This window comes from Alosa pseudoharengus, unplaced genomic scaffold (assembly GCF_046254945.1).
Source record: "Alosa pseudoharengus isolate Yale_2024_CS ecotype anadromous, Long Island Sound unplaced genomic scaffold, YU_APseudo_1.1 YU_APseudo_1.1_scf_17, whole genome shotgun sequence".
Taxonomy (NCBI): domain Eukaryota; kingdom Metazoa; phylum Chordata; class Actinopteri; order Clupeiformes; family Clupeidae; genus Alosa; species Alosa pseudoharengus.
In genome coordinates this window covers 34,872,662-34,944,750 of record NW_027468640.1, presented here as the reverse complement: position 1 = coordinate 34,944,750, position 72,089 = coordinate 34,872,662, and the positions used below count along the sequence as shown (strand labels likewise).

General features: G+C 42.4%; 2 protein-coding genes and 2 long non-coding RNA genes across 4 annotated transcripts in view; all 4 read left to right on the top strand.

Annotated features, from left to right (window-relative positions):
- The first annotated feature begins 26,504 nt into the window (after window positions 1-26,504).
- On the top strand, window positions 26,505-26,914 carry LOC143128121 (uncharacterized). The gene is made up of 2 exons (XR_012987822.1): window positions 26,505-26,590; window positions 26,759-26,914. It is a non-coding gene; the product is annotated as an uncharacterized LOC143128121 (long non-coding RNA).
- Window positions 26,915-39,016: 12,102 nt separating this feature from the next.
- LOC143128120 (cathepsin K-like) lies at window positions 39,017-42,352 on the top strand. The gene is made up of 8 exons (XM_076289788.1): window positions 39,017-39,206; window positions 40,114-40,240; window positions 40,419-40,541; window positions 40,624-40,776; window positions 40,972-41,187; window positions 41,382-41,541; window positions 41,872-41,965; window positions 42,224-42,352. The coding sequence occupies exons 2-8, from the start codon at window positions 40,115-40,117 to the stop codon at window positions 42,318-42,320; spliced, it is 969 nt and encodes a 322-aa protein (XP_076145903.1). The 5' UTR covers window positions 39,017-39,206; window position 40,114; the 3' UTR covers window positions 42,321-42,352.
- Window positions 42,353-51,340: 8,988 nt separating this feature from the next.
- On the top strand, window positions 51,341-57,821 carry LOC143127721 (uncharacterized). Its single transcript, XR_012987678.1, has 4 exons — window positions 51,341-51,427; window positions 52,257-52,416; window positions 56,687-56,819; window positions 57,133-57,821. It is a non-coding gene; the product is annotated as an uncharacterized LOC143127721 (long non-coding RNA).
- A 3,658-nt stretch (window positions 57,822-61,479) lies between these two features.
- LOC143127719 (fatty-acid amide hydrolase 2-A-like) overlaps window positions 61,480-72,089 on the top strand; it is a 19,392-nt gene continuing 8,782 nt past the window's right edge. Inside the window, exons 1-5 of the mRNA XM_076289380.1 lie at window positions 61,480-61,668; window positions 63,149-63,231; window positions 64,953-65,092; window positions 68,167-68,376; window positions 70,111-70,230. Coding sequence (XP_076145495.1) covers window positions 61,480-61,668; window positions 63,149-63,231; window positions 64,953-65,092; window positions 68,167-68,376; window positions 70,111-70,230 — 742 coding nt within the window. The remainder of the gene's footprint in view (window positions 61,669-63,148; window positions 63,232-64,952; window positions 65,093-68,166; window positions 68,377-70,110; window positions 70,231-72,089) is intronic.

The window sequence follows — 72,089 nt, the reverse complement described above, 5'->3', positions numbered from 1 at the left end:
CCTGAGGGGGGAGAGAAGGAACAGAGACAGTGGTATGTAAATCTGTGGGACCACCTGGAGGCAGTCATGAAAAAATGGATGAAAGCCACAGGGGACGAGGAGAAAGAGGCCCAAGATAGAGAGGCCCTGAAAACCCTGGCCTGGGTGAGGTCACAGGTGGACAAGGAACCTGTGATGGAGGGGTGCAGAGAGCTATGGCGGGAGCTCGAGAAGTACATCCAGGCATGCTGGAAGGAAGTGGAAGAGGCCGTTAGACAAGCGGAGGAAAGATACCAAAACAAGAGAAGAAAAGAACAAGGGATTGAAGAATGGTATGAGAAAAAAATGATGAGAATGGAAGAAGGTCTGAAAAGGTTGAAAGCCGCCAGGAAAGTCGGATCAGAAGAGGGAAAGCTGGCCGAGGAGATTATGGAGAAGATAACAGAGGTGGAGGAGTGGGGAGACAAGGGGGCAGGCCCAGGGAGCACGCCAGAGCATGTCAAATATAAAAAAGCCTGCAGGGACTGCGGCGAGAGCCTAAGGAGGGAGATGACAGAAGTCCTGAAAAGAATGGATGCCATGATAACGCAGGAAGAAGAAGAAAGAAAGCACAGAGAGGAAGAGATGAAGAAGAGCGAGGAACTGAGAAGAAAACAGGAGAGTAAGAAAGGAGAAAACCGTCAAGGACTCGGACGGGAGTCCTCTGGAAAAAAGGGGGCCCGCCGACTAACCTTCAAACTATCCTGCGGCCCAACCACGATAGCGGAAGACGAAGGGGAAGACACGGACGGGGCAGACAGCCAGGCTGGCTCGGGAGAAGACTATGAGTCAGCAGAAGAAGAGGAGGAAGGACTGGGTGTCTTAGAACAGTTCCTCACAGAGCAGGTTCAGAGAGAACTACCACAGGTCCCGAAAGAAGCGGACCCCGCAGTGTGTCTCGGCTGCGGAAGATCGTTCAAAGGAATACAGGGTGTGAAGACCCACCAGCGACAAACAGAGGCATGTAAAGGACGGGCCGGAATGCTCCCAATGATGATCCCACCCAGTGTGCTCGCCACAGGACTGTTTGGAATCAGCAGGGTGAAGAAAGGAGTGGAGAAAGGCCTAGACGAGATCAGAAAAGGAGTGCGAAAGGGACTCAACGAGATTGAAGGGGGAGTCAAGAAAGGCCTAAAGGAGAACAAGAAGGAGCTGGAAAAACTGGAGAAGGAGGGACAGAAAGAAAGAGAGAGGGCACGAAAAGAAAAAGAAAGAAAGGAAGCCATCCCAGAGGAATCGGATGAAGAAGAAACAGTTGTGATGGCACCATTGATAACAAAAAACCAGACGGCCCACTATCAGCCGTGGACCCACTCAGATGTGAACGGCCTCATTTCACGACTCCCTGTCCTGCATGAGGGTGCGGGCCGATGGATAAGTCGGCTAGAGTCGGAGACTCAAAGCCGAAATCTAGCCGTGGGAGACATAAAGTATCTACTTGGCCTGATATTGGGAAAGGCGGACACAGAAGCTGTACTGGAGAGAGAGGACCTAGGGCGGTTGATGAATGCCAACAGGGATGCCCTGTGTTTCGACAGCGTCCGGAATAGTGTATGGAAAGCCTTAAGGGCAGCATACCCCAACCAGTACAGCCCCTCAGCCGTCTGGATAGAGAAGCTCAAAGATAGTGATAATCCCGCAGCCTTCGTGGAAAAGGCAGCGCAGGAATGGACAATAAGGATGGAACAAAGGCCAGAAGATTCAGGACCCCTCACCATGCAATTCAGGAGAGCGGTCATGGACGCTCTGCCCAAGGAAGTAAGAACACAGTTGGAGAATGACTGGCGCGGCAGCCATGCCCAAAGAGGAATTCAGGCTGGCAGTAGTGCACCATGTAACTTTGTACAGACAAGGGAAAGACAGGGAGGAGCAACAAGAAAAAGAGACCATAAGGAAGCTGACCCATGTGCAGCTCCAGGAGGCAAAGGGGGCAAAGAAGGTAGCCACCCAAGCTCCAGTAATGCCCACTACAGCCCCTGTCCCACAGCCACAACAACCAGTGGTACAACAACCCATGGTGCAGCAGCCAGTAATGATGCAACCACAGCCTGTGCAGCCCATGATGCAGACATGGCAGCAAGCACCATATGGACCCCCACAACAACAGCAACAGGGACAACAATGGTACCAGCCAAGAGGCAGAGGAGGATCCCGCCAGGGAAGAGGAGGACAAGGCAGAGGAGGCTATGGAAGAGGACAATACCAAGGTCAGCAAAACCAAGGGAACAACATTGAATGTTGGATATGCGGAGGAATAGGCCACATCTCCAGGAATTGCCCAACAAAAGCCAGAGGCCAGAACAACCAAGGAGGACAGGCAAATCAAGGACAAATGCAAGGGGGAAACTATGCTCCCCAACAAGGGAGAGCTCCACAGCAAATGCAGGCACCCTCTGGCCCAGTCTCCCCTTACGGGGGAAACTGGAATTGACGAGGCCCAGAAAACCCAGGGGAGGGTCAGTTCCCCGCCCTGACAAGGGGAGCTGACGCAGAACCAATGCTGCAGGTTCTAATCGAGGGCATGGAGGTTAAATGTTTAGTGGATACAGGGGCAACGTATACTTGTCTTCACCCAAAAGATGCCCAACACCTCCCCAGGTCTTCAGGAAAGTTTATGAAGACAGTGGGTTTTTCGGGAAAAACGCAGCTAATTCCAATGACAGCCCCAGTATCAATCCAAATAGAAGACAAGGAAATCAGGATACCAGTCTTAATAGCAGAACACACGCCCGTCAACCTATTGGGACGAGATGCGCTGTGCAGCCTAAGACTCCAAATTGAGTGTTCCCCAACAGGAGTACAGATAACAGGACTGGCAACACAAATGGCCCTAAGAATAAGTGCCCCATCTCAAACTGAAACTCACCAGGTCTACTGGATTGGACGATTGGAACCGAATATAGAGCGAGTGGTCTACAACGAGCATGTTTTTCAAATAAGCACCCTTCATGCTCGGTTGAGAGCGCCAAGATGCCCTTTTCACTGTACAATAAAATTCGACCAAACGCCAAGCAAAGAAAGAGAAGAGAAATGGAATAAGGAAGTGAGTAAGTGGGGACGCATCCCACTTGACATACGCGCACTAGTGGTGGCCAGGGAAGGAGTGGCCGCTGAGGTGAAATTTGTGGAAGGATGGGATCTGGGTGTAATCTTCAACATGCCCGGAACAATGCCACATATCACCCTGAGAGTGGCCATAGGTCACAGGGCAAGAGAAATGGGCCTAGTGATGCTCGAGGCCAAGTGCATCAAATGGAAAGATACAGGGAATGACCGACTGCAAACGGCCATAAGCTGTGAAGGAGAACCAATGTTCAGGATAAAGTTGGACAGACCAGTCACCGTGTGGGGAGTCCCACAAGTGGTCGAGATCATGGACACAGAACCACAGGAGAAAGAGGAGATACCCTATGCTAAAGGGTGTCCATATGGGAATCAATTCTGTCTTTACCGCCTACCGTAAAGGACGGGCCGGACTCATAGCGCCCCGCTCCTGGGACAAAACGAGACATGTACCATTCAGCAAAGAAGACGCGGAATGGAGCACATACATGCGACATCTATCATGGTGCCCCAAGAAAAGGGCAGCAAAACCAGCAACACATTCCCAGGAAGGCCATCAGGGCGGACAAATGGCCTCGGAGGAGGTTCATGACATACCCTACGTTAAGGGATGCCCCTATGGCAACCCATACTGCATGTATGGCCTACTGGGAGGAGCAGGATATCGATGCTGGGATAAGGAGAACCATGTGCCCATCAACAAATCTGACCCAGAATGGGAGGAATACAAGAAGTACTACATAGACAATGAAACAGATACGAAGACAGGGAGGCCGGGACCGACCCCCTGGAAAATGATGATGCTACAAGAAGCGACAGAGACAGGCACCGAACGAACAGAGAGAATATTGAGAAAAGTGCCGCCTGTGGTATGGTCACAAGGAGATGGTGACATAGGATTGGTCAAGTCAGCGAGCCCTGTGGAATTCAGACTGAAACCAGGAGCTACGCTGCCTTTCCAACCACAGTACCCCATTTCAGCAGAAGCAGCTGAAGGAATAAGAGGAACAATTGAAGATCTCCTGGGAGCAGGAGTCTTAGAGGAAGTCCCAAGTGCGAGGTGCAACACACCCATATTTCCTGTGCTGAAGGCAGACGGAGTGCGATGGAGAATGGTCCAGGACCTCAGACCCGTTAATGAACGCATTGAGGACTATCCAGCGGACGTCCCACATGCTAACGTACTGATGACCAACATCCCGGCGAGTGCAACAACGTTCTCCGCCATTGATCTGGTTCAAGCATTTTTTACGATACGAGTAGCCCCCGCAAGTAGGGAGTTCTTTGCATTTAAATATCAAGGCAAGACGTTCCAATACACAAGGCTCCCACAAGGGTTCAAGCACTCACCGCACATTTTCAACCAGGCGCTCAAGGAGGACTTAAAACACATCGTGTGCCGGAGCACGATTCTACAGTATGTTGACGATGTCTTGGTATGCTCACCGGACCAGGAAACGTGTGAGAAGGATACAGTCTACGTGCTGACCGTTCTGGCCGAAGGGGGGTATAAAGCATCGAGGAAGAAGCTACAATTCGCACAGCCCCAGGTGATCTACTTAGGTCGCCGAATTTCGCATGGGCACAAGGGCATCGCCCCAGAACACATTGAGGCAATTACCAAAGCACCGAAGCCAAACACAGTGAAGCAAATGATGTCGTTCATTGGACTCATAGGTTTCAGCAGCGACTGGGTGGAATGCTATGAACAAAAGATAGCCCCACTACGAGCCATGATCGTGCAAGCTGGGACTAGTCACCCGAGGAACCGTCTCACATGGACAATGGATGGAAATGAAGCGTTTGAACGCATCAAAGGAGAATTACAGCAAGCACCTGCACTTGCACTGCCGGATTACGGAAGACCCTTCTATCTGTACGTGTCGGTCAGGAAGGAAGCAGGAAAAGACGCGTACATGACCGTAATCGTGGCACAGACACAGTGTCATGGACGCGGCAAACAGGCAATCGCCTACTACAGCTCAAAGCTGGACGCGGTGGCCCAAGGCTACCCACCATGCTTTCAGGGTCTTGAAGCAGTATATTCGGCATACGTCAAAGCTTCCAACATTACCATGGGATGGCCAGTGGTGATACACACCAGCCACGCAATAGCACAATTAATGGAACAAGGGAAGTTCTGCGTGACGCCTCAGAGGCAGTTGAGGTACTACAATCTGTCACTCTGCCCAGATGTCACTATAAAGGCATGCGACACGGCAGGAAACCCGGCGGATCTCATCCCACTTGATTATGAGGGCGAGCCACATGACTGTGTGGCGGACTCAATCGCCTTCTCCAAGCTGAGGGAAGACCTGCAGAGTGAGCCGTTAGGACAAGGAATCACCTACTTTGTGGATGGTTCTAGCCATAACTATGACAACAAGACGCATGCAGGGTTTAGCGTAGTGCAGATGAAAGGTCCAGAAACCTTTGTGACAGTTATGAGTGAACCGTGCACACAACCATGTTCAGCGCAACTAGCTGAATTAAAGGCGCTGACAGCAGCATGCTCTTTAGCAGAAGGACAGGATGCAACCGTGCACACAGACAGCGCCTATGCCCACAATGTTTGCCATGTGCATGGCGCCCAGTGGAAACAGAGAGGGTTCAAGAAATCGGATGGGAGCCCAATTCAGCATCTAGAGCAGATTCAGTTGTTGTTAGCAGCCATGATGCGTCCAAAAACACTCGCAATATGCAAATGCAAAGCGCACTGTAAGGGACAGGACTACATTACCCTAGGGAATGCACAGGCAGATGAGGCAGCAAAGGAAGCGGCGTTAGAGGCTAGGAAGTTGAATACAGCCCCTAAATCCCCACAGGATAACGAGCCGCACAAAATACTGCTTAACAGGGCGATGCACAGTATGCCTTGCCCTACAAAATGCCCCTACCCCTACAATACGTGTATGTGGTGCTCCCAATGGTGTGATGACGACCATGAGCACCAGATAGATCCCGCTTGTTGTGCGCTATGCCAGAGGGCCAGCTGCCCGGAGTGTTGGGACAGGCCCTGTGAAGCTAGATACTCGCCAAGCGTAATTGATCGCTATTTCACAGCAACCGACACAGTGATACAAGCCCCAGTGGTCCGAACCTTGCCTGACGGACGAACATTTAGAATTGTGGATCCTTTGCTCACGCTTAGCGCTATCAAAGACGCACAAAATGCAGCACCGCATGCCGAAACATTGTTATGGGAAGAGAGGGGTGCGTCGAAAGGCAGGAATGGGGTGTGGAGGAGTCATGACGGAAGGGTGGTGGCCCCAAGTGGGCTCCTTGATCTCCTCATTCATGATGCGCATGATGTAGATCATTGCGCAAGGGGGGAGGTCAAGCGGCAGATACTTGACAAAGGGTTCTGGGCCCCATACCTTCAAGATCGCATCAATTACGTGTTAAGAAATTGCCACACTTGTGCCACACACAATTACAGAAACAACGTAACAATAGGCATAGGACCACGGCCCCTGGGACACGTGCCACTCCCAGAGGGACCGTTCAAACACCTGGTAATGGATTACATCGACATGGGTTGAACGGTGAACACGTACAAACACGTACTGGTAATAATATGCCGCTACTCACGATGGGTAGAAGCCTGTCCAAGCCGAGGGCAGGACGAGAAAACGGTGATTCGATTCCTAGCGAGGGAGGTGATACCCAGGTTTGGGATCCCAGAAATAATCAGCAGCGACAATGGCCGAGCGTTTACGGCCAACACGTGGAAAAGGATTGCACAGGCGCTGTGCATCAAGACTCGGTTTGGTTGTGTTTACCACCCGCAGTCTCAGGGGATGGTCGAAAGAGCGAACGGAACGCTGAAGAATAAAATAGTGAAGATCGTCCGAAGTGCGCACGATGATCCAAATCTACCAAACCTAAATTGGGTTGACGCGCTGCCAATCGCGCTGATGAAAATGCGTTGTGAAAAAAATCAAACCACGCATCTGACCCCGCACGAAATAGTGACGGGGCGGGCAATGCCCACACCACGGTTCAGAGGGGATCAGAGGCCCCCGCTGGAAATTCTAGAACAAGAAGTGAGCAGTTATATTAAACAGCTTTCTCAAGTTCACAGGGCAGTTTTCAACGAGCAGAAGAGAAGAGAGAGAGCGCGGGAGCGGAGGACTGAGCCAGGACCGATCCAAGTGGGAGACTGGGTGTACCTGAGGGTGTTTAAGAGATCGTGTCTCGACCCCAGGGCAGAGGGGCCCTACAGAGTGACCCAGGCTACCCCCCGGGCGGTAAGAGTGCAAGGATCAGATTTGTGGTATCACCTTAACTCTTGTTACAGGGCGGTGCCACCAGAAGGAGCAAGAGGTCCAGAGGAGTCGGAGGACGATGACGGGGACCAGAGCCCGCCAGGACCCCCACCAGACTCCCCCGGGGAGGATGATGGTGGTGGGGAACACAGGGGAGGACCGAGTACGCGTAGGAGTACGAGGCGGAGGATACTGCCGGCTCCTGCTGATGGCCCTGGGCGCAATGTACCTAGGGTGCCTGCTGTTCTCCCTCCCCTATCTGTGCCTACAGGTGCTGGCGATGCTGGGGCCGAGCCAGGCTCGAGGAGGAGAAGGCGACATCCACCTGAGATGGGAGCCACTCCCGAATCCCAAGTATCCAGACCTGCCACAGCCTCAGCCTCAACCAGCGGTGGTCCACCAGCCGACCCTACAGCCCGCTCTCATGCCGCGGCCACACCCGACCTCACAGGAAGCGATGCCGAAGAAACGCCGAGGCCGGAAGAAGAAGCACCGCCATCGCCACCACCACACCAGCAAGGGAACGACACCATCGACTTTGGGGACTTCTACGGCGACTGGGATTACCCATACCCAGCCGACGCCCCTGCTGAAGACCAGAGCAGAGCACAGCCATCTGCCACAGAAGTTGCCGAGGCCCTCGACGCACTCAGACTACCCACTGTCCATACGCCTCCCCCCCGGACACCTCCTCAGCAGGGCTCGCGGCTTCCTGCGGAGCCTGTGGTGGAGAGGCCGACGGACTCAGGGCACGACACGGGCGGCCCCCACTCCGGGGATGACCGCCCAGGGACCAGCCAAGAAACAAGACGAATTCTCCAAAGGACCAACTGGGGCAGTTCCCACGGTACCCATTGGATTGGAGGCTTCGAAGAGGCCCTTGACTGGCCCCTCCCGGGCTCCCCAGAGAACGACGAGAACGACGAAGGGGGCGCAGACTGCCACCCCCAATGACTCTCTGCGAGGAGATGGAGAGGAGCTGCTCAACCTAGACACGGACAATATTTTGTACATAGAAGGATCAGGAGATGAGACACACACACCAGAACCAGAAGCATCGGGAAGTAACGAATACATCCCGGTGCTGAATAATGCAAAGACTCAAAGCAAAAATGAGAGCAAGAATGTAAATAGTACAAGCATGCTTCCCAAGGTTCTGAAAAAGGAACAGGTTAATGGGACTCAAACCAAGAACAGAAGGAAAAGATCCACGGGCGCTCTGGGCGCCTGGGAGAACAATTCCTGGATGCAATGGGCCAAATACACAGCGAAGACAGTGAAACCAGAAGGAGGATGTTATGTGTGCTCGGCAGTGAAACCGAAATTGACAATACTGCCAGCACCAGGAACCGGAGAAGAGGATGCAGTGTACCAAGAGTCAGGAAAGCAATACGAGGAAGACAAGCTCTCTCCTTTTGGATGCTTTGTGCGATTAGGAAGTGAGGAGCTACGAAAAGGGTGGACTGGAATAGGCCCCCTATATGCCGAACGAACAAAAGGAACGCACGGACTCCAAGAAAACGGGGCAAGATGTAGAAAAGACTACCCAGGCATGGGGGCCAGGGTAGCAAAGAAAACCCACTACCTTTATGAGATACCAGAAGACGTAGAGTTTGAATGCTTTAAAGTACACCCCACTGAAAACACAGTCAAGGGGGGCGCGAAGGAGCATTTGAAGGACGCTGTGCAGCAAAGTGGGTCCACGAATCCAACAGCCTCTCGTTTCGCCTGGTAGAAAGCAGCGACAACGGGAAGAGGATTGGAGTCGAAGTAAACACCACGATGCTGAGCGTGAATTGGATGTACGAACAGGATATTCCGCTGGCAGACTTATGGTGGGCCTGTGGAAGACGATGGGGACTGTGGAACACCCTTCCAAAATACTGGAGAGGAAAGTGTGCCAGGGTCATCCTGGCCCAGCAAACCTACATAGTCCCCTGGTCAGAACGCAACTCAACATTGAACTCAACCAGCCCAGGGGCCAACCAGCAAACGCCGATAAAAGGGAACCTGAGGAGAAGCCGAAGAGACGCTGATGATGGAGTGTATATGGACATGTTTGGACAGCCCCACAACGTCCCGAGACAGTTCAAGGCACGGGACGAGGTACTCGCCGGATTTGAAGCCGCCCTCCCCTTCTACGGAGCATCCGTAGGCATCGCCAAGAATGTTCAATGGATCAACTACATCCACTACAACGCCCTGCGGTTCATGAATGCCACTATAGACGCGTTCAACGCGTTTGACAGGAGGTTGAACGCCACCACAAAAATGGCAATGGAAACCAGGATAGCAGTGGACTGGATACTAGCAAAGGAAGGTGGAGTGTGCGCGATCGTTGGAACCGACTCGTGCTGTACGTACGTCCCGGGTGAAGGCGAGAACATGGACGACTTCACAAACGCAATGAAAAGACTCAAGGCTGTAAACAAGGAAGCCCACGAGAACTCTGGAAAAGGACTGACGTTTGATGAAATCCCGGATGTCTCAGGAATCTTTGCCCCTGTAACCCGGTGGCTAACGGACACCTTTGGGTCATGGGGGGGTAAGATTGTAGCATTTCTGGGGAAGTTATTGCTAGGAGCAGCCTTAGTGGTAGGAATGTTTTGCTGTATTACTCAATGTTGTGGAAAGGTTTGCTCAAAGGTGGTTGCTAGACAGCTCGTGGTCCAGAATGTAATGATACCATGGGGTGAGGAGGATGAAAGTGAGAGAATTCTTTTAGTGCAGACTAGTGTGGGACGGATAATGGAAGAAGAGTTCAACGAAGGTCGTATAAAGGAGAGTGACTTCCTCGCTCAAATGCTGGAGCAAGAGCGGGAGCAGGGGCAGGAGTTTCCTCCCCCGGAGTTTCCTCCCCCGATCATGTACGAGTAGAGGTGGGGTCCTGCGAGTCACCCATCTCTACACACACACACTGACTCACACTCACATACACAACACTGACAGGTAATTCACAAGACACATGCCTGCACGCCCAGGTGACAGAGTCAAAAGGGTAGGGTTATGGGCTGTGACCTGATACGAATAAGTCACATTAAGTAATCTTCAATTTTATATGAGGTTTAGCCCTCAACTGCAAGGCCATCCAAACCTGGCCAGATGTAACCAAAGCTTGCTACTAGAAGCGCTCACCTCACCCCAACTTACCGTACGTCGGGCCTGGCCCGCCTAGTGGTGTGGCAGGTGTGTGGCGCGGTCAGTGCTCGAGGACGGGTACGACCCCATTGGCCAGCAGGGGCAACCTAAGGCAGAGCATGGCGGCCCGTCCCTTCGGTGTGGCGCGCCTGCGGCCGGCGCGCTCACCCGTTCTCACGCTAGTGTGAATGCCCGGAGGAATCCGGAGGAGTAAGGGGATGACGTTGCGAGTAACAAAGGGGGGTGGTGCGTAAAGGCCAGACAAGGGCCATATATACACCATCTACATACTCTATATAAGAATTTACTTAAGGAGCCATATACCTGGAAGAAGGATGGGTGAGTGACGAGTGGGATCATGAAGTTGTTATGTAACTCCGATTTGGCACCGATGGCCGTTGCATGAAATTTCTTTTATGCTCAAGGTGACTAGCACATTAGCCGCTTTGGGGACAAATCCGTCTCGGGTCCTAGCCATGTGTTCATAACAAGAGATTGGTCATTCTGTCACTTCTCCTGGGCGTCCAGGGCTCTTGATTTATTATTTACTCTCGTATATAAGGTTTGCAAAAGAACCATGCGCCCAAGTAGGGTATAGATGAGTGACGGATTAGGCCGCGCCAATGCCTGATACCATACCTAGTGCATTGAGTGCCATGAAGCATGGGGTTTTACTTGACCTCGTGTGCAAAAAGTGACTGGTTGAAATATATGAGGTTTCAGGTCACTTTGGGGACGTATCCGTTTCGGGTCCCAGCCATTTGTTTTAGTCGATAAATGGGGAGATTTCACAACTCGTTCTTAACGAGTAATTGGTCCTTCTGTCACTTGATCTGGGCGTTCAGGGTTTGCTTACTAATATCAGTACTTACTCATATAAGGGCGGTAATGCCGACACATATTCTCATTAGTTCTGACATAAGGTTTAAGGTTTCATGTTTAGTATAAGGTTTTTCATAGTAGACGCCATTCCCCTCTAACTTGCTCTTGTGCATATAGCCTGAGGTGTCATGACAATATACGGGGTTATGACACACTCCTGTGTTTAAATACTGCTTATGCTGCATAGTGAGGCTAATTTAGCCTCAAAGGGGGGAATATGTGGTGATTTTATCTAGACATAATAATAATACTTGTGTGTATGCTGGTTTATTAGAAACATTCCATTTACGATAAAGGTGTTGTTTGTGCAACTGTTATGCAACATTTACTGGAAGTCATGAGACTGAACTGTCAAAGGCTAAGAGTGAAAGTAAACAAGACATGGCCTGGGAGAGAAAGGTGCTTACCAGAAGGGCATAAATAGAAGGGGCTAGCAGAAGAGGAGATGCAGGGACCTTCCAAGAGGGGAAGTTAAACCAAAGTTGAAGTGACACATAGAACCAAATCAAAACATACCCTGCCTGGCAACAGATTACACATAGAACTTGATCACATGTATTCTGCCTAGCAACACACATTTTTTAATGTTTGTATGAGAAGGAGTTTCCACCAATATCTCAAGTCCCAAAACGTTCTGATTGGCTAGAAGGGGCCTGGTGACGTTCCTGATGATAGGAACGCCTCTCAGGCCCCTGAGAGCATAAAAGAGAGAGCTCAGGCACATTCAGATCAGATCTCATCGGGGTAGCAGCTGCAACTCATCACTCTATTGCCTGACGGTTCAGTCCTGACGCTGTTTGGATTGTATTCTCACTGCAATACGGTGAATAAAGGATCAACAGTCTTCAGCATTTCTCGTCTTGGTGTTCTCCTTCGGGTCTTTGACATCAGAGTGCTAGTTGGATTGGAGGTTTCGGGAAGTGGATAATTTCCACGACAGTCTCTTTCCTCTAGCACTTCCTCCACTACCTTACCATTACTATTGGTTTCTGTACTCCCCCACAGTGTGCTATACGCATTAAAGTCTCCACACCAAATCATCTTATGGGACACATCACCCAGGAACTCATCAAGAACATCTTTGTTTAATGCTTCACAAGGGTTGTAATAGTTAACCACCAGATAGTTGGAATTACCTATCCATACCTCAATGATTATCCCCTCCACCTCTCTACTTACCTTAAGAGTTCTGTAGCCCAGTCCCTGCATGACAAATACAGCCACCCCCCCACCAGGGCCCTTCTCCCTATCCCTGCGCACCGATACATACCCTTGCAGCACAAAGTCCAAATGAGGCCTAAGCCACGTCTCTTGCACACATATTACATTAGGCCTGGCATCCAAATCTTCCACAAACTTCTTAAATTCCTGCCCATTAGAGCAGAGACTTCTAGCATTCCACTGTAAGATGCTGAAAACCATTAATAACTTCCACATGGTGCTGGCTGTGATGCTGATTGAACACCTTGTTGAATATTTAAAATTCTGCTTATTTCTTCAAATGAAACTTCCGCCCCTACAGAAAAATGCCTTCGTGCAGCCTTAACGATGATTTTAATCTTCTCACTTTTCTTTTCTGTCAATGCTGTACAATTTATGACTTCAGCGAGAAATGCCAAGAATTTCACGCTATCCACTTGTATCATTTCTTTACCTGTGGGCCTAGAGGTTTCCTTGCTACGCTGATATGAAACGTTATGACTTTGCCCCTGGGGTCCTGTTTCAGCTTTTCTTTTCCCATTCACTTTCTGAATAGCCTCTGCATAAGTAAGTTTCTCCTCTACCTTTACTCTTTGTACCTCAGACGCTCTTTTGTGTGCTTGGCACCCCTTGTATGCAGCGCTATGTGATCCTCCGCAATTGCAACATTTGACGCTAACGCCTTCCTGACATTGACCGTACTTATGATCTTCTCCTCCGCATTTGCCACATCGCTTTTTCCCCCTACAAATGGCTGCCACATGCCCAAACTTCTGGCATTTAAAACATCGCAGTGGCGGTGGGATGTATGGACGAACTTGAAAGCTCATATACCCCACTCTAATCCTAATTGGCAGTACCTTCTCATCAAAAAACAACAGAATGGAAAGACTCTCCTTTGCAACTTGTTCTCGGGTGTACATCAGCCTTCTACATTTGACCACATTTGCTCCTGACACATTTCTCAAAATATCCTCGCACGACAAGTCTGTGGACACCCCTGTTACCACTCCAAGCTGTAGTTTTTTACGCTCCCATTCAATAGGCTACATTTAATTTTCTTTCCTTCCATCTCATTCATCCCAAGTAGCTTATCCCGCTGTGTAATGTTGGAACACTCAATGATTAAGCTACCATCCCTTAATGGTGTAACCCTTACTGTCCCTACAGCTTCATGAAGTGCTTTAGTTATTTTCAGGGGGTTGATAGAACTAGGGGAATCGAACTGTACTTTTACCTTCAAGTCGATTTGCCTTGCCACTTGCTTTGCATCGCTATCTTTATCTGACTCTGTGTGAACATCATGACCTCGTTTGTTGTCTTTCTTCTTTCCATTCGTTTTTACCTGCCATTCCTGTTTTGAATTTCCCTCGTACTGCTTCCATCTCTACCACAGAATCTACATCACTTCCAAGAAAACTACCATCATCACTTCCCTCCGTCTCCACTCCATTACCCTCATCCAAGAGCTCGCCATTTGCGCCACTACTCTCTCCCTTTTCCCGAGGAGACCGACTCCGCTCCCGATGGTCTGTGCTGCGACGAGACATCCCACCGTCAGCATCACAAGCCGATCAAGGTTTGCCTCGAGAATCTGACTTGCAGCCAGCAAACACTTATCACTTCCTAATTAGTCACGTGACTTCAAGACATCATGTGATCCTATGTGTTGTGTGGATGTGATGCAGCTATGTGTGCCTGTTTGTGTAGATCCCCACACTTTGTTTGAATATTATTCAAAACTCCATAGGCTTGGAAAGTCACCTGCCCACACAGTGTTCCCCAGACCCCTTATAAGATGAATTTAGTCAGATGTTATGAATCGGTATCACTCCTGTATAATTGGCTACAACTAGTTGATAAAAAGAATATTAATATTATCCAACACTATCTAACTGCCTTTTCCAAGTATGTAGTCTAAATCAGTGGCCATTACCCTAGCAACACCATAGCAACCATTCAAATTACCCTAGCAACAACCTAGCAACCACCACAATATGACCATAGTAACCACCATAGCAACCACGATATTTAGCATAGTAAACGCCATATGTACCCTATATATTTACTGACCTGACCAACATATGTGTGTTTTTTGGCTAAAAATTGAAATAGTCAAAAAAGTATTTTTTGCAGACACAATGCTTTGCGTTACAGCTAGAGAGATGAAACTTTGCACGCTCCATGAGGGTCATGTGCAGAAGGTCTGACTTAAATTTCAGCCTTGTAGCTCCATGCTACCACCCACAACTCCACCTCTGAAATGGGAGTGGTCAACTTGTTTAATGTTTTTCCTTCACAGTTTTTTTTGTGAGTGTCTCAGAGATCCCACAGCAACTAGCATTACCGCACCAGAAGAGAGAAACCTTGTACGTTTCGAACAGTTTATCTTTTTCCGGGAATAATCCACCGACTCCAAACTGAGCCTGGCTTGTTTGTGATGTCCCGTTGTTCAACATATTCTGATTTCATACTGATCGGATCAACATAAGTGTGTTTTTTGGCTAAAAATGTAAAAATGGCTAAACGTTAGCAATTCCACTCCTTTGTTATTTTGCATAGCAACCACCATAGCAACACCCAAGCAACCACCTTAATTACCATAGCAACACCCTATCAACCATCTTAATTACCATAGCAACCATCTTAATTACCCTAGCAACCACTTGAATAATGTCAAGCTGGCGACCACCATAGCAACCAACATGCTTACCCTAACAACCACCATAGCAACCGTGTTATTTTGCATAGCAACCACCATATCTACCCTAGCAACCACCATATCTACCCTAGCAACACCATAGCAATCATTCAAATTACCCTAGCAACAACCTAGCAACCACCATAATATGACCATAGTAACCACCTTAGCAACCACGGTATTTAGCATAGTAAACGCCATATGTACCCTAGCAACACCCAAGCAACCACCTTAATTACCCTAGCAACACCCTAGCAACCATCTTAATTACCCTAGCAACCACTTGAATAATGTCAAGCTAGCAACCACCATAGCAACCAACATGCTTACCCTAACAACCACCATAGCAACCAACATGCTTACCCTAACAACCACCATAGCAACCGTGTTATTTTGCATAGCAACCACCATATCTAACCTAGCAACACCACCAGCATATATTTTCTAACAGTTTTACCTTTACATCCTGCAGAAGTTCAAGAGGGATCTCTCATATGCAGTGCTGCTCCTTTGCCTCGTCAAGGTGAGACATGTCTAACCTACAGTATATTCCACCCTTATGTTTGCTTAATCTCATTCTGGCATATGTTTTTTTTAAGCACTAAAAACTACCTGCGCTCGTCAAGTCACTCTGAACAGTGATGTCATCCTGGCAATGCATATGGTTTTATTAATCACACAGAAGGGAGGAATATAACTTATTATAGCTTAAATCACATCTCCACACTACAGGCGTTCAAAAAATATATAATTTAGGCTATCTACGGTAGGTATGGTTATGGTAGGTATGGTTATGGATATGGTTTGCATGGCTGAAACTGCTTTGCCTTTGAGTTGGAGTTCGAAACATATCACGTGTACCTCGTTCGCCAATATGCAAAATAGAGCCATGTATAGATTTATGTCCTCCAAAGTTTGCAGGAAAGTGGGACGTGACCTATTGTATGTTAAATCACACCTACAACTGATCGTATGATATGCAAAAGTCTGCAGGAAAGTAGGTCAGGCTTTCAGAATATATACAGTGGGACATGTCTCAATTCATGTTAAATGTTCATCATTTTCTTCATAATTAAAGGTTTGAAGAGACAGAGGACGGTGGTGCAAAAGAGAAGGAGGGCCAGCCGGGCCTCGCGGAGTTCAATCAGTGGCAGGGTATTTTTTAGCCTGACAGTGTAGCTGTAATGTTAAAGTTGCCGACTTTGGAGAGCTAGACGGTAAAGATGTGCACCCGCTAATATTGGGTACAGTGAAGAAAGAAAGGGAGGGAGGCTGCTTTTAAAAGAGAGGGAAAGTATAATCTCTTTTATATTGTTTTCAGATGAAGAATTGGTGCAGTGGTGAGGCTGGAGCACCCCTGGCTCTTGCCGTATGGGTTGACTTCAGCAGTGAGTCACCCACCTTCAATTTCACAGGTATATGTAACATTTATTCAACAACAATTCAATGATTAGATCAGTGGCGATTGCTGCTCTTTGCTGCACTTTCAATTATTAAATTAATATTATTGAGGTGCTATATTGTTCTTTGAGGGCAAAAATTATCCCAAAACCCAGAATAGTTGGAATATAGTAGGCTAGAAGCTAATGTAATAGTGTTATTTGATGTGATTTCCCGAGATATTTTAGAGGAGGCTGCGCTTCCCCTGTAGTCTTAGAGCAATCGCCTCTAGATTAGATCTATCGAAGATGACATTCAATGGAAGAACAATTATTTTAGTATGGTCACAATCTGGCCCTGAGTTTTGATAAAAATTCTATTGACATGGCAACACAAACCTAATTGATAATTGATAATTGGTTACGGTTCATTTAGGGCCAAAGTATCTTGAGGCCTTTTGGACCAATGACAGGAAGGCTGAGCTGCTGAACATGTACACTAGTAGGGGTGTGTCAAGTGGTATGTATAAATGAAAGTGGTGTTAAGGTTTGTTTTTGTGTCAATCCTTTCTTGAAGTTCAGAAAAGGAACCTTAACATTTGTTTCGTTAGGGGTAGGATCCATGTGTGTATTTCTTACACTCCTTCTGTTAAATTCACTCACTCTCTCCCTCGCTCACGCACTCTCACGCTCCAATTACGTCATTAATTGCCGGGTGGAATGGGCACTGATTGAATCACGTAACACAATTGAGGCAGGCTTACCTAGCGTTCATGGGCTTCGTAAAAACCTTTCTCCGAGTGAAAACATCATCATTCCGCGTCATTCACGTCACGTAATGTGTGAGTTAGAGGTCGGAAACTGGGGCTAGATTTTGCTAACAGAGTTGCCCAGTTAGGGGCTCGTCATCACTTTTGTCGTCACGTTGTAGTTCGTTTGTAGTCCATGTGGCCTTTCATGTCCAACAGTTTTAATGTGAACTTGGGAATTTGCCCTTTTTATCACTTGAAAAGCTGCATATCTTTCTTTCATGAGCATCTTACACTATATTTTAAGCAAATACAGTTGTTTGTTTAGGATTAGTGAGTGTATGTTTTAACCTTTGTTGTGGCATCCGTGTTTGTCACACATTCGATGGCAAAGCACTTAAACACTTGCTGTCGGAAAAACAAAGTAGCCATGGGGGCGGTCCTTGTCATTCCGAGGTGCTCTGAATACACCATTAGACCGGGATATCGTCATTTTACCTGTAGCTTTGTTGGATGTAGCTGAGATTTGGGTGCTGTGTTGGATCGTGATGGGTAAATGAAGCCTCGAGCGCTACTCGGCACATTTCCCTAATGTGCCGAGTAATGTGTCGAAGCTTCGAAACATGGAAGATAAGGAAAACACAGCGACTGGTGGTTTGCATAAAGCCCCGCAGTCACGGACTAGTGAAAAGAATGCCTACAACGTTCAACACAATGCCAAAGCTTCGAAATGTTCTCATTCATTACATTAAAAGTGTTGCAAGAAATGTGCATTTCTGTTTGTCTCAATTCAATACAATAAAATACTATTAGGCAACATAATCCCGTCACTCGTTATCACGTGAAGATTGGTGTTTCCGTGGAGGCGTGAAATCATGTTATCCCAGTCAATGATCCAATCGGTCTCCCATCCACCGCAGTAGACACTACTTAGCTTCTGAACCAGTATGGCGCGGGAATCGTGCCTAAAACCTTCCGACCGTCCATCTGATCAACCAACCGATCGACCAACCGAACGTCATACCACCCGCCTTACTTACATGTATCAGAATAATTGCCTTTTTATAAGCAGCCTACATATACCTACATGAACTTACACGTATCCAACATGTGCCCAGAATTGTTGCAACATGTACTTATTCTGTTGGAACATGATGGATACATGTAGGCTTGTGTTGGAACATGAATACATGTAGGAACACTGTTGAAACTTCATTAAATGAACATTCATTAGTCTATTTGTGTCGTTATTAGTGACAAGCTATTGCTATTGTTGCTTAACTATTATGCGTAATAACCATCGGCAAAACAGGACTATAACCAATTATCTGCGAGATATGAGAAATGCCATAGGCTGGCCTTACCACATTTTCTCTTTCTTACATCAATAGCCTACTACGTTATGGAATCATATGAGCCCACTTCAAATCTCCAAATATGTGATTATGTATCCTAGCCTATAGGCTAAGTTTAACAACGTTTTATGGACAATATTCCTCGGACTGCAATTTGAATAGATTTTGCTGTGCTGTACTATAAAAGTAGACCTACGGCCATTTCTTAGAGTGGCTTGAGATTACATAGCCTAAATACTGTAATGTTGACACTAATAAAGATACGTTTATAAGTAGGCTAACAAATGAAAAGTGTTTTCAGCTGAAATGGCATGAAGGCTATATGTGGACCGCCTGGCCCTTTAAGCAAAACATCAGCAGACAGAGAAACCCTCAGTGTAGCAATGCAGACTGTTCAGGGGGACCTGCTTATCCAACTGTGGGTCGCCAGTCGAACTGACAGGCTTATCATAAATTCGCATTTATTTCAATTTGGCTATAGGCTACGATTAAAGTTCCTATGGTTCATAACTAGGCCTACTCGCAATATGCTATCGACACTAGTTAACCACAATTTGTAGCCCTATTGGTCATGTTAAGCGTTACTTGCAATGTGAAACTAAAATCTAAGACAGTAGAAAATTATGTTTTTAATTTAATTAAGTCTTTAAACATAATTTTCTACTGTCTTAGATTTTAGACAAACAGACAAAATGCACCAAAAACAAAACCTCCGGAGAGGTATAGCTACACATTTGTTGTTGCATGATAAAGCAATGAACGTGCTGGTAGGCGTTTGACATGACGTTTGATGGATCCACCGGATGGTAGGAAGGGAGGTTTTTGGCATCATTCCCGCGCTATAAACCAGGACGAAGTATTATCAACCTCAACACGCTATGGACGAGAGTGAAAAGGAAATGACCAGGCGCCTAATTAGCCTAAACCAAACCCCTACATGGCCTGACATAGTTTGACGTTTCATGAATCAAACTTTCAATAAAAGGAAAATATTATGTCAGCCATTATTGTTGGGCCTACATAGAAATTATTAGACTGTATTGCTTTTAAATGACATGATTGAAGTTGAGACAAGATTGCAACGCAGACACGTTTTAATGTCATTGTTCTAAATGGCAAAGCTTTAGGCTAGGCCTAGGCTATTTCTTCTTTATTTCTATATGTGCATATTATGGATTATGGACATTTTCCGGAAAGAAAAGAACGTAAATTCACAAACAGCAGAGAAAGCATCCTATATAAATCAGGGCTACCCACAAATTTCGCCTGGCTCTTTCAATATAACACAACTCATTCCGACACTAGAGCGGGTGCCCTGGTTCGCGCAATTCAAAGCCTTTGAATCCATAGACTGTATATATAGAACTGGACAGTGTGCCGTCTGTTAAGAGTGATGCGAGCGCTAGTCCAGAGCCCCCTGGTGGCTGGTTGCAGTACAATGTGTAACTCCGCCCATCCCCATGTATTTCAATGGCCAAGTAGCCAACTTTCCGTGTCACTTTTCTCACCTAAAACTATTTTTGTATCTACAACTTTTTATTCGAAAAAATAGTTTTCAAGATGCTTCAATACACACAATTTTTCTTTTCTCGCTGAAATTATTTTTTTTAATGTTATATTAACAAATCTAAAAAGGGCGTGTTTACACCTATGATTGACAGCTGCCTGGCTGCAGACACGACGCTTTGTCCATTATGTTTTAACGTCTAGGCTGCAGACACTACCACGTCATCGCTCACTTATTTTAACGACACCTGATTTCGACACATAATCTAACCTAAATAAGTGTTGCTGTCATTATCATTAGGCTATATCTTATCACAGTCTGACTAAATACAAAATTGATAGTCATACATTGTGTAGTTGTTTGTAAGAGACATCGTTGTTAGTTGTGACAGATTCTTTGTGAAAAAAGATATGTGCTGTTCTTTCGTAGATGCTAAGTATATTAGCTCATAGCATGCTACATCATGCTAGCATTAGCCAGTTGATAGGTAAAGTAAAAGGGCTCTGCTATATTGAAGTGACGTTAGCCAGTCACCATCATTTACAGTCCTACTTGTTTCAAATGGTTTAACGTAACCAGTGATTCCCGCCATCATCGTTGCAACTTCATTTGAATACACTTAAGTCACTGGAGAAGGCGATGTTAAGTTTCATTAACGTTAACTCTTGCTTAGTTTTGCGAATGGCAATAAACGCCACCTAGCCTGCTAGGTCGACAACCTCGGTATGCCCATTTATGAATCAGCCCGACAAATAACGTTACTTGTGTTTTAGTGAACACATTATTGGACCATAGCTTAACGTGAGGAGGGATTCAAAGTTACAAATGCTTAGTATGCTCAGAACAGCGGTATCTGAAAATGCTGTTAAGGTATCGTTGTTACCTGCGATTGCACTGCTGGAGAAGCATTTTGCATTGGTATGATTTGATCAGGTCTTGCCAGTGATGTGTAATCCTCTCGTAGACGTACATCATTTCAAAATAATACGTCTAAATGTAAAACTGTGACAATTCATTGATAGGCTCTCTCAATATGTCTGTAATCGTATGCCTCTACCACAGGCTTGCTAGTCAGAGAGGGTGCTCCATTATAAATCAAAAATGTAATATTGCAGCCTTCATGTCAGCTGTAAAAATATGAGAACATGGACCTACTACATCAGGATACTCTGTAAACATTTTACACATAATCAGGAAGCTACTTTGCTGTTCAGTGTGTGATGTGTTTAAAGTGGTACTACGTTTAAAGAAAGATTTTTATTCTTTGTTTCAAGTGCATAAGAAAATACCACATTATGATGATGGTTATGGTTACCCTTAACAAATACAAAACAATAAAATACTTAAAACAGGGATCAATCAATAGCCTAATGAAATAAACAATTAAAATGAGGGGGGAAAGCAATAATAAATAACAATGCCCATTCAATCAATAATATAATAACAATAACATGGTAAGACTACATTAAGGAGAATATCAATAATAAACAATGTCAAATTAATCAACAGCCTATAATGAAAATAAAACAGTACTACTGCATACAAACCATAATGTATAAGAAGTGCTTAAAAGACCAAAAACTATCACAAGAACGAAGAGCACTGGGCAACTCATTCCACCAACATGGAACCACTGAGGAAAAGAGTCTTGAATTTGACCTAGCGTTTAAGACTGGTCGACACAACAGACGCTCATCAGAAGACCACAGTGGGCGGTTGGGGATGTATATCTTGATCATTGAATTAAAATAACAAGGAGCAGATCCAGTCCTATAGGCCAAAGTGAGAGATTTAAATTTAATTCTGGCTACTGTAGGGAGCCAATGGAGAGTAACTAGGAGAGGAGTTACGATGTGTCCTCTTTGGCTGATTGAAGACCAGTCATGTTGCAACATTCTGAATGATATATCACACAAAAGAAATAAAAAAAACCCATTCAATATTGATTTAGTATCAACCAATAATTATTCTGATATTAATATTCTTGTAACGTCTACATCTTTGTGTAGGCTACAGTTAAATACTAAGCAATGGCCTCTGACTTAAATACCAAGGCAGTTAAATGACCGTGGTATGGTATAGTCTACGTGATACACAGGACTACACAGTAAACCCATTTAAAAAGCATCATCTCAGTATACCCATTTAAAATAGGCAAGGATACGTATTCAATAACATTTGGGGTTGCTCACAGTATACCCACCACTGCAACTAACTAACTAGACTACACCACTGGTTAAATGGCGCATTGCAATTTAAAATTTGTGTGAGTTCAGGGGCATACAGAAAGTTGAAGTTTGGGTGACATCAATAAAGAAAATAGAAACAAAGGGATGTGTACAGCCTCAAGTATGAATGATGTCACATTAACAGAAGGTTCAGAGCAGCGGCAGACCTTTCTTGGTGCCACGCAAGTTATTGAAAGTCATGTGTTTTCAGAACGTAGTGGTGCTGTGCCATGTCCCATGTATAAGGGGCTTCAGGTTGATCCAGTGACGGTGGGTGATGTCAGGGAGATGGATGTCAGGGGACTTGGAGAAAGGAGGAGGACATGCCACCTCAGACCACCCCACCCAAACCACTTCACGTAGGCATTCCCTTGCTTGCAGACTAATGTAGACCATGGAGACCACCTTGCCGCCACCTCCAGTACATTCAGCCATCTTACCTGCAAAAAGGAAAGTTACAATAAAGTTAGTCAGACAATTTTACAACATTACAAAGCATCTAATCAGGCACTCAACACCACTAATACCAATTAATTAAATATATGTGTGCAATAAACTTCACAGCCTACCTAATGTTAACTACACATTTAAATATGCGGTGGGAATGTTATTAACTTGCGTCAGCTTGAAAAATAACGTTATCAGTATGACTGATCATGGACGTTAGATGACAAACTAAGGTCTTTCTCAAATGTTCACCGATATCCCTGGGAAGTGACTGGTTCTTGGCGTAGTGTTTAATGCAGGCATTTCATTTATCAATCATTCACTTATGCGGTCTACAACTATCGACCTACCGATCTATTTTTTACAGTCTATGCTACCGACCTACCATCACAGAAGTAGCTCTAACAGAGGTGTCTGTCGTTAACGTTAGAAAAAATGCAACGCTGGCAAACTGGCTAGTAGTTACATTAACATGACGGGTTGATGAGGTCCATGCTTCACATTACGTTAACGTTAACTTGCGTTGCTTTATCACATCATACCGTTGCTTTATCACATCATATACTGTACTGACTGTCTAGTGTTATTAATCCCCATGTACAGTCAATGGTTACTCCATGTTGAGATGGCATGTTAAGATTGAGATATTTGAAAACAGCAACAACTAATAAAACCAAGTATATCATGCATCGACTGTTACGGGAGCTGTGTGCTAATCTTCACTTCAACGACTAACTTAGCCTTGTAGCTGCTAACGTTAGCATGTAATTCGCTGTCCGTATTTCTGTTGTTAGCTCATTAGTATTCACCATACTAAATTGTCACAGTCTATAATCAACATAATAAGCTCTCTTAGACGTATTTAAGAAAAACAATAGACAAAAAAAAACTTTTCAGTTGATACGCAACACTTACCAGACAAGAACAAACCGATTGTTGATTGTACTCTTTAGCTAACTCACAGCCGCAAAAAATTCATCCAGCCAGCTAGCCTTCGGCGCCAAGTCGACCTGCGTTGTGGAAAGGAGAAGGGGGCGGGTTTCACTTGACAAAGGGCGTGTTTAACTCGCTGAGTGGCAACTGAGTGGGCGTGCCTGACCGCGACTCCTCTTCACTGCGCATGCTTCAACTTCTGCTGCGCAGCCGCACTTCAAATTGGTTGCAAATTTTCCAAGATGGCGTCGCCTCGGCGGCTTCAATTCCATAGAACACTGCTGAATGCAACCACACTGTCCAGTTCTATATATACAGTCTATGTTTGAATCAGATTCCGAAGCAGTCACGTGGGTGTGTGTCCCAAACGAAGCTTCAGACGTCACACTCACAAACCGAGGCCTCGTTTGTCATCAGTCACGTGATTTTTATGGAAACGACACAAGCCTCGAACCGGGGCTTCATCTGGCACGCCCCTTTCTGCTCGACACAAGCTCCGAAGCCTCGCTTGGGCACATCACTAGTGTTGGAGTGTTAAGTGCGTTGGGGAGCAGACGCTGGCGGAGCCGTGGTAGTCTCAGCGGTAGACAATAGCCGATGTGGGCGAGCATGTTACGGCAGAGTGATACCAAAACAGTTCTCGGTGTAACGAGCTCTGCTGAATACTGTGTCTGCGGTGGGATGTGACCTGTAAACTTAAACTGACCCCTGATGCATTGTTAACCCCTACGACAGATCTGTACAGCTACACCATTTCGCTAGTTGCTGTTCTCTATACTGTGATTGCATGTGCGTGTGTGTGCTGCTCATTGTTTAGGTACCTGTCCTTGTTTCCTTGATTTCTTATTTCTTTTCCTCTAGCCTGTGGGGTAGTAGTTGTTGTATGTGTATGTATTGTAGCCACGGGCTAGAGTGGTTTTTCTTTACTTTTTACTTCCCTAATCCCCCTCCCCTTCCGCAGTCAGCCTAGGTCGGTGTGGCCAGGATAGCGCATGAGTAGGAGACTCCATGGGAAAGCGGGTTTCTTTCACTCGTTTTCACTTAAAGTTTGGAGTGCTGTGTAGTGTAAATCTCTAAACCACGTCTTTAAACCATGTTCATCAGAGTGCTGTGAGGTTTGCAGTGTGTACATTGAACTCTAGCGTGTATCACTTAAAGAAGGTCTTGTGCCTTTGTTTACATGTGATCTTGAGACCTTAGCCCCCCATTAATGTTTCTCAAAGGTGCTACTGGCTGCTGTGCCGATGGTTGGGTGTTTATTGTACCCATGTATCTATGTGCTTTACCTACCCGGTGACCATTAAATGACATTGCAAGAATATTTATTAATAAAGATTGTATTTTTACTTTTGTAGAACCTGTGTTGTGTACAAGACAAGAGTTGCCCTTGCTCTGACACTTACCCTACTAATCTAGCTCAATGGGTGGCGTAGTCAACTGTACCCTAGGGGGCGCCACATTTGTTTTTAATGACACTGAGCGTACTGTCTTACAGATGCTTTGGGGGATGAGAGGCCATACGTTGACCCTGATATTAGTGGCACACATTGCCGGATGGCAATTGGCCGTCTAATAAAAGAACATGGTATGACTGGCATTCTATGTTTTCAATTTCCTTATTTAAAGATCAAAATGATGCAGACTACTGAATCTGATTACACTTTAACACCCTTCTATCTCAGCACTGAGTCAGGGTTTGTCTCGACCTGAATATTTGCCACAACACAGACTGCCTTGGTGGCCTGAGGAGTTGCCCTTTGCCTCAGTCAGTGACGGTACGTTAATATTGAATAACCAGCTATTACTGTTTCAACTGCATGCACACAGCTGTTGCAACATGATTTGACTTTAACTTTGTTCCTCACTATGTTCATTTTGATACACGTTGATGCATTTTTTAAAGGAAAAGGTGAAGGGCGTAAAGCTTTCACTGCGGAAAAGCTGAGGCAGGTGGTACGCTCATACAATGCATATTACAATCTCCAGGTATATATACAATTGTATGAACCTGTCTAAAACCTTTTGCATACCAGTGTGTTTTACAGACTAAAACAGATTTGTACATACATATCTAACAATAATGCGCTTTTCCTTTAATCTGTTGAGCTGCAGCAGTCTGTTGAGGCACCACCATCACCCCCATCACCAGCACCAGCAACACCAGCAGCAGCAGAAACACCTGCTGCACCTCTCACCCCCTCCAACCCCCACAACACCCCACCCCACCCCATGAGGTAAGGACGCTGGGGCACAGCGCCTCTCACCCCCCACCCCTCTCCCCCGTGAGGCAAGGACGCTGGGGCACAGCGCCTCTCACCCCCCACCCCTCTCCCCCGTGAGGTAAGGACACTGGGGCACAGCGCCTCTCATCCCCCACCCCTCTCCCCCCCACCCCCCCCCCCCGTGAGGCAAGGACGTTGGGGCACAGCGCCTCTCACCCCCCCATCAGCCACCCCTCTCCCCCATGAGGTAAGGACGCTGGGGCACAGCGCCCCTCTCCCCCGTGAGGGAAGGACGCTGGGGCACAGCGCCTCTCATCCCCCACCCCTCTCCCCCCCACCCTTCTCCCCCGTGAGGCAAGGACGCTGGGGCACAGCGCCTCTCACCCCCCCACCAGCCACACCTCTCCCCCATGAGGCAAGGACACTGGGCACCAGCAGCAGCATCACTACCAGCAGCAGCATCACCACTACCAGCCTTTAATGCAGATTTCAATCTCCAGGTATATATGTACAATTGTATCAAGCTGTCTAAATTGCTGTAGTTTTGCTTCATTCCTTAAAAACACAGAAAATACTTATAAAGAGAAGGATGAATGATTTAAAGTGCAACCATTGTGTTTAAAGACACCTGTACATACATATCTAACAACAATGCGCTTTTCCCTTAGTCAGAGAATGTGCAGCAGTTTGTTGAGGCACCACCAGCAACAGTAGCAGTACCAGCTGCAGCTGTGTCAGTGGCAGGAGCAGCACCAACAGCAGCACAAACACCATCAGCACCACAAACACCCAATGCAATAACAATAAAGGCATTCATTCATTTACTCATTAGTCATTTTAGTTTGTATTACTACATTCATTATTATTGTTGTAATCTCACATGTACTATGGCTACCATAATTAAAATTAAATAGATACATAGATAATGTGTTTTATTCGTGGGGCGAATTGACAGACTGGTAAGGAAAGCTGGCTCTGTAGTGGGAGCTGAACTGGAGTGCATCACTTCACTATCTGACAAAAGGACCCTGAACAAATTGATCAACATCTTGGACAATAAGTGTCACCCACTCCACAGCACTATTGTTAAGCAGAAGAGCCTGATCAGCTGGAGACTTCGCTCACTGCCTTGCGCAACGGACAGACTGAGAAAGTCATTTGTCCCCAGGGCCATTGAACTGTTCAATGCCTCACTTAAGGGAAGAGGAGAGATAGACTTCTCTGCATAGTCTGTCTGCCTCTTCACCCCCTCCATGTTTGGTACTGTCTGTCCACTAGCCACTTGTACCACTGTCTTTATGCGTTTGCGTGCTATATTAGCACATTAGCACATATGCATAACCCCCCCTCCATGCCACAGCCGAACTGTGGCCACACTTATACATTTTCTTAAATAGTTAAATATATAGACTTTACTTTACTTTACTTCTGCATTGTTGCACTGTTGGACTTACTCATTTGCACTATCACCATGACCACTATCACCATTGCACTACCACCATGACACTCATTCGCACAGAGCACCTTAGAGCACCTTACCATACCTTACTATGCACAGAGAATCACAGGCTCAGTCCCTGCCTCAGTCACTGCAAGCGCCTCTGATTGATTAATCACCACTATGTGGATACTGTTTTTAGAATTGATTTAGATTAAGTGTTAGTATAATTTGTATTTTTGTAATTTGTATTTTAGTATATTTTTATATATTGTATTAAGTGTTAGTTAGTATAATTTGTATTTTAGTATATTTAGCATACTCTTTATCTTATGTCCTTATTGCTTAGATGTGTGTTTTTATATTATATACTTTAATTACTGCATATCAGCTAAGAGGGAAATGAGTCCAAGAAAAACACGGCTTCAAACATTAAAACTTCTGACTCAGCGGAGTACCGCCGAGTTCTCCATCAGGTGTAGTGTGCAACATTAAAAGCATCCGTGTGAAACATAACCAACATGACGTCACTTCCAATTAACTAATTAACATACAACAATACATATTCGCAGCCTTTATATTATATTCAAGACATATTAAAACAAACAAACACACACAAAAAAAATGAAATTTAAACAGCTAAACTCCCACCAAATCATACAATGATTTAATTAAAAGGTACACTCATACGTACAGTATGACCATATGGTGATCTTAAATTATATATGTGCAAATACAGCATTATTAAGCCTCCGTCTTTAGTCTTAACTTCACTGTTCCTTTTTATACTTTCCATTTCAGTGCTGAATGCTTCTGTTTGAATCAACTTAATGATGAACACCTCTGCTTCTCGTCTTTCTTCAATGCTTGTGGCATGACTTGAGTTGAACATACAGCCACTGAATCCTTTAACGACATGCAACAGCCTTAACTCATTGAGTGCCAAAAATTTAATATTACGTTTTTCCTTCCCATGCGTTGAGTGCCAAAAACGTAATATTATGTTTTTAGCTTTTTTTTAAATTACGAAACTAGACACTCTAACACACCTTATATGTGATTTTGGGAACTCTGTGATGAATGGAAATGAAATATATGACGATCGAAAACTCATGAAAACGCACAATCTGGACATTTTATCATAACTCGGTTCGCCTTTGGGTCGAATCAGTGACGCATGCACATCATCTCAAAACCAGGCCATTTTCGTGGGTCTATCACTAGGTGGCAGTCTCGCCAGGTCTCGCTGATCACTTCCCGGAAAGTTTACAGGCAACACTTCATATTTCATGAAAGACGTTATATCCATTTCTAGAAAAAAACAGCGATTTTGATGAAAACTAGCCACTGTTTAGCTTGGGATTTCTCAGGAACAGAGGCGTGTAGAAATACACGGTTTGCACCCACTGAGAGCTTAAAGTCTCACCTTTTAAACAATCATTGTATTGCATTGCATAGCTATAACACAGAATATGCTGTGGCTGTACAAAAATCATCAACAATGGTCTAGATTGCTGGCACTCTAGGACAAAGCTTCCGAAAACAGCCTGGCATTCAATCGCTCTTTTCCAATCAGAGAACATCAGACGATCTAACAATGTCCTTTCTTCCCTTGGTGCTAAACACCTGGACAACTTTGAGTTCTGGATCACCCCCAATGACTTCTCCCACCTTGTCATGTTCTACAGATAGCTGGCTTTTCCATAAGAAGTCTGGATCGGTGAACCAATTGGAGGAAATTTGTTGATCTGCCATTAGGCCTCTTGACGCATGATCCGCAAGATTATCCTCTGAATGCACAAAGAGCCATTGCTCTTTGCATTGGATCATTGCATTGGATCAGTGAGGGACTTTATTCTTTGAACTTGGTTTGCCACAAACACATGAAAACATCTAGCATCATTATTTATATACCCAAGGAATACTCTGGAGTCTGTCCAGAAATATTCTTTGAGGTCATCTAGTTCAAGTTTATTCCTGAGCATAATACTTGTTCTAGCTGCTACTACAGCTACAGATAACTCAAGGTAGGGTATCGTTGTGATCTTGGTAGGGGCAACACGTGCTTACCCCATAACAAATGAGCAATGGACATCTCCTCTGGTGTTGATAGCTCGAAGGTAAGAGCACTCCCCATAACATGCGACACTTGCATCTGAGAAGTGGTGGAGCTCATAATTCCTCACATCTGTGAAGCTTGGGGGCAAGTAGCACCTTCTCAGCCTTACATTAGACACATTTGGGAGATCTTGCAGCCATTGTTCCCATTGATATCTAAGCTTGTCTGGGAGTGGCTCATCCCAACCAGCTTTCTCTTGACAGAGCTGTTGCAGAATTTGCTTACCACAAAGGGTAAAGGGCGCCACAAACCCCAAAGGGTCATAATTGGAAGCAACTGTTGTCAGCAATCCCCTTCTGGTCATTGGACGTTCTTTAACAGTAAATCTGACTGAAAGTCATCAGAGAACACACACCATTGGACGCCAATAACTCTTTCCATAATTGGCTGTCCAAGGTCCAAATCTCTAACACTTTGAGTACACTCCTCTTCTGAAATTGTTCTCAAGACCTCATTGCTATTAGAGATGAACTTATGCAAACAAAGTTTACCAATACGGCTTTAGCTTTATGGATTCTGTATTCATATCCAAAGCATCTGCCACATGCTCTAGAATGAAAGAGGAATCGCTCTGTGAATCCAACAGAGTGTAAAGAAGAATTTCCCTCCCCGAGTCACTCGACACAATGACGGGAACTATCGCAGAAGTTTGAATGCTGTTACCGTCTCTTAAAATCCTGTTGGAAATCGTTTCTACAGTGATGTCTTGAGATGCTGAACCTTCTTGATGGTAAATTTGATTGTGCTTGGATTCCTGTTCTGAGCGGTCCTCATGTAAGCAAGTAGGATGACGTCTGGAACAGGACTCACAAGTCAACCTCCTATTGCAACTTCTGGACTGATGGCCTGGGTTCAAGCAGCCAAAACACAAATGCTCACGCTGAATGAATTTTACTCTCTCAGCAACTGGTTGTTCAAGAAATCTATAACACTTCTGGAGTCTATGTGCTGCTTTCTTACAAAAAAGTCACCCGTTGCCAGTAATGTTGGTGTTAAAGCTCTTGGCATCAACAACTTGAATTTTAGAGGCAGCTGAACTTTGATTCTTAGTTTTGTACTTCTCTGGCTCACCTGCCCCAATAGCTTGGTGCGAGGTTATTGGATTGCAGGCAATGCTAGCCTCCATGGATAAGAATGTTACAAAATAGCTGAAGTCTGGAAAACTCCCATGCTCTAGTTGGTAAAGTGTAGCTCTTCTGTTCCATCTCTGGCTTAAACATTCAGGCAGCTTGACAACAAGTTTTTGATTCTCTAAGGGATCGTTGAGAACAAGCAAATTCTTATTACGGGAGAGTAGGGGTGTAACGGTTCATGTATTCGTATTGAACCGAAACGGTACGGGCGTCACGGTTCGGTGCATGAATTTACACGGAGAATACACGGTATAAAAATACATAAAACTCGTGTGCGGATTAATTAATGTCATGCGCAATTACTGTTAAGTAGCGAGAGTTACGGGAGTTCTTTAGCGACACCTAACGCTAATCTGTAGCCTCGCCTTAGTTCTGAAGCTCTGATTGGCGCCTATGTTTTTTTTGTCAGGTCGTCGGTCGAGTCCGTCAGTCATTAAGCACTAAGGTTAGACCCACAAGAGTTAGAGGATCCGCTGGTCTCTTTAAGATCGCAAGTTTGAGAACTTCAGTTACAGTAACGTTAGTACAGGCGAAAGAGTGGTGGATAAGATGAAACTGTGTGTCGACGTTGTTCAGCAGTTGTTGGGTATGTGAGTGGAAAAAATGCTACACATATTCGAAGCCATCACCCAGATGATGTAGGTTACCAATCACTGAAACGAGGGGAAAACACTTTCCCTGCGCTTCAGCAGCCTTTGGATACACATACAAATAGGGCCAAAACCTATGGCTTAAATTAAATGATTTCGTAATGACAGAAAGCTATGTAAATCGCGTGGTAATTACCTTTATGTTGGGGTAACTTGTAACTTCTCACATGAGGAGCTGGTAGTGTTAAGTGCATAGACAGCAAAATAAAGTGACAACGCTATAACCAGGCTAATAAACAAACCATGCTACGGTGAGTTAACGTCAAAGGGCAAAGTCACGTGACTTCTAGTTGTAGTCTGTTTATGAAATGAAAGGAGCAATTTCGTTTTTTTTAAAAAAGGCAAAATAGTGTGATATTTTCACAGTTAGTAGGCTAGATTATTACTTTACACACAATAAATTGTAGACAAATTGTAGGCAAATTGTAGACCCTTCCATATACAACTAAACACAGATGTTGAAGGTCTTGCTTAAGTGGATTTTTAAAAATCATTTTTCTATGTAATTTGCACTTTCAGAAATAAGAGATGCTGTAGGCCTATTTTCAGTTTTATAGCTGATTGTCTTATTTTGTTTACAAGTTACAGATGGAGTCTGGGTACTTATTGTACTGTTTAGCCTACATCTTACACACTTCAGGCTGTTGCAGATAGCTCAGGGAAGAGACTGTATGACACTAGGTGGTACAGCCTGAGACATGTACAAAAAAAAAATGCTTTCTGCATTTTTGTTTTGCTTTTCCCTCCATTGTACCGAACTCGTACCGAACCGTGATGTCCGAACCGAGGTATGAACCGAACCGTGACTTCTGTGTACCGTTACACCCCTACTACTGAGGTAGCCATGGAGCACATGATCTCCATATTCAAGTAGGCTATACAAGCAATTATGAAAGAAGTATGATTTCAAATTATTCAATAGACTACATTTAAACTATAAAATGCTCAATTGATAGCATTACCAAAACATTACTGAAGCCTACAGTATAAAGAACTAAATGACCTAGATCAGGGGTCTGAAACTCAAATGAGCTGGGGGCCACTGCTGCCAACGTCATCTGATTGGAGGGCCATGTCAGTGTTAAAGAATAATACAAAAAAGACTATTTCCTAAAATGCAATGTGTTGTTTTTAATTTCAAATACTGTATTTCCGGCCCCAGCAGTGGCGCGACTGGCTGGGGCACCTGCACCGTACGCCGGCGACCCGGGTTCGATTCCCGCCCCGTGGTCCTTTCCGGATCCCACCCCGACTCTCTCTCCCACTCACTTCCTGTCAGTCTCCACTGTCCTATCTAATTAAAGGCATAAAAAGCCCAAAAAATATACTTTAAAAAAAAAATAAAAAAAATACTGTATTTTCAAACACAAAACTGCAAACAGAAAGTGCAAGTCTATTTATCTATTTTTAGACACCTGGGGCCTATTGCACAAAACTAGGATAAGGGATTAAGCCGGGATATCTTGGTTATCCTGGCTCAATTTATCCGTGATCCAGTTGCACAAAAGCGGGATAGGGGGCAGCAGGATATGTTATGGTATAAGTTACCATGGCGATTTATTCTGTGGAGCTAGCCTGCTCCAGACCAGGCTAAGTTCCAGGATCTATTTAATCTCATCCCTTATCTCAGTCAGCAGTCACCACAAACGGAAACCAATAGTTATTCCACTGCCCACTACACATTGTTATCAATATCACATATACCTAGACCCAATGTCATTAAACAGTTTGTGATCATTAATTAACTTTTACATACTCGCCATTCCCGACCTGTCATGCGACAATGTGACGTCACGGGAGTGCCTAACCATTTCACGCGTGGTGGTCGCGGAACTAGTTGCAATATTCTTCTTAACAGAGGTGTTGCTGTTTGTTGCTGTTGTGAGAAGGCTATCTACCTACTTCACACCGTAGAAGAAGCAATGAAGCCGATCTAGTTGCCATGGTGAATCAGTGAATCTGTGATCGGTGGCGGGGTCTATTTGAGGGAGCCGTGAGCGCACACTTATCCAGGATAGGTTTCACTTGGCTTGATGAATCCGTGTCTGCTCATCCTGGCTTGCTCGTTGTGCAACCAATTAAGCCTGTACGCTCTTGTTTTGGATTCATTGAGCGCAGCTCAGTAACTTATCCCGGATGTCTTAATTCTGCTTTTGTGCAACACACCTCTGTTTAGGAGAATATTGCAACTAGTGCCGCGACCACCACGCGCAAAATGGTTAGGCACTCCCGTGACGTCACATTGTCGCATGACAGGTCGGGAATGGCGAGTATGTAAAAGTTAATTAATGATCACAAACTGTTTAATGACATTGGGTCTAGGTATATGTGATATTGATAACAATGTGTAGTGGGCAGTGGAATAACTATTGGTTTCCGTTTGTGGTGACTGCTGACTGAGATAAGGGATGAGATTAAATAGATCCTGGAACTTAGCCTGGTCTTGAGCAGGCTAGCTCCACAGAATAAATCGCCATGGTAACTTATACCATAACATATCCTGCTGCCCCCTATCCCGCTTTTGTGCAACTGGATCACGGATAAATTGAGCCAGGATAACCAAGATATCCCGGCTTAATCCCTTATCCTAGTTTTGTGCAATAGGCCCCTGTGCCTGTAACCTTAGCTTATAAATAATGATAAAATAAATATTAATACAAACTATAAAAACAAACAAAATAAAAATATTTTCCTCTCATAACTTATTTAAACCTGGCAAACATTAGGCACCAGGGTTAAGAAAACAACACCACTGGATTTTTATATCAAAATTTCAAAAGGCCATGTGTAGTTTCTTAGGTTCCAATTGAAGCTTTAGCTTGACGCTCAGCAGAATTAACGATCGACTATCGATTAATCAATAGGCCTATAGTCCTATTAAAATTCATTATTTATTTAACTTTTTAGACATTTAAAAATGCAATGAAAATACAAAAATACAGCGTGTTTTTCCTCAATGAGATCTTTATCACAAGAAGAATAACTTGTGGCAGTTAAACTGGACTTTCGGTTAGGCTAAACTTGAAGATATTAAGAGATCCTCGTTTGTTCCAAAATGATACAAGAGAATCATGTTAAACAATAACTTAACCTTAAACATAATAATGCTTAAATCTGACAGGTTTTGTCAAAATGTAACTCAAAACTATCCAAGGCACGGAGTCGAGAAAGAGGTTGAGATATTAGCCTATAACAATTAATTAGGCTATTTAACAAAGCCTCATAAAAAATAACGACCGTAAATCCTCAAATTATGGCCGGGTTCTTTTATTTACTTAGACTGTGAAAAGCACAGGACATGGGGCAGGCGTAGGCTATATTCAGCAGGCCTTTATTTCTACGTGCCTTTTATTGTGAGACATGTGCTTAGTTTGGAGCACATACCGCTATCAAAAGCAAAAGATTTTCCGTTTGGTTTGGGATTTAATTTACTTTTGGACAGTTTGATTATATTGCTCAATGTTGGCAGTAAAAGTTTCATCTCGCTGTGACAAATAATTCTGGAGAAATATAACAGAGATGAATGGTTGTGGGGTTTTTTGACAAATATACTGTAAACTAGATGTACCGCAGAGCGGTACAAAACATGACCGCCGCCCAGTCCAGCACATTTTTTCCACAAAAATAAATCACGCTGAAAGGCCTATATGATTCTAACTGTCTCACTAAATTGCATTATCCACACTCAATTCTCACTGATATCTGCTAGACAACAAGTACCAAAACATGATTAGTTCATAGATTTCACATGTAAAATTCATTTTATACAACCCCACCTCCATCTTGCCTGTTCATAATTCTGAGAAATTCTTGGATTGTGTGCATGTGTGCATGTACATGTTTATGTTATGTGTGTGTGTGTGTGTGTGTGTGTGTGTGTGTGTGTGTGTGCATGCTTGTGTGTGTGCCTGCGTATGTGCCTGTGCATGCAAGCGTACATATGTCTACTGTGTGAGTATGTGTCATACGTATGATTACTGTGAATGTATGTGTATGTATGGGCTACAGATCAAAACGAAAAACGACGGTTCCATGCTATCCATGTGGGGTTACATGCCCACCAAGTTTTGTGTACCCCGGTCTTTCAGTGTCCCGGGAATCCTTGTTGGTGTATGTCACTAAATGTACACATACATTATTTTATTGTAAGGCCCCCCATGAACGAAAGTACACAAAACTTGGCATGCATTCGGAGGGTGTCATAATGATCCTACACTTTTAATTTCGTGCAGTTTTGACCTTGTCAGCCAGAGATATTGTGATGAAAACACCTAATGTTTTGCTTTTTAATTTTTAACTAGGTGGCGCTATACATGAAGTAAGTGGTAATGGGATGGGTTGACATGCCCCCTTAAGACCAACATACATAAAAAAGGTGGACCTCCTAGGCCCTACGGTTCTCGAGATATTCACAGAAAACGGTCTACGGCCACCTACAGGCCAGTTGGTGTATAGTAACATAAATTTATTTATTGTGTGGCCCCCCATGAACGGAATTCCACGAAACTTGGCGTGCATACAGAGGGTGTCATAATGATCCTACACTTCCAATTTCGTGCAGTTTTGACTATGTTAGGTCACAGATACCTGCGATAACAACACCTAATTTTTACTTTTTTGTGTTTAACTAGGTGGCGCTATACATGAAATGAGTGGTTATGGAATGGGTTGACATGGCCCCTTGAGATCAACATACAAAAAAAAATGGTCCTCCTAAACCCTACGGTTCTCGAGATATTCACAGAAAACTGTGTCTGCCCTACCCTCCTTTCGGGGGGTCCAGTCCAGCGGGGGGGCCACAGATCAAAACGAAAAACGATGGTTCCATGCTATCCATGTGGGGTTACATGCCCACCCAGTTTCGTGTACCCCGGTCTTTCAGTGTCCCGGGAATCCTTGACGGAAATTTGGGCATGTGAAAAAAAAAAAAAAGAAGAAAAATCTGACTAAACCTATATGACCGCCGCTTCGCTGCGCGGCGGTCATAATTATATCCTGCAATTTACAAGCCTAGTCTGTTGGTTCCGTGTGCTTGAGCGTGAATGCCACACCAGTAGGTGGTGCTAAAGCTCCATGGTACAATAAAGTTTCTTAGCAAGGAGATACTGCAAATGCACAGGTTCATAGAGCCCAAGTTCTTTGTTTTCCAGAATGTGGCAGCATAAAATTGTGTAATTTCCGTGTTAATGCGTTATTTAAATTGCATGTTAATATGTACATGTTAACATGTAGTACGCATTAACATAACTGTTACATATGTTTTGGCAATGATCGCCTTCCATATATTTTTACGCCTGAAGGCAATTTCTTATTAGGCATTTAGCCCAAATTGCATGCAATACCACCGCTGTCTCACTATCCGGAGAAATAATCTTTGGTCACCGCTATTTATCGATTTCCGGCTCCCATTGATTGATTGATGAAAGGTACGGTCAGCCATTTGTTATTGCCAAGGCCTTCCGAGATAAATTATATGCTTGGCCCTGTATAGCCAATAGAGATAGTGTTGCATTAAGACAATATGTAGACTTCTTGCGCAGTTGCGAATATGCCTCTCCCGTAGGGGTGTAACGGTACACAGAAGTCACGGTTCGGTTCATACCTCGGTTCGGACATCACGGTTCGGTACGAGTTCGGTACAATGGAGGGAAAAGCAAAACAAAAATGCAGAAAGCATTTTTTTTTGTACATGTCTCAGGCTGTACCACCTAGTGTCATACAGTCTCTTCCCTGAGCTATCTGCAACAGCCTGAAGTGTGTAAGATGTAGGCTAAACAGTACAATAAGTACCCAGACTCCATCTGTAACTTGTAAACAAAATAAGACAATCAGCTATAAAACTGAAAATAGGCCTACAGCATCTCTTATTTCTGAAAGTGCAAATTACATAGAAAAATGATTTTTAAAAATCCACTTAAGCAAGACCTTCAACATCTGTGTTTAGTTGTATATGGAAGGGTCTACAATTTGCCTACAATTTGTCTACAATTTATTGTGTGTAAAGTAATAATCTAGCCTACTAACTGTGAAAATATCACACTATTTTGCCTTTTTTTAAAAAAACGAAATTGCTCCTTTCATTTCATAAACAGACTACAACTAGAAGTCACGTGACTTTGCCCTTTGACGTTAACTCACCGTAGCATGGTTTGTTTATTAGCCTGGTTATAGCGTTGTCACTTTATTTTGCTGTCTATGCACTTAACACTACCAGCTCCTCATGTGAGAAGTTACAAGTTACCCCAACATAAAGGTAATTACCACGCGATTTACATAGCTTTCTGTCATTACGAAATCATTTAATTTAAGCCATAGGTTTTGGCCCTATTTGTATGTGTATCCAAAGGCTGCTGAAGCGCAGGGAAAGTGTTTTCCCCTCGTTTCAGTGATTGGTAGCCTACATCATCTGGGTGATGGCTTCGAATATGTGTAGCATTTTTTCCACTCACATACCCAACAACTGCTGAACAACGTCGACACACAGTTTCATCTTATCCACCACTCTTTCGCCTGTACTAACGTTACTGTAACTGAAGTTCTCAAACTTGCGATCTTAAAGAGACCAGCGGATCCTCTAACTCTTGTGGGTCTAACCTTAGTGCTTAATGACTGACGGACTCGACCGACGACCTGACAAAAAAAACATAGGCGCCAATCAGAGCTTCAGAACTAAGGCGAGGCTACAGATTAGCGTTAGGTGTCGCTAAAGAACTCCCGTAACTCTCGCTACTTAACAGTAATTGCGCATGACATTAATTAATCCGCACACGAGTTTTATGTATTTTTATACCGTGTATTCTCCGTGTAAATTCATGCACCGAACCGTGACGCCCGTACCGTTTCGGTTCAATACGAATACATGAACCGTTACACCCCTACTCAGTAGTGATAGTGCAGTAAATATTTAAAAAGGCCTATATGTACTAATGAGCAGAAAAAGGCATTGTGAAATAGACAATGAGCATGTAGTGTGTTAAGGTTGGTACACATATGATTCAAAAACACTTGAATGAGTTTAATTCTAACCTGTCATGGACTTTTGTCTTAATTAGTATTATAGCTTAAAATTAATATACTGTAGACTACACAGAGGACAAAACATTTTACTCTCTGTAGAGAAGGGCCATCTGAACACAGCAAGTGTTTGTGGTCAGAGAAACGTCAGCCTGTCCATCAGCTATTTATTTTACATAACTCAAGGTTTTTACTAACCAGCAGCCTGTCAGTCAGCTCTTTATTTTTTGCTGATTGCAGTCTGAAGAATATGGCAGTTGCAGACAGTTATTGGGGTGTGACCATAGGTTCACATGTATATTTGGTTAAAAAGAAAATTAAGCAAAGTAAGAGGGCAAAAGCTTATATGAAGATAGAAAAGTGTCCATGACAACACCCAAAAACACTTTGTAAGATGGATTGATGTCATATCCCTTATTGGTTTGCCAAGACTTCAGTCATCTACTAAGAAAGTGAACCCCAAATTCTGATTGGATTGTTACATATAGGGAGTAGGAGGAGCGTTGACCCCTTTATGAGGTTAAAGGATGGAGCACAGCTGCTCCAGCCTCAGATTTTGTGCACATCTCAAATTGGGTTAAATATTCTGCAGAATATACATTCACTCTACTGCTCAGTGTTACATTGGCATAGACTTAGTCTGGCTGTGTCACTTTGTAGCATTGTAATTAAAATATCAACAGTTCAACAGCTACTTTCATCTCAGCGTGTTTCCTTGGATCGAGGTTATCCAGAGTGCTAATTTGGTCTTGAATTAAACAGGTAGGTGTGAGTTTTTTCCACCACAATAGCCAATGAGGCCTACATTTGTCCATTTTCTGTGCACAACGACACTTAATTGTAAATATATGCATATTTAAGGGTAATGCAAGGATTTTGTATTAACAGTAATTAGGTGTGCCCAACCGATTTGAGGGCAGCTTGGGCCAAATATGCCAGGTCTGTTTTTTTGTCCCAGTCCGTCCCTGAAGGGGCCCCAACCATGTATCAAGTATGATGAAAACGTTTTCATCCTTAATGAAAATGAACACTGCGCTATTCAGACTAAAAATATGGCAAGCCCTCTGATAAAACAAACAGTGAACTAAAATGCTTTAATCTTTTACCTTGTTCTTGCCAAATGGTCAGAAACAGGATAACTTCACTTACTTTTTTTCCAAGGGAGGGAGTTGTGTATGTGATAGGGTGATAACACAGCAACAGGTCTTTGTCTTCATCTAAAATGTCCTATGGTGACTATATAATGGCATGTTTAGAGATCTAATGTTCAGATCTAATGGTCCAGGCCCTGTAAATGAGGTAAGTCCAAGATAATCAAATTGTTCTCTGTTAAATATTAAAAAATACTGAAAATATTTGACAATGTCTGCTAAGCGTCTTAATCGAAAAGCAGTCTGCAGTGTTTAATTCACTTCTTTGTGACATGCTCTTTTAAAGTCTTAAGTGTATGTAAGAGTTACAGTATGTTCCAGTTTGAAATCTTTAAAGTGGTTTTTAATTATTAACAACAAAAGTTGTTTAGAATTGATGTGGAATTGTTCTTGAACACATGTACGCTTTCATTTCAATTGATAATGGGAGGAATTATTAAGAAATCTGTCAAACCACATCATTCAGCGTAGAAATATTTTTTAAAGAAAACATAGGCTATGTCTCTGTGACCACCCAGAATGATCCTTTGTGGAAGTGTGGTGTTGCTGGTTGGATCCGTTTTGGTCCACGCCACACACAACCCAGGTCTGGATACAGCATGGGAGGACTGGAAATCAACCCACCAGAGAAAGTACCTTGGTTGGGTATGTTTAGTCTCTCTGTTCATTAGAAATGGCATAATGCAGTAGGTATAATACAGTAGGTAGCCTATCACATAACTTCTTGTCACTCCCCCTGTGTGTTGCCACTAATAGCACTGAATTGCTGAAAAGCTGATTGTCTGTGTTTGCCTGTGCTGTGTTGTGATTGTCTGTGCTGCAGGGTGAGGAGGCCATCCGCAGGACCATCTGGGAGACGAACATGCAGCTGATTGAGGCGCACAACCAGGAGTATGAGCTGGGGATCCACTCCTACGAGCTGGGCATAAACCACCTGGGTGACATGGTGAGAGATTTAGGTACATCAATCAACAGAAAGTCCAAAATGTGCACCCAATGTCCAACTCTCCACTGCATCATCTCCTTAGACGAGAGAAGAGGTTCTAGTGAAGATGATGGGCTTCAGACCTGACATGCAGGCAGAGAGCAATAACACCTTTGTTCCTGTGTCTGGAGCTGTGTCCCCCTCCTCCATTGACTACCGTAAAAAAAAAGATCGTGTGACACCTGTCAGGAACCAGGTAGGAGGCATTGCGATATGTAGATTACAAATATAAATAGTTATAGTGGTAAATTGACTGCATCATGTTCAGACCATGTGAAGAAGGGTTACACACCACAGTCAACAAAACAAGACTGACAGAAACTTTATACTTCATATTAGAAACTGCATCATTCAGGGCTTCTTTGTTATTGTTTCCCCTTTGTGTCCCCAGGAAACCTGTGGCTCCTGCTGGGCCTTTGCTGCTGCTGGAGCTCTGGAGGGCCAGCTGAAGACGATGGGGAAGGAGCTGGTGGTTCTGAGTCCCCAGAACCTGGTGGACTGTGTGGGGATGAACAAAGGCTGCTGTGGCGGCGTGATCACCAAAGCATTCGACTACATCCACAAAAATGGCATAGCCTCTGAGACAGAATGTCCATATAAAAACATGGTAAGCTCCTCAAGAATGGGGCAAAAAATTACACAGAGTGATGTGTTTCTACTTTAGAAAGAAAGCGATGTAGCTGTGTTTCTTCATCCAGAAACAAGATACACTAAGTCTCTCAGGACAATATGTAAAAAACATTGTGGCTTGTAAAATAAAATAAAAAAACGGTTTGTAATGTAGTGATTGTAACTCCCCAGGCAGAAAAGTGTATGGCTTACTCTATAACGGTCAGGTGTAATGGCCACAAGACCATTAAAAAGGGGAATGAGGAGGACTTGGCTGTAGCTGTAGCTAAGGTTGGCCCCGTCGCTGTGTGTCTTGATTCGACACAGCCAACATTTGCTTTCTACAAACAAGGTAAGCCATCACCGACGTGCCCTAGATTTAGGCAATTAATATAATATTATTATTTTCATTAAATTTTCCTTTTGTGCAGTTGAGTTGATGATTTCCAAAGCTTTCCAAAGGATACTGACCTGAAGAGAAAGATTGATTATTCAAATGTAAAGTTTTTTGTGTGTTCATATTATAAGACCTTACCACGATTTCAAAAGGGTCAAAGAACGGTATAGAAAAATGATAAAAGCAAAGCGCACACTTTGATGGGTGAGATGTTTGAGACAGCTGTGATGTGTTTAGGATGATTATTTCCTGTTAAGTTGTTCTTCATTTTAAATATTTTCTCAGGTGTGTACACTGATTACTACTGCAATCCTGATTATTTAACTCATGCAGTCCTTGTAGTGGGGTACACCAAAAACGCCTGGATTGTGAAGAACAGGTGGGTTTGTAGCTCCTGGACTGTCAGGTGCTTGTTCTGATTTGTGGTAGATACTCTGGCTTATGTGTTGCTAAATCTGTTGGGTATTAATTGCCTGTATAATATAAATGTTTTATATATTATGTTTGAATAGTCATTCAGGGAAGAGAAACAGTCTCTTTAGGACAGATGCATTTGCATATGGCTAAAAAGTGTGTGTTTGAGACTGTTTTACTTGCCTCTTGGTGATATATCAACAAATATTTTGTATTTTGGCAGCTGGGGCAAGACATGGGGAGATGGAGGCTACATCTATATTAAGAGGGGTAAAAATGTCTGTGGCATTGCCAACTATGCCAGCTATCCAGTTGTGTGAAGATTGCTTTACAGCGAAAAATCCACAGTGATGCCAATTTTAAAAAAATATGACATCTTTGTCTTTGTGCATCTTTAAATAAAATATATGCTCTGCTTATTTTTAAATTTGCCATTTTCAATGTTTATTAATGAATGGGGTAGTTTCCGCAAGGCAAAAGTTGCACAATTTCTCCACTGGCCAACTGACCGGGTGCAAAACTCCTCAAAAACAATGAAATGATTTAATTAGAGGCATTGTATACCAAAATACAACATCCACATTAATTGAAGTTCAGAGCTGCCTTGTCTTTATTCCTCTCTCCTTTAAATTTGCTTCTAAAACTGATAGTTCTGGTCCTTGATTGTGATTAGCTGAATCGCGTTCGATGCAATTGTAAATTTCAGCATAAACATACACCTTGACCGCATTTTGTTCCATATTACTGCCTACCATAACTTGATACAAAAGTTAAAGTTGCGTCTCGATAGAGGAAATATATTTGTTGGCGGATAAATGATCACCTACGGATAAATTCTCGTTGCTGTGCCTTTTTTTTATGAAATCTTGCTAGATATGTAGTAACAGTAATAAGCAATAGCAATAAGCCACTCGAGTCCATAGGTTACACTGAATTTACGAATACGAATACGAAAAACTTTATTATCCACAAAGTGGAAATTCGTCTTTAGTTTCACCATACAGCACACAGGACAGACAAGCACCACACATTCAGTTTCATAAGCACTGCATATCATATAAAATACAGACAAGCCTGGCCAGTCAATAAATACCAGTCAATAAATAAGTAGGCCTAGGCAACCCATGCATGCTAGGCTAGCTAATAAATATAATAAATGACTTAAAAAATAACTGAAGTACTTCCAGTGAGTCCCTGCACTGTTTATTGCCCTGATACCATTGGGGACAAAATCATTTCTAAAAATATTCTTACTGGGCCCCAGCTGTGGCACAACTTGCTGGGGCACCTGCACCGTACAATGTGTGGTCCTTTCCAGATCCCACCCCGACTCTCTCTCCCGCTCGCTTCCTGTCATTCTCCACTGTTCTCTCATTAAAGGCATAAAAAGCCCCAAAAAATATACCAAAAAAAAAATTCTTACTTGCGTTAGGCACCCTATAGCACCTGCCTGAGGGGAGAAGCTCAAATTCACTGTATAATGGATGGGAGGGGTCCCTGATGATTTTTCTGACTTTACTTAAGGTGTTCTCTTTGTAGATTATGCTCAGTTACTTTTGTGGCTTCCCTATAATCTTTGAGGCCATGTTCACTATTTTCTGAAGTTTGCTTCTCCACTTGGCATTTAGGTTACCATACCACATAATCATATTAAAGGACAAAATGCTCTCAACTAGGTTTTTATACACTATTTGGAGGATGTCCTTATTGACACCAAAGTTATTAATCCTCCGAATTAGGTAAAGGCGCTGGGAGCACTTTTTAAAAATAAACTCAGTGTTTTCCCTAAACGTCAATTTGCTATCTATAAAAGTCCCCAGATATTTAAAATCAGACACAGATTCAACTGCTTGCCCCTTAATGATAACTGGACGTGGCTGGTCCTTATCATTTTGCAGAAAGAGTTCTTTTGTCTTTGTGACATTTATTTCTAAAAAGCTACTCTGACACCAATGTCGAAGAGATGTTGCATGGTGGATATAGGCTTGTTCTCTCTCCAAGTCTCCCCTTCTTAATAGTAGTGTTAATTTTGTCGCCTATTTTTAATTTAGTCTTAGTCTTGTGACAAAATGTCCTTTTTAGTCTTTGTCATATTTAGTCATTCAAATATCATTTTTGTTAGTCAAGTTTTAGTCGACTAAAAGTCTCGTCATTTTAGTCTAGTTTTAGTCAAAAGAAAACTAAAGGTATCTTAGTCAGTCAGTTTTAGTCAACACATTTTAGTCTTTTTTTATAACAAATTATTTCTGATTACCATTTGAGTCAAATAGTGTTTCACACATCTCAATTTTCCAACAATATTGTGTGTCCACAGGGCTACTCGTCTGTTATAATTACTCATTCTGATTTTTTGTCCGTCAGTATGTTTACATGCACAGGTAAGTCGAGCTACAGTTATAGCTCGGCTGGGATTTGACCATAGACAGTAAACGATTTGACTGGACCACTGTCATATTCGTAGACCAGTGTTTCTCAAAGTGTGGTCCGGGAATCACTGGTGGTCCGCAAACTATCCCAAGTGGTCCGCGAGCAGACGTGGTAAAATATAATATAGATGAGTTGTTTGCAATATTGAACCAACTTGTATGTAAAAACAGTTCTGCAACACTGTCTATGTAAGATATGCCAGTTTAAATCATACAGTATGAATCCACACAATAAGCAAAGTGCAAAGACAATAAGCAAGGTGGTTCAGTGATTAGGCCTATAGTGTAGACTACTGTTGAAGTAGGTCTAATCTTTTTTTTTTTTTAGCTAGGGTTAGTTAAGTGGTCCTGAAACTGAAAAAGTTTGAGAAACACTGTCGTAGACCAAAGTATTAATGTTTTACTCCGCCTCGCTAGATGGCGATATGCGCCCAAACACAACACATTCCCCAAACAGACTCTCCATCTTAGCCATAGCTAACTTGCTAGCGAACTTTCCATATTAGCTTACTTGCTAGCAAACTTTGCATCATCAGTCTAACTAGTTAAATAGTTGAGATTACATGATGAACATTTTCGTATGGACATTCCGGGGGATGTTAATTTGTATGAGAGAAGCTTCAACTTCTGGGTATGTAGCATTGTGGCATAAAGCTTAGGTAGTTAGCTTGCTAACTCTGGCAGAAAATCTCCAGTGTTCTTGTTCCATGTAGTTTCGTGTTGCAGCCACAGGGTTGCAGCAACAGCACGTAGACTAGCCTACAGGAAAGCTGTTGCGTATGAACTCATTCGGAATATTTTGAAAACGTAACAGCTAGATATTCTGTCTTCTCATTTTGTAGACGAAAATGAAGAGAGATTTTATCTTAGTTTTTATTTCATGCAAAACATTTTAGTCTCGTCTTTTTTCGTCAACAATAATGCATCTTAAGATAGTCTTAGTCAGTGTTTCAGTCATCGTCTCGTCTTAGTCATGAAAAAAAAGGTTGTTGACGAACATATTTCCTCTCGTCCCGTCTGATGAAATTAACACTACTTAATAGACCAATCAGAGCCATGTCGTCATATTTAAACAGTCTAAAATATTCCCCATGTATCTTAAACTCATTAGTGTAAATAGAGAAAAGCAAGGGTGACAATATGGTACCCTGAGGTGCCCCAGTATTCAGTACGCTCAAGTCTGACATGACATTTCCAAGGATAACTCTTTGGGGGCGGTCAGATAAAAAGTGTCTAACCCACTGAATTATCCAACCATTAACCCCCAGGTCCACAAGCCTCTGCAGTAGAATATGGATTTGCATAGAATTAAAAGCAGATGTAAAGTCTATAAACAACACTCTTGCATAATGAGATGAAACTTGTAAATGTTTGGCAACAGTGTTACAGTAGCATCATCTGTGCCCCTTTGGGATTTATGCAAACTGTAGGTGATTAATGAGTTGGATACAGTGGTTGTTATGTGCCTGCTCACCACCCTTTCCATACATTTGCATAAAATGGAGGTGAGTGCAATAGGTCTAAAATCATTCAATTCTGTTGCAACAGGTTTTTTAGGGATGGGTACAATGTTTGACAGCTTCCATGTATTGGGAACTGTAGATGTCTGGAGCAGTACTTGGAATAAACTTGTTAACATCCACTTTAACTGGTGAGAACATAATTTAAGCACCTTGCCCCTCAAGCCATCAGGACCAGCAGCTTTATTAGGTTTAATGCGGGCCAGACTTGCAACAACTTCTTGTTCTGTCAGGATGATTGGACTATATGTTGGGATAGAGTTATACACTTCATCCCTCTCAGTGGAGAAATCTGTTTTATCAAATCTACTATAGAAAACATTTAAATCATTTGCAAATAATAGGGAAGGGGACAGGCCGGTGGGAGCACTCCTTTGCTTGGTTTCTCTACCCATCATCTAATTTAACCCAACCCAAGCAGCTTTGGCATTGCCAGTGCAAAAACGCCTCTCCACCTTATTTTTATAGTCCAATCTTGCTTTCTGTAGTTTTGCCCTTAGTTCACATCTTTTTTCTCTTACAAGATCTGCATGTCCCTGTGCAAACGCACATTTTTTCTCGTTTATGCATACTTTATGCATAATTTACAACAGCTCTCGGGGCTTATTGCTTAATTTTAAACGCATCACTTGTCTTGAAAGGATCTTTCCCAGGGTAAAACCCTGCAATTTCCATAGTTTTGGAGAAATATAATGTCACCTTCATGTTTTGTTCCCTCTTATTAATTTGCACAAGAGTGTAGTTTGGCTTTTTTCATTAACTCAGTAAATCATCACTAGGCCTAGTTAATGCAACCTGTTCTAAAGTGGATTTGTTTGTGTGATTGTGTCAATGGAGCTCTCTGCTCTCTGCGTGACAGAACAGAAGTGGGGCTTTCCAACGAGACGAGGCACATGTCTGTACGATCAAGTACTCAAATTGGGGGGGGGGGGGGGGGGATCATATTTACAGTCTATACCGCTCTGCGTTCACTTGCGGACCCATTACTCTCGTTTGAATTAGCAAGATACATTCAAGCAAGTAATGCAAGTAATGCAAATGTAATGCAACTGTTTTTGCATTGAAACATCCTCTCACAAAACACTGCTATTATATTATATGGTGGAATGAACAAACATGAAACAATATGGAATGTTATTCCAGTGGGTATTTTGAATTAGGGTACTCTGAATAGATCAAAATAGTGGGCTCAGACTAACACTGCATCTACCAACTCAACGAGTGTGCTTCTGCTCTATACACAGATATGTTACGCCATCTAGTGGAGAACGGATAATATAGGCCTAGTCTACCATAGTATAAGTATAAGTAAGTATACTCTTTTGATCCCGTGAGGGAAATTTGGTCTCTACATTTATCCCAATCCGTGAATTAGTGAAACACACTCAGCACACAGTGAACACACACAGTGAGGTGAAGCACACACTAATCCAGGCGCAGTGAGCTGCCTGCAACAACAGCAGCACTCGGGGAGCAGTGAGGGGTTAGGTGCCTTGCTCAAGGGCACTTCAGCCGTGCCTACTGGTCGGGGTTCGAACCGGCAACCCTCCGGTTACAAGTCCGAAGCACTAACCAGTAGGCCATGGCTGCTCTAAATTGATATGGAGCGTGTTTCCCACAAAACAGTAGGCCTGGGCCAGTGATGGGCAGTATTTCTAATACATGAATTTAAAATATGTATTTCAAATACAAAATACTATTTTGTCATTTGTATTTTATTGAGATGATGAAAATGCCATCGTATTTTTGTATCAAAATACTTCAGTGTTTTTGTATTTTCAAAATACTGTAAGATACTTTCTGTGAAACACTGTGATGACATCTAACTATAAAGCACAAAATCTCTGTCTCTGTCTGCCTGTGGCACCCTCGCACGGTCAAGCCCCTCTGCTCCAGTAGAGCATTTATTTTCCTTAGCTGGACTGATTAACAGGCCCCATAGGCGTCGTCTGAATGCAACACTGAGAAGTTAGATATGCTTAAAGGCATCAACTGAGGAGACATCACTAGTTACTGTACGGTTGCACACACTCCTTTGCTCACACAAGGTTTGCTTGCTTTGCTATTTTCCTTTCTTTTTTCTGTTTTACAGTTTTTTAAATTAAATTTAAAAAAAATTTAATTTGTCTATGCTCTCTGACTTGTGAAATATTTCAGTGCTATGGTGACATGACAAGATAATTTCCTACCTCAAACAAAGTCATTTCCAACCTCTTGCACATTTCAAATAAGAAATGATTGATAATGTCATAATTATTGGCTTCTAATTGGCTTATTAGCCTTCTAACTGATTGGATGGTATTAATGTGACAACCTGATTTTTTATTTTTTGTATTTACATTGATAGAGGTTGTGCACACACCAGTTTCACGTGTATACAAAATTATTCAACTGTGATGAAACTCACCATAAGTGTGGTGGTGATGGTGTTAAATAACTTAAAAGGTTAAAATGCTACCCAGTTTAAATTTCTAAATAAATCATCCATTTGGATTGTTTGTCTTTGAGTTATTGTCACTGATTCATAGTGGGCAATCTATTGCACCAATAGAGTAAATAAGTATACTTAAGGAAGGGTTCCTGAGTTACCGAACATTTCTCAGGGCAGAGGTTTATATTAAAAATGTCTAACCAGGGGTCAGCATATCTAATCTGTTGACTGATTATGGAAGGAGTCTCTTGCTTTCAGATGTTTTTCCAGTGTACAAGTGAGGGGATAGGTGAAAAAGGCTTTTAGAAGTATTTTGAAAATACAGTATTTTATTTTGATACATGTTTTGGCTGCTGTATTTTGTAGCTTATTTTGATACATTTTTAAGGTGGGTATTTGGTATTTTTTTTGGAAATACATTTTGATGTATTTGTGCCCATGGACCTGGCTACTCGCAAGCTTGCTGCCTTCCCACGAGGAGAGTTTTGCCTAGCCAGTTACATTGATTATACCATAGGCTGCTTATCATTATAAAGTTTAAAACCAGCTGTATGGAAAGGCAATCATGTCATTCATAAACGCAGGAAAAGCTGAAAACACAACAAACACATTTACACCGATTCCATCAGGCTCTGACTATTATTTGAAAATGTAGCCTAACCTAAGAATGAATGACCTTTTCGGTCAAACACAACAGGGAGTTCAGTGCACGACTGTTTAGATTGTGGGTTCCCAAACTCCATCAATGTGGGCCTCCCCTCTGAAAACAGTGACACCTCCGCACCTGGCACAATACATTCTCACACAGGATAGGGATCAATAATACTTTCCACTATCCATAAGATTTAGTATACATCTCTTCTATGATTTATTTGATTTTATAATGTTGACAATTACATAATCGTTGAAAAAAAAAACAAAGATAGTTCTAAAATGAAAATATAGCCGTAATCATATTATATTCATAATATATATTAACCTGAGAAGTTTCAGACCATTCATTCAATGCACTGTGACTTTATGACACATTTCCTGTTTATGTGGTGAGATATTAAAACCATAAAATATTATAACATATCAAAAATTCCTTCACAATTTAACATCAGCAACATCTTGGCATAATGTTTGCCAAATTTCACATGAATCTGACGAACCGTCTAGGAGCAGCATGTTAAAATTGATCATGTGACATCAGTGTAAGTGTCATTCTTTCTGTTGCCAGTTGGTGGCGCTATGCCAAACATGCATTATGGGCATGTGAATATTATCATTAACATGGTATTCAATGACCTGTGAAATTTAAAACATTTCAAGCCATGCATGGTGAATTATGTCACATTTATTGTTTGTGTGGAACGGTATTAAAATTAATAATTTCACCATTTCGTGAAATTACAACATATAAAAAAAAACCTTCACAATTTAGAATCAGAAACATCTTGGCGTCATGTATACCAACTTTGACATGAATCGGATCAACCGTCTAGGAGGAGTACGTTAAAATTGATCATGTCCACAACACACAAAATCTCAATTACCTCACTTCCTGTGGGCGCGGCTAATGGCATGTTAATACAAAAGTTGTTTGTTTTTGGGAGTTACATACACCCCCCAAATTTGGTGTGTGTAGCTGAAAGTATATGCCCACCACGGGATCAGTCACCTAAGGGGGCGTAAGGGGGCGCTAGCGAGTCCCTGGGCCATGCCCGGGGCCAAGCTTTGTACCTAGCTGCTTTGTGTGACACCTGATGTGTGTGTCAAATTTCAAGACTTTTCGATTAAGTTAACCACCTCAAAATATATTCCAACCACGAGATCAGTCACCTAAGGGGGTGCTAGCGAGAACCACGGAAGGGCACTGAGGTCATCTGTCCACTTGATCTATGACATTTATAGCCTGCGTCACGGCGCACGAACAGTCTAGAGCAGGGGTGGGCAAACTTTTTGGCTCAAGGGCCACATTGGGTTTTGAAAATTGGCCGGCAGGCCGCACAGCAACCTAACCCCCCCCCCACGACACACGCATAAAAAAATACATTTTTTATAGCCTATAATTTAGTATGAAAAGTATTTGCTTTAAAATATTAATTGCTTAAAAATACTGCTAATTATATGCTGTTTAACAAATGTATAAATTGTGCACTGTCGCTTTAAGACAGTCGCTTTAATTCACGTTTATTTCTCAATTATCTTCTGGCTGCTTCGCTATGGCTAGTGCTGTACCTAGGGTGACCAGACGTCCCGAAAAATTCGGGACAGTCCCGATATCCAAGCAGTTGTCCCGAATCCCGAATCCTGCCCTAATTGTCCCGAAAATTATACTCAATCAGTATACTGAGTAGTTATTTTCTGATAAACATTAAAAACTGTCCGTAGAGAGCCCAGTCAGCAAAAGAATGTCTGCAAGACGTCTTGGAGATGTGTTCTAAAGGTCTGCTGGACAGCTGTAAGACGTATTCTAGAGAGCGTTTGCTCATCTGGCAGACGTATCTGAGACGTCTTGTTAATATCTTCAAACAGCGTTTAGCAGCCGTATTCCAGATGCTCATGAATACGTCATAATAGGACATCCATCTTCCTAACGTCTTACAAAGATCTTATAACGGTATTAAATATGCCGTTTTTACGTCTTGCAGACATCATTTTTATTCCTTTACCCGCTGTATATAAGATGTTATACTAATTTCGTCTTGCATAATCTTTGGCGACATTCAGCCGCCTTATTTAGCCTAGCCTAATTATCTTTAAGGCTACTATAAAGAAATACGACAAATGGGAGCTATTTAACATATAAAATATTTATTAAATATTAGAGGGATTTGCGCCCAGGCGCCAATCTCAAAAAACCCTGCAGGTGCTTCTCTGCCTCCGCATCCGTTGATTGGAGCATCGGATTTCTCACAGCTGCGCCTGGACAAGAGAGAGAAACAGAATCGGTGTGAGAACAAACAATTTCGTCATTTCCACAACTGGACAAAGTTAGTTAAGGAGCAACCTTTTACAATCTATGGGAGCAACACAGCAACAGTGTCTGGTGGACGAGAGCTTGGGTAAGTTAAGTTAAAATAGGCTACTCTTATTTTAGGGTAAGTGTAAGCTAGTGTTACTTGCCTTTGGATCAAATTGTGTGATGAGTGTAAATGTACAGGCCTCATTTATGTATTTAATAATTATTTGAAAGACAGCTGCCGTTTAGGCTACAATCGCCCACGTGGCCGTGTACTTGCCTGCATGTGCACTTTACTGTATGTTTAACTCAGCGATTTACTGTAAACTGATTATTTTGTGTGTTAGACCAACTGCAATGCTTGATTAATTGATATTCCCACTTGTTTCTTGATACTTGCTTATTGTTTTGTAAATTGGTTTGGCGTGTTTCCTAAATAACATAATCTTAAATTAGCATAGCCTACATTTCGCAACTAGGCCTACCTAGCACAATGTGAATTGTCATAATTTTTTTTCGTTTACATGTTCAAATATTGGTTCTTGTTCTACTATTTGAGCTCTCCACATAAGATGGGCTTGAATATTTTAATATATATTTTCATAAGAGTGAAATGGTATGTGGGCTAGCTATAGGCATTGGAAATCTGTGTGAAAGTAGCTCAGTGTATGGGCAGTGAGTGTACAAAGTGCCAATTGTTGTAGCTACCCTAGATAAATAAATATAGTCAAAAGATGCATTCAGACACACAGGAACACCGTTCTGTGGACTCTGAGGACTTAACACACTTTAGTTGCCTAATATTATATGAACATAAAGTATTGAAATAGACAGAATAATTTCGAATATCTAATGTAATGTCTCCTTTAATTATCAAGTGTAATTTCTTAATTATTCAAGTCTACTCAGTCTTACCATCTTTTTGTTGTCAGGGTTTTGGAGGTTGTCCTCAAGCCTGTCAAGGTCCTCCATCGTCTGAAGGGGAAGTGAAAAGGAGTCTCTCTCCACCATGTTTGTGAGATGGCGTATTTGGAGGTCCATCTCTCAGGACCGCTTGTAGAAGCACCCTTTCAAAGGCTGCATGAACAAGATGTGAGTATTAAAACACAGATTCATGGTTAAGAACAACAGTACATTCTAGTTAATAATATTGTAAATATATTGTTAATAATAAATATTATAGATGACTTAAAGTTTGTGATTGTCAAGCAATCAAATCGCACTGCTCCCAGACTGAATGACGAATGGCAATAACAGCAAACACTTACGTGTACATGGCATGTTCATGCTACGCCGCCACCCCTGCTGTGTATTTTCACATGCTGAAAGAACACAACAAAAGGGCCAGTTTACATATTTTTAGAATGTGTATTGGGTGGTCTGATCTCAAATGGTCGGCCGAGACACATTGGCACAATCGCATGTATCCAAGGCAGAGACATTGCTGACCATTTGTTTTTATGTTCTAGTTTTTGAGTCGTTTTACTGGTGCAGGCTTACCATTGTTAGTTGACGGCTGTTCCCATTCGCCAGGCTGAGGAAACTCTTGAAAAATGTAATGCAGAAAAAACGTTTACATCAATTTTGCTGTGCTGATCTACTAAGTTATCGTAGATCGTAGGTATCGAAAATTACCTATTTTTTTAATGATATTTCAATAATGTACTGCTCAAAAAAAGGAGGGTTGCCGGTTCGAACTCCGACCAGTAGGCACGGCTGAAGTGGCCTTGAGCAAGGCACCTAACCCCTCACTGCTCCCCGAGCGCCGCTGTTGCTGCAGGCAGCTCACTGCGCCGGGATTAGTGTGTGCTTCACCTCACTGAGTGTGTTTCACTAATTCACGGATTGGGATAAATGCAAAGACCAAATTTCCCTCACGGGATCAAAAGAGTATATATACTTACTATACAGGCTGGTTGCCTGGATTCTCCTCTGGAGTAGAGGTCTTGATATGTTGCTGTGAAGAGCAAAAGGGAGGTAAATGTCTTTTTACAATATGACAACTCTAACTACCACCACTACCATTAATCTTTGTAACCCCCTCACTTAGCATAATTGATATACTTTAACAATGCAGTGTTTCTATTCCAGTTCCTATGTGGTTTGTTTCTCTTATGACTTACGCATGCTTTGATGTGGAAGTGACAAGTTGGGACGGTCAGGGGGTGTGACATCTAATGCTGATACACAGAAAATTAGTTAAAAAAAAGTTAAACATTTGTTTTCTTTTAGTCAGAAGACGGATATTTACATTTATCACCCGGAGAGAAGAAATACTCTTTTTGAAGTAGATCTGATAAAAAAAAAAGTTTAATCACCGTTCCATATCAATGCTTATGAATGGTAACCATAACATTCATAGTAGGACAACAGTTAAGCCTGTAAGCAGGCTTTCACAACAATGGAATCAACTGTAAACAAGCTAACTGTCCGTGCTATCACTGTTAGGGCTAAAGAAAGTTGTACAACAAACTTTTTTTTAAATGGAACCGCTTGTTTCCTTTCTGTAGAACAGGACACCTCGGCGGTCGTTATCCCTTACATGTTTCGTGAGAACTACACAAAAAACTTGATTCAGTTACATATGAACTCACCTTGGGTATTGGTCTGCCACTCCTCCTGTGTGTTATGACCGTATGTGGCTGGTGGATTAGTTATGGAAGGAAAGACATACAATATCAATATAAGTCACAAATTTTAAATTGCAGAGATATCGAGCGGGAATGTCCTAAGATGCCTGTTGTCCTATCAGAAATTATTGAGTAATATGAGGAAAGCTAACTGTTGTATAATTTATTGTCTACAATACAGTGTTTCTGTTCCAGTTCCTATCTATTCCATCTTATGACTTACGCATGCTTCGATTTGGGAAGTGGCCGGTTGGGATGTTCTGGGGGTCTTGCATCCAGTGCTGTAATACAGAAAAGTGAGATTTTCTTTTAGTCAGAAGATGGCAGTTACATTGACAGTGATGCCGGGAGGGAATGTCCTAGGATATTCCCACTCATGTGATGCCTGTCGTCCTATCAGAAATTATTACTATATATATATATATATATATATATATGATGGCTGTCTAGTGGCCAGATTTTTTCCCTTCATCCAGAACACAATAAGTTTCCGAGTTACACCCAAAGAGTACATGTATTCAATGCATGTATTCGATTGGAAACTGTGTTACCATCAGGACAGTGCCAGTAAGGGATGTTTGACAAGACTCTCCTTCTTTTACTCCAATAAGAGGCCATTTTTGTGTGTATTGGCCACTATTGAAAAAGAAATTAGGCTGATACCTTTGCTGTGAGCTTGACATGGTCTTCAGTGTCCCATATACATGCAAATGGAAGGGAAAAAAACAAACACAAAATTAGTTTCAATGGCATAGTGTGGCAACGATTGACAATTACATTTAATTTGACACAGTGAAATTAGGATGAATTTAAGTGTTAACATTAAATAACGTGTTGTGTAATATATTAAAATGGTATTGCCCTAGTCCCTCCACGTCGAAAAAAGCCTATGCATTCTTATAAGGCCTATGCCAACAAAGTAATCAATGAACTGCGCTCAGGTTGGTTAAAAGCTAGAGGCTGCCTGTAATTCACTTCCGGTTTAATGCCTTTGAAACGGAGGGAGGGCGACAAAGTGCTCAGTTGCTGCGCCGCGGATTTGCCAGCTGGTGGATGCTGTTGGTGGTCGATGGATTTTCACGTGGCATAGCAAGGTTAGCAGAATTGTTTCCTAAGCGTAATGTAAAAAAATTAGTTGCAGTATTGGGTACAATATTATGTAGAATGGACCGACATGTCCACCCGTCGATTTCCCGTAGTAAATCGACCCTTTTAATGACTTAAATTTATTTTCGTATAGATGAGTTTAAGCACAACATTTACGTTATTCATGACATTTATCTACATGTCGTGTTATTGGATAACGTTAACGACAGGTGAAGTTGTTGACATTATCAATGGAGATCAAAGGCGCTCGCGTTCTAAAGGTTAACGTCACTGTTGCCGTTGGCTAATAACGTTAGCATGCTAGCGTTAACGTTAGCACACTAAAGTGACTAACTTTGTAGTCACTATCATTACACTTACCTTTTCAACAGCTCAAAGAGGAAAAATTGGCTTAAACTATCTAACGCTATCTAATATTATCTGAATTAATCTAAAACGCTAACTATATATATCTCTATATACAACAAAGATTGTCTCTTGTCGTTATCACCACCAACGTCTGCGCAGATTTTTTTGGTAGTTGGGGCTGGTTGGCAAGCACGCGACTTTTAGATGTGCAGTATTCTGTTAAAAAATCTGATAAGTGAAGTGCTCGCATGGCACTGAACTCTTCAATTTATTCCCCCATCATTTCGCTGAATTGTAACGGGCTACACCTCTGCCTTTGCTAACTTAGTGGGTTAGGTTGACCTAGCACCTAAGCAATGGAAGGCAATACCATCAAATGCATTACAACCATTTGTTCAGTAAATATCTATCTTCGTCCAGAGGTGAGGAAAATGACTTGCCTTTTTCATGCATCTCCTTTGTCCATCTCCTGTGTTCGGGGAATGTCATTTGAAATCACTCTTCAGGTCGTGATGTGATTAGAAAATGCATAAATTAACCTTCATAGTTATTTTCAATTGACTCGTTCAGTTCATATTTTTTAAATGAAGAAAGACAGTGAGTGCTTCTGGTTTCTCTCTTCAAATAAACTAGGGCTACAGCTCTGAGTCTTTTTGGAATCTATTATTCTAGTGATTATTTCATTGAGTAACAAAATATTTAATGTATTTAATTGGTAAAATATATTTTGCTTTAGGTGCAAATTGATTAATATGCACAATAAATGTTAAGCTGTAAACTAGCCCTAGTCACTTAAAAGTAACTTCATTTATTTTATGTAGATTTGTGCATCTGCAGCATCTACCTTTCCTACCAAATAACCTAATTTACAAAAAACTGCTGTTTTCACAGTGCAGTTATTCTACAATACAGTGCAGTACTTAAGTATTTTCATGTTTAAAATACAGAATTTAATTATTTTGAGTTACTCGAGTAATCAATTCATCCCTAACTTAAACCTTTAACAAGTCCTTTAATAATCAGCTTTCCATCACTACCATCTCCAGTTGTTGTGGATATTGTGTTACCTATTTTAATCACGACTAAAACAATAATCATGTGTTACCAAGCTGGACCTAAATTGATTCCGAGTCTGAACTATCTGAGCTAGATGAAGTTATTATGTTAGGAATGTGTTAAGTTCAATTCACGGTTAATAGAAAATGAAATTGGTTCATGCATAACACTGCTTTTGAAATTGTATCCTTAAAATTATTATCTTTTATGATTCCTTTTAGGAGTATTTGTGATGCACACCACACTACTCTGTTAAGTGCTCCTGACCTTCAGGAGGAACAAGGATCAACTGGAGGTCAACCTGGGAAGAGGATACTTGAAGCTGTTGCTGCCACTGAATAGCGCAACCCTGTTGTAAGAATTTTGCTTTCATACTCATCTTTCATATATCTTGTTCACTTTCAGCAGCTTAAACACGTTTTAGATTAAAACTTCTTATTCCACTGCTTGGCTGGATTTCCCATTGTCCTACGTAATTCAGAATGACCATTAAAATTGTTATTTGAACACGTATGAGGTAGATCCAATTTTTTATTTTTTGAACCAATCACACTTGTATATTAATCACTGGGGGGGGGGGGTATACCATGTGTCATTTTTTTTTTAGTGGTTAGGATGGCCAAATGTATATTTACTTTCCATTATTTTTTATTTATGCTCCATACAGAAAGGACTCGAGCTAGAAGTCAAGTGTGCCGATCTTGGCAGACCTGTGCCACTGTGAGGTGTTGAGTGCGTCTTGGGAGAGCTGACATCTCTTCACAGCAAGAACATTGATTGGTGCAGAGCTGAAGCATCACACATAAAGGAGCACACAATCACCTTTAGAGGTTTACCTCTGGTCACTCCATAGACTTCTGAAAATAACATGGGGACACTGGTCCTGGTGTTAAGATGTTATGTAAACTCCCATGATTTCATTTCGTCTTTGGAAATGTAGTCGCCGACTGCAATTGCTTGAAAATCGTATGGTGTAAGCTCACCATAAGGCTTTTAAGGATAAATCATGAAAAAATATTTTCGAAAGTGCTCTGTAGAAGGGCCCCAAGATGCATACTTGGAATACAAATTTTCTGTTATGCCCATCAGACAATGAATCTTAAATGTGGTAGTGCTCTATCCACCCTTTCATGTAGGTACCTAGATGGTGTAGTGCCAGTCCTCTATTTGTGTTCTCTACATGAGTGGCAATCCTCAGAAACATTATATGTGAGTTTGTGTTGCCTGGACAAACCTGAAAAGTGCCTTAACCAGCCCTAAAAAGAGCTGTGTGTGGTAATCATCCAGGCTTAGAAAACACTGGCTAGAGCAGTGATCCTCACAATTTTTTTCACGAGCCACTTTGGCAGTGCAAAATCAAAAGGGTAGACACTTTTACGACAACATATACTAAGTCACCTTTGCAAATGTGCATTTCTACATATAAATTGGACATCCCACAAAAAAGAAATAAAACAGCCAATACATTTTCATTTAAGACCAGATTTACTTTAATACTGGGATGAGCGGAAGCTGGCATGCATGTCCTTGACTTTCTTCATGCTGTATTTTTAGTATTAGTAGTAGCATGTTTGACAATGCCCTCTTTAGGAGGCACCATTAAGGCTTAATAACTTCCTTTCACCTTCATTACTGTATTTGGGTGAAGGGGGAAGTATAATTTAGATGTTTGTGTTTTTGTAGTGCAGTATTCTATGTTTATGAATCACATTTCAAAAAATGTATTGACTGTTACCACATACAGTGGGTCCCATTTAGAAGTGGCCACTTCATTCGTGCTTTCCGTGAGTCATGCACCTGCGTGAAATTATTACAACTTATCGCCACAAGGTGGCAGTTTAAGTCTGCTGTAGCATTTGTAAACAGGGCAGCGGATTGCATTCAAAGGCGTTGCAGTCGCAGTAAGATACTGTAAGCAGAACGAAACTTAAGATCACCTTGTTGAAGTCATACAGTAGACTAGGCTAAATCAGAGCCTACTTTTGTTTTTATCAAGCTGGGGCCAGAGGTGATTGCCTTTGGCGAACAGTTTAGGCAGGTTTAGGCCTACTCAAAATGAGTAAAACCAAATTTGCCGAAATCTTGCCAAAGCTACCATGCGAGCCACCAATTATTGCTTGACGACCAACTGTACTGTAGATTGATTTACTGATTGTGTTTGTTAGATACATTGATCATGTATGTACATCTCCCCCCCCCCCCCCCCTCCCCCATTTACTACTGCTATGAGAATGTTCACATGGCCATGCTGATCAAAATCATTGTCATTTTACAAATTTGTAAGAATTTGTCCTGAAACTCCCCAGATTAATGTTGAGCTTGCTTAAATGGTCTGTTTATTTGTCTATTATTTTGTTTTCATAAATGAATATATTTATATATATAAAACATATTGCTAGTTTTGGAATTACAGCATGTCTCAGTGGGGCAGCCATGGCCTACTGGTTAGCACTTCGGACCTGTAACCGGAGGGTTGTTTGAGCAAGGCACCTAACCCCTTACTGCTCCCCGAGCGCCGCTGTTGCAGGCAGCTCACTGCGCCGGGATTAGTGTGTGCTTCACCTCACTGTGTGCTGTGTCTGTTTCACTAATTCACAGATTGGGATAAATGCAGAGACCAAATTTCCCTCACGGGATCAAAAGAGTATACTTATACTATACCATAAGGTGTCAAGCTGTGTTTAACAAATGTTTGATTAATGTGTAGTAATGTTTTTTTTGTAAAAACTGTAAAATAATAAAATGTGTGAGTTATTGGTTTGCTCTGTAAATATTGTCAAAAGCATCTATGAAAAACCATGACCTTTAGGCTACTTGCATACACTTACAAGCAACTATACAAAATGGTAGGAACCTCTAAAACTCTCGAAATTTAGATTGATTGTATGGTGATAATGGCTGTTTTGTAAGAATTAAAATCACTGGATACTTTGCTATAGCCTGCACAATTGAATTTGCCATGTTAAACTGGTATAGCATTCAGGATGTGTGCTTGCTTATATCCATTCAGACTTGCTAGGATGTGTTACATCAAATCGTTAGCTATGTGCGAAGTGCTGCTGTGATGTCAAATGACAGCCTTTTGAAGGTAAGATGGTGATCAGCCAGCACATAATATTTCTACACCTAGCAGATGACGTAGGCTATACTGGAATAAAGCGTATTTTAGACATACAGATTTCCGGCCGATGTAGAACTAAAATGCATCTTGACGGTGAAATAGCGCCGACATTTGTAAGATCAAAATAAGACGTTCTAAATGGAACGCGATCATATTTAAGACATTAAGATCTCCAGGAGATGTAGAACTATTACACACATTGACAGTGAGATGCCGCCGCTGTTTGTAAGATCAAAATAAGACGTTCTAAATGGAACGCGATGTAATTAAGCTGTTCAGATCTTTTCCAGACGTCTTGGAGACGTATGTGTGCTGACTGGGAGGTTGAGTCGACTGCATGCAGCCCCCGACGGCAGCTAAGTGTCTGGATGCAGCCCGGCTACTTTGTTTCTTTTTGACGTTCTATAATTAGGCGCGAATATGCACTGATTTCGCGAAGCCGAGGACATTGAATGTACAGGCAGCGCAGCAGGCAGAGCTAGCGTGTGTACAAAAAAAATACGGCGGCAGTTCGGCCTAATGTCCATGTCGTTTTAACATAATCTACTTAATCTAACAATTAATTTGTATTCTTACTTAATGACCCATAATTTTGGCAAGGCTTAGCGTTAGGCTATTATCCTTATTCTGAAAGGTCTGATTTGCACTGTTACGCAGTCATTGTTTTTTTTTTTTCCCCACAATGACATTTTGAGTTCATGATTTCTCTGTTGTATTTTGAGGCAGACTTGATGTTTGAATAAAAATGTGTTTTGGTACAGGTTTGAAAATTCGCTGTACATCCCTATACAGGCTAAAGCTACCTTTAGTTGTGTTATAGCGTAGGCTACTGTAACGTCTGGCTTTAAACAGCTCTAATGCAGTCGTTCTGACAAGCACACCAATTGCTTAGCCAACCTTGTTCTTGCCCATCTTGAATAGCTCCTCTAGCTTTGCTGCCTCCATCCTTTCTGTTTTCGTTGTTTAAACTTGTGATATCCATGATGAGTATTGAGTTAGTGAATTAGCTCAACATTGTGTGCTGATAACCATATAGAAAGCCGAGTAAAAGAAAACAATAGCCTATGCGTGCCTGCGTGCGTATTCTCTCCTGCTCAAACATGTGTGCGCATTAATTTTGATAAGTGTTCACTAACTTTACTTAATAGAAAATTGTAAATAGCCTGATGGCATGCAACTAATGGGATACTGTGCATAGTTGGAAAGGTATGGTAGGCCAATATGGTGTGAATATACACACAAACAAGGTAAATTTTCTCTCGTTGTTGAGTGATGGTACGCACAGTGCGTACGGACGTACACCTGCAGGCGCGCCTGCCTACGGCTGGGCCCTCTCACAGTTTTTAAATGGTCAGTAGTGGGAACTACTGTTGCCTTCATGCTTTCCTTTTAAAACTCTCTTATAAGAAGGAGATATCAATTATCAACAATCACAAGCCAGCTGGAACCTGCGGCTCTCTCTCCCTCTCGTGAGTGCAGACGCGTTCCCAATTAAATGGATTGCATAATGTTCACGTTAGATCTGCTGCAAAGGAGATAACTAAGAGTTAACTTAGTTTAACATGATGTTATCTCTATTTAACATGATGTTTTGACATTGACATTGTAAACGTTATCTAAGGAGAGTGAAAAGCAGTTTGCAGTAGGCTAAAGCTAACCAACGTCGTCTCTATCGCAGGAAAAAAATAGCGAGCAGCCTGATACTAAATGAAATGCTCGGCGGGCCGGATGAAAGTGCTTGGCGGGCCGGATCCGGCCCGCGGGCCGCAGTTTGCCCACCCCTGGTAGAGACTCTAGACAGTTTAACCTGAGCAGGAGAAGGTCCGGGTGCAGGTGCAGGTGTGGGGCTTTTGCTGACTTCACGCGTCAGAGCGAAGTTTACAAATCGCCATCATGGCCCTCTCCCTCCTCGAACGATTGCAAGTATGGTTTATGAGCGCGCTCATGGCAATGCTGTATGGTTTATTTTGGTTGTTGAGTCCAAGACCGACCGCTGGATCATCTACCAAAGTTCCTCCAGTCACCAACCCGCTGCTGAAGCTGTCTGCGACGCAACTTGCAAAGAAAATTCGCCAGAGAGAGGTTTGCATCTTAGAGGTTTTTTTTCTTTAAACAGAATTCTCATCGAAATGGAAAGAGAGGGAGGCCAGTGACAGATTATTTAACCAAGGTTTAAGATTTGTAGCCTAGTCTTTGTAACTATATGGCTGTGACCTTCCTTAAAGTGTTGTGTATGTAGTCTGCTATGATGTAGAGTGAGGGATGTAGAGATTCAGTTAGGCTACCTATTTTCACTTTGAACTCTGGCTTAATGATTGTAGGGCTGGACAGACATGTAATCAATATCAATTAAAAAATAGCCTACGTGATAGAAAGTTCGATAATTAAAAACAACACACACCTCCTGCCTTAGGCCTGATACATAAGTAAATAGGCTAAATAATAATGTAATATTGTTGAGCTATGTTGAGCACTACCTACACAGATTCTCCTTGATTCCTTGCCCAGTGATCTCCCCCCCCCCCCTCTCTCAAGGATCTCAATAATCCAAACATTCACAATCGTACAAGACTGACTAAATTGCTATTAAATCCGGTCAGCATCATTAGCACATTGCGCAAATTTATTCACAACTGTTGCATTCAAGTTGACTGCTAAATTCTTATCAGCTCAATCCGGATGTAAATGGAAAAGCTTTTTCCAAGACTCAAACGGGCCTGTCCTAAGGATAAAAAATATTCGTTTGAAACTTAAACACATGTGTGGAAACTCAACAGTCCAACAGACTATAAAACTAGCCAATTAAGCTATTTTGTTTACAATATTTTCAGGCTTCAACCAGTGCTGTTTTTAATTCAGACTTATGTAGGCTATTTATTTATTTGAGTGTTTTTCATGGTGACATTTCTTTTCCCTCTTTGCCTTGATTGATAACTGAGGTGATTGAAATCAGAGGAAGGTTAAGTTTAAAATGAAAGTGTTCATTAAAGCAACACCAAAGAGTTTTTTTGTACCTTAAAATAATGTTTCCAAAATCGTTTCAGTGGTTCATCAACTTGTAACAGGGTGAACGGCACTTCTGCATTCGCTTCACAGCCCTCTATCGGCTATAACCGCACTATGTAAGTTTGCCAGATCGGGTAGCGATCTGTAGTTCGATGGAATGAGACATAAGAAACTACAAATTTGACTTGCATCTGATGTCGCAATACATCGTCTACTTTCATAAATCGTGCAACATATTCTACCTTGTCTATGGACAAAGTTATTTGCAAAGCCGGTGCTGGATAAACAAATAGCATGCGTGCTACAGAGGGAAAGTTCTTTGGTGTTGCATTAAAAAAGGGTTGTCCTGGTCCTGGTCCTTATTTCAAATAGGTAAAAAAAGATTAAACAATTATCGATATCGATATGAAACACTTTTATCGTGATCCAGTTTTCAGCCTTATCGCCCAGCCCTATTGCTATGTTGGCAGCAGTAGTGTGTGCTACTGTATGTGTGTATCAGATAATGGTATCTTCTTGCACTACAGACAGATTGTGTTATTTATATTGTGTGCAGGTGTCAAGTGTTGAAGTGGTCCAGGCTTACATAGACCGAATCCAGGAGGTTAACCCTCTACTCAATGCCATGGTCAAGGACAGGTCAGGCCCATTTTTATGTGTGTGTGCATGCGTGTGTGTGTTGCAGCATATATGGCAGTGGAACAAGTTGATCACAACATCGCTTAACATCCACAGCCCAGGTAGCCATCCACAGCCCAGGTATCAGCTGTTACCCAATTCCAGGAAATGTCATTAAAGCATCTCTCTCTCTGTCTCTCTCTCTCTCTCTCTCTCTCTCTCTCTCTCTCTCTTTCAATTCAACCAAATGAGAGTAGGGTGTTTTCACATCTATAGACATTTTTAAAAGAACTGAACTCAGTACAGAAAAAGTGGACCAAAAAGTTGACCAAAACAAAAAGTCATTTGTTCATTTTGTATTCACATTGTTCATTGTTCATATGAAAGAGGACTTGGATCTCTTTTTGGTGCACTTTGGGGCCTCAGTTTTCTTCTCAAAGTAAACGGTAACACTAAAACAAGGGGCTACATTAGATCAGGCAGTCTGCCGATTGGACCATTAAACCACACAATGATCCAAAACATACAGCCAAACAAGGCAATAAATGGTTAACAGAGAACAATATCAATATTTTAGTCCAGACCTCAATCCATCAAAAAAGTGAGCACAAAGTGATGGCATATAATCGTCCCTGCCTCAAAACCAGATTGCTGCTAAAAAGGTGCGGTCTAGAATCATTCAAATTAGCTTATTCACTGTCTCCGCCAGAGTAAGATAAAATATATATAAAATATAAAATACATACCCTTCTCATTTCTGTGGCAGATCCAACTAGCCTATAGCACCCAAAAGTGATAAAAGAACTCCACTTTTTCCACTTCAACATTTACTTGTTGAACTTTCCCATTTACATGTTATGACTTACAACATATAGGCTACAAATATGCAATTTTATGAGCATATGCAAACTTGGAACTATGTTCTCATTCAGGAAAAGCACTGCTACTTTGGTAGAGTGATTTGCACACAGCACCTGAAAAGCTGCTGTAGCAGTGTTTCGCCTGAAAGAGAATGTAGTTCCAAGCTTGTATATGCTTAGAAAATCGCTGTGTTGCATTTTACATTAAAATGTGTACACATTGTAATTATACCAGTCACAATATGTAAATAGAACAATGTTTAAGTGCTTTTGTCACTTTTGGGGGATTGGCTAGGTGGAACTGCCCACATCAATGAGCTATGCTAAGCTATGTTAACAGTGGGTGCTTCAAACTAAGTTACTACACGCACACGAGACAAGAAGGGTATGTATCCTCTTATCTCACTCTGGGGAAGACGGTGAATAAGCTAATTTCCCAAAATATTGGTGTGTTCCTTTACATAAAGATGACCCAAAAGAACATGGATTACAGCTACTGTAGCTTTATTTGTCTGCACAAAGAACATCAAAACAAATGTGGTGAGTCCTCCAATAGCCCCTTTCAACTCCTCTCTCCATATAGATATTAAACAGACCAAATGTGTTTAGATATACGAATAAATATGGGCACACCAGCACAAATTGTCAGTCATCCACTAGCTCCCTCAACTCCTGAAACAGTCCACATGAGCCAGCTATACTGTACCGCTGACCCTGCTAGTGCAAATATTAATGGACTATCAATAGGCACCACTATACAACTAATTTTTACATGTGACTGGATTTGTACCACCACTATATGGCTAATTTTTACATGTGACTGGATTTTTAACCAGAGACAGACAAGCAGACTCTCTCTCTCTGTCTCTCCCTCCCTCCCAGGTTCTCTGCTGCTCTTCAGGAGGCTGCTCAGGTAGACAGACTGATAGAGGAAGAGACTGAAGGAGGAGAGGAGGCCCTGGCTGAACGACTCCCTCTGCTCGGGGTCCCACTCTCCGTGAAGGAGTCTTTCGCCGTGCAAGGTACACACACACTCACACACACACACACACGCACACACTCACTCACATACAAACACACTAGCATACATTCACACACACAGATACACACTTAAATGTTTTATACTCTCTCTCTCTCTCTCTCTTTCTCTCTCTCTCTCACACACACACACACACACACACACACACACACACACACACACATACCTTCTACAACAGAGATAGATATGCAGACACACACATCTGTACCCAGCTTCCACCAACAGCTGCCTAACATAACTCCTCCCCACAACAACTCCGCTGTATTGTCAGCCTAGTGTTTGCTATAAGGAAATACATGCATTTCCACATTGCCTCATTCTCACCGTGTCCCATAAGATCCTCATGGTTGTGGAGGATGATGGTTAGCAGCTGTGAAGTTTTTCAATGCTGCAATGGCTAATCGTTTCATTCAATTAATGAGCTTTAACAATCTCACATTCTGACTTTTTCTGGTTGATTATATATTCATGCAGATCATCTTCGATTGAGCCATTTATGGTATAATATGTTACAGCATTTATGACATACCAGTCTGGTTTTAGAGCCTTGCATAGCACAGGATCAACCCTGCTGAAAGTTCTAAATGACATTCTGCTCTGTATTGACTCTGGCTCTTGTGCTATTTTAGTCCTGCTTGACCTCAGTGCAGTCTTCGACACGATCAACCACACCATTCTTTTACACCGCCTTACTGTTCCTACCTATCTGCCTCCATCAGGTGTGGCGTCCCTCAAGGTTCCATCCTAGGCCCTCTTTTATTTTCACTGTATGCTTCCCCTTTGTTCAATTTTAACATTGATATTTCAACATTCAATATCACTGTTATGACACAACTGGACCTCTCCATTTCACCCAATTGCTAGCCTGGGTGTTCCCATGCTGCCTTGCGCGCGATTTGATTCACGCTGCTAAGGCAGCCTGGAGACCATGGAGCAAATTTTCGCCTGAGATAGGGGACCGATCACATCCGATCACACCGATGAGCTATGCACAAACGCATTTGATAGACATCCGTGGCACCCAATAAATAGCCTGGCTAGCGCCACCACTTCTCAATGAGACGTGGTCTGGGAACCAAACGTTAATTTTCTCGTATTTGAAAAAAATGCCCAGATCCGTTTATTGGGTGCCACGGATGTCTATCAAATGCGTTTGTGCATAGCTCATCATCGTCTTGCTTTCCCCCTTGTTCTGTGATCGGTCCCCTATCTCAGGCGAAAATTTGCTCCATGGTTTCCAGGCTGCCTTAGCAGCGTGAATCAAATCGCGCGCAAGGCAGCATGGGAACACCCAGGCTACCCAATAGCATCTGCACTATCAAAACTGTTTGACTGCTTGGGTGAAATTAAATCTTGGATGGCAAGAAACTTTCTGCACCTAAACAACAGCAAAAACAGAAGTGATACTTTTTGGGGCACCAAGTGCTGTTTCTGAAATAGGCGAAGCACTTGGACCTCTGGCTGCCAACCTGCACACAGTACGGTTGTACGGCTGGACAGCTCTCTAAATTCCAAGATTCCAAATGGTGATGGCAGAGTTCTAGAACACTAGTTGTAATGATTTTACAACCACACATTCTTTTAGTCAAGTCAGTTTAATTTTATTTAAATTTATTTTAATTTCATTTTGTCAATCAATAGCCTAATGACTACTATAGCTATAACTACTATAATAAACTATTAGAATACTATAATATACAAACCATAACTCCAAATAAACACTTAATTAACTAAATGCATGCTGAACAGATACACCTTCAGACCCCTCTTGAAAGACCCAAAACTATCACAGGAACGTAGAGCACTGGGCAACTCATTCCACCAATAAGGAACCACTCAGGAACCAAAGAGTCTTGAATTTGATCTAGCATATATGGCTGGTTGCACAACAGATGCTTTATCAGAAGACCACAGTGGGCGGTTGAGGATGTACAGCTTGATCATAGAATTGAGGAAGCAGAGAGCAGATCCAAGAGGTGTCTTATAGGCCATTTGGGCCAATTTAAATGTAATTCTGGCTATAGGGAGCCAATGACATCAAATGTGAACGCAATTTTTTTCAAAGCAGTGAACACACTAGAGTATGTTGTTCTGAAAATGGTCTTTTCCCAGCAAATGTCGTTCACCATCATAGGTTTTTACAGACCCCCTACTGCAAAGGACACATTTTACGATCAATTCAATGATATTCTGAAAGAGTGTAATCACAGCAAACAGTTAATCCTCATGGGTGATTTCAACCTAAACTGAAGATAAAGCAACAAGAAAAAAAGCTAAAAACCACTGTGATACCACTTAGAACAGCTAATAAAAGGTCCAACAAGGATCGCACAAAATTCATGTAGATTTGATCTTTTTCCAATAAACCTGAAAGGATAATAAATGGCTACAATCAGATCAATCAGGCTCCTTGTTGTTCAGCCTCTAGTATTGACCTTCCACAACACTGTCATGGAGTAGAGGTAAAACTGTATGCGGATGACACAGTCTTATACACACACGCAAAGCCAGCTCAGCTAGCAGCTGGGAAACTGACTAAAACTATGGAAGGTGTGACTGAGTGCCTTGATCAATCCTTCCATACATTGAATATTAGCAAGACAGAAGGGATATTCTTCACCAAAACAGACACAGACACTGCATGCATACATTCTCATTAAAGGTGAACCCATTGACACAGTGAATAAATTTAATATATGCTACTATAAATACATTCATTACATTCATTAATATGCTACTATAAATACATTCATTACAAAACCATACTACACTGCCATTTGCCCTTTGAAAATAAGCACCAAGTTGTGTGGTCTTCATGAAACTGCTTATCAATGAGTCTATTCAAACTATAACCACAAATCAATTAAGGAGAGAGTTTGATCTCCCTTTCTTAGAGTCTAAAATAAATTTACTGGCCAAGAACACGGCTATTTGCAGGCATGCATGCATTTGCTTTGTTTGCTTAAAACATTAAAAACTCAAGGATGCGTAAGTTGCACGTGTTAGTCACTGTTTACCTTGCAGTGTGCTGTACCTCCTCCACCCGTTCCCTCTTAGGAATGCCAAACTCCGCTGGCCTGGTGTCCAGGGCAAAGGTGTTGGCCAGTGTGGATGCGCAAGTTGTGAGCTACCTGAAGCGGGCAGGGGCCATTCCCCTGGGGGTCACCAACACCCCGGAGCTCTGCATGTGGAGCGAGAGCCACAACCGCCTTTACGGACTCACCAGAAACCCCTATAGGCTGGACCGCACAGCTGGAGGGAGCTCAGGTGAGCGTGTGCACACACACACACACACACACACACACACACACACACACACACACAAACAATATGTAGCACTGGTAGTTCTATAGCCTATTTCTCCAGTTAAGATATTGTTGTAGGGTCTAACTTCATATGGGATGGGCATTTTTAGACATTTCCCCCTCGAAATTGCACTGTGCCTACTTCAGAGGCCACTGTTCCCACCTAGATTGGCCTACCATCAAATGCTTGGTCTCTTTAGAAAGTTGGGAACTTGTAGTTTTTTAGGGAACAATCAGAATAGCTAAGTACAGTGGGAAAGTGGGAAGTACTGGCACAGAGGTACAGAGGCTAGAATACTGTTTTATATTTCTGCCGGATAACAAGTACCTCTGAACTGTCCACATTTCAGTCCTCTAGGTCACTTGAGATGACTTTGAAACACAATTGAACCCTAGCACCAGGTCTTGTGAAGCTGTGTGCAAAAGTAGATCAATATAGAATAAAAAAGAGTGCTTTGGACCATTATTTGCTCATGCGTTTGGAAAATGCCCTATGGAAACTCCCCATAGGACTTTTGGGTTCCCAAAAAGCATATTGACAATAAAATGCTTACTGTGTGGCAACCTCTTGGTGTAGAAGCATAATCCTCGTCTCAAATGAAAGGTAACACTCTGAGGTATCTTGTAGACTATTTGGATTGTATGTCAGGGGTTCACAAAATATGGAATAATTACACAAAAGTCTTTTTTTTTGCATTTTCTTTGTTGCTTCAATGGGTGTGTATAAGATGGACTATACATCTGCACAACTAATATTGGATAAAACAACATGAATATTCAATTTCTAGGGATTCCTGTGAATATGTCAAGACCCAATATGTGGCATCTACTTATTGCACTGCAACTAGAAAGTAGGGAAGCACCAAAAGGGGAAGGGGGGCACTTTTTTTAATCAAATTTATGTGAGACATAGTTTAATTAATCTGACAATGTAAAGCACCATACAAATTGTAGGCCTACATGAAAAAGGATGTCATATATATATTCCCAAAAGTCCAAGCTTTCAAATGGTGTATAATGCTACATAACAATATGGTGCATAAAACTGATTTAGAATGTGTGTGGGGGGGGGGGGGGTGCCGTTAAAGGGTACGTTCAGACTTAGCGTCTTTTTCTCACAAAAGAAGTTATGCAGACCGCTTTTTCAGTTTGAAAAAAAAAATCTGCCAGCGTTCTTGTTCCAAAAAGCAGCCGGAAGCGTCTTTTTGCGATAGACAAAGTGACTAACGTTACCTGTGGGAAAACTCACGTTGGCTATTGCTTTTGGTATGTTATGGTAAAGTTGTGAAGTCATGTCAAACAATTCCCTATGCTCAGACACTAAAACGAGTCTTTCGACCGGTGTTCTGTCACCTTCTCCATTTTTTACTTGATTGTCATGGGAAACCACAGGTCTCGGTAATCTGCTTGTGATTGGTCATCCGTAAAAAAGACAGCATGTATGGCGTTTTTCCGCTAGAAGTTGAACATTTCGCAACTTCTGAGCTGCAGAAAAAGACGATTGCAGTCACGTTTTAAAAGAAGCCGACTGTTATAATGTAAAACGGACGCCGGCAGCTGAGAAAAAGACGCTTAGTCTGAACGTACCCTAAGGCACACTGTTCCATAACTGGCTAATATAGACAATATACAGTATATAGCACACATGACACTTTTGAAATACTGAGATTTTTCTTTCTCTCTCTCTCTCTCTCAGGAGGGGAGGGTAGTCTGCTGGGCGGAGGGGCCTCTGTGTTTGGAGTGGGCTCAGACATCGGCGGCAGCATCCGTATGCCCTGCTACTTCAACGGCATCTTTGGCCACAAGGCCACCCCATGTGTGTATTTATATGTTCTTAATCATTCTATAACATATACCTGTACTTATGCTGTGTGCAAATAGTCATACATTACAGACAGTGCAATAATGTATACTGTCGGAATGTAATCCTTACAGGCAGGCTGGACCAGGCACATGATTTGAAATCAAGCTTTCCGTTAGAGGAGCATATGCTTCCACTACAATCAATGGAACTGGCTAGCAGAATGTACATTTAAAATAATCACTGACCCCAATTAAGCAGGCACATAACTTGATCTTTGTCATTGATGACCAGCTAAGTTTCTCTGTAGCCTCTAGTGATGGGGACGAGACCGCCTATGCCGAGTCCGAGACAAGACCGAGTCTTTGAAGGGTCGAGACCGAGTCGAGACCGAGTCCGTTGGTTTTCAAATACAGTCGAGTCCGAGTCAAGACCGAGTCTTTGAGGAAGCAAGTCCGAGTCGAGACCGAGTCCTTTAGGAGTCGAGACCGAGTCGAGACCAAGACCATAAAAACATGTCAGTTTTCATATTCATGATTTAAAATCACCCCAATTAATAATCAACAGTTAGGCCCAGGCTTGGAATTTCACCATTTTAGGGGCAAGGCCACTTGGCCTTCAGTTGGGCATATTTGGTGGGGGGCACAAAGGCCACATGTCAGGGCACCAAGGCCAAAGTAACTATACAGTAGTAGGCTATAAAAATAATCAAAGTTGTATTTAGCCTATTCACAGCAGTAGACCTGCATCACTGTATGAAAAATTACAAAAACATAAAACATGACATATTACATAGAACTGTAAATCATCTGATCATCTAATATTTAGATGTCTAGGCTATATTAATATTTATATTTATTTTATATTTGGCCTGTTATCATGTATTGAACAATTTAAGCACAGCTCAGCTTCCGGAAACTCAAATAGCCTAGATGCATGCATAGCATTTTTTGATCAATAAGACTCCTTTGACAAACTTTTACTCAGCTGTAAATCCTCTGATTTTAATATTTACCTATATCTAGGCAATATTTGTAACATTTATTTTGTATTTGGCCTGTTATGAAATCATGAAGAACGATTTAAACACATTTTGAAACCTAAAGACCAAAGTTGGAGACATGAATGTAGACCTTGCTGCAGATTACATTTTTAATTTAACCGGAATACTCTGGAACGGCTTACTGTACAGGGGACTGCTTTACACCTTTGTGTTCGGTAAGGTCTGCTGTTTATTCTGATATATGGTTTGTCATGTGTTGAGCGAAGGGTTCGTGAAGTATTCCACCGAGATGAATGGGTAGGGAGATGGGTGTAGCACCTTATGTAGACGTTATGATTAAATTTAATTATATTATTTACTTTTCTCGCGAACCGATCACCACAGCAGTTAGCGGCTAACATCGTTTAAAAGCTGAAAAAAAGCTCTTTCATGTGACGTGATACATGTGTCTGTGTGATGAGTAGGCTTAGCGATTGCGAGTAGGCTATTTCAACTGAGAAGAATGGGTGAATTTGGACGCACTTTCTGTCTTGCCATGCGCTGTCATTTTCTCCACTGTGTAAGACTGAATTAGTTTGCGCTGTGATGCTAATTATTTTGACAGGCTATATGCTAAATAAAAATCGCTATTAAACGGACGCAAAGCAGAATATTGAAAGAAGGGGGCACCAAGGCCAACGCAAGGGGCAAAGACGTGGCTGCCGTGAAATTTCATTTTCAAATTCTTTTTTATATGAACATAAAAAAATGCTTTGGTCTCGAGGACTCGGTCTGAAATTACGAGTCCTTCTCCTCCCACTGTGGTCCTAGACCGAGTCAAGACCGAGTCTTAGAAGGAACAAGTCCGAGTCGAGTCCGAGAAAGCAGAAAT

What these genes read in the sequence shown, in the direction of transcription:
- LOC143128120 (XM_076289788.1), top strand. Translation starts at nt 40,115, where the DNA reads ATGATCCTTTGTGGAAGTGTGGTGTTGCTGGTTGGATCCGTTTTGGTC. An exon ending in AGAGAAAGTACCTTGGTTGG is followed by an intron (nt 40,241 to 40,418) that starts GTATGTTTAGTC and finishes TCTGTGCTGCAG; the next exon opens with GGTGAGGAGGCCATCCGCAG. An exon ending in TAAACCACCTGGGTGACATG is followed by an intron (nt 40,542 to 40,623) that starts GTGAGAGATTTA and finishes TCATCTCCTTAG; the next exon opens with ACGAGAGAAGAGGTTCTAGT.